At 43.9% G+C, this 72,089-nt stretch overlaps 1 protein-coding gene and 3 non-coding genes across 4 annotated transcripts; 2 read left to right on the forward strand and 2 right to left on the reverse strand.

Moving 5' to 3' along the window:
* The first annotated feature begins 11,881 nt into the window (after positions 1-11,881).
* On the forward strand, positions 11,882-11,953 carry Trnae-uuc. The gene has a single exon. It is a non-coding gene; the product is annotated as a tRNA-Glu (tRNA).
* A 6,095-nt stretch (positions 11,954-18,048) lies between these two features.
* Trnam-cau lies at positions 18,049-18,120 on the forward strand. The gene has a single exon. It is a non-coding gene; the product is annotated as a tRNA-Met (tRNA).
* Positions 18,121-21,829: 3,709 nt separating this feature from the next.
* Positions 21,830-21,903, reverse strand: Trnai-aau. Its single transcript has one exon. It is a non-coding gene; the product is annotated as a tRNA-Ile (tRNA).
* Positions 21,904-23,689: 1,786 nt separating this feature from the next.
* Positions 23,690-24,392, reverse strand: LOC117193357 (general odorant-binding protein 56h-like). The gene is made up of 2 exons (XM_033398073.1): positions 24,282-24,392; positions 23,690-24,228 (listed from the first exon to the last, which is right to left on the reverse strand). The coding sequence occupies exons 1-2, from the start codon at positions 24,384-24,386 to the stop codon at positions 23,881-23,883; spliced, it is 453 nt and encodes a 150-aa protein (XP_033253964.1). The 5' UTR covers positions 24,387-24,392; the 3' UTR covers positions 23,690-23,880.
* Positions 24,393-72,089: the final 47,697 nt, after the last annotated feature.

Consider the following 72,089-nt stretch of genomic DNA (forward strand, 5'->3'; position numbering starts at 1 on the left):
TATTTTCAACACAAAACAAGTGTTTTATGAAATAGATGGAATGGAGGCAGATTTACTAATAGGATTTAACCTATTAAAGAAAATCGGAGCTGTTATTGATACAGGAAAGGGGACTTTAAGTTATAAAGACAATGAGGAGAAACTAATATATGACGAGGTCCTTTCTTTAAACAAATTAACCTTTATAGAAGGAAAAACCATCCTTCCGTTGAAGGAATATATAATAAAAAAATATTTTGAAGAAGAAAAATAAATGAAAAGTGATTCAGTAAAGGTAGAAGGAAGTTTATATAGCTTGGGATCAAAAAATCCTGAGCACGCCGACGAAGAATTATCCGTCAATAGTTTGGGATTCAAATATCCTGAGCCCGCCGTCGTTGAATTATCCGGCATCCAAAGTTTTAATAGTTTGCTCTTAAAATATCCTGAGCACGCCGTCGTTGAATTATCCGACATTAAAAGTTCGAATAGCTTGGGATTAAAGAATCCTAAACACGCCGTCGTTGAATTATCCGACAATGAACAATTTAAAAGTTTGGGATGCAAAAATCCTGAACGCGCCGTCGTAGAAATATCCAACATTCAAAATTATGCAAATTCTGAATTGAAAAAAATGAAATTGTATAACACAATAACCTACAAAGAGGACAATTTAGAAAATCTCAGAGAGAAAATGGTATCTATCATCGAAGAAGACCATGCCAATATAAATTTACAGTTACCGTTCAGAACGGATATAAAAGGAGAGATTAACACTGAACATGATAGACCGGTATATGGCAAGCAGTATCCATATGCTTATTCGGTTAACGATTTCGTTAATAACGAAATAAGTAAAATGTTAGATGAAGGTATAATCAGACCTAGTAAAAGCCCATATAATTCACCGGTAATAGTAGTACCAAAGAAGGGAGTAAATGAGGACGGAACTCCTAAACATAGATTAGTAATAGACTTTAAGAAACTTAATGAAAACACCATACCGGATAGATACCCTATGCAAGATCCTTCAGTAATCCTTGCCAATTTAGGTAAGGCAAAGTATTTCTCGGCCATTGATTTAGAGTCAGGTTTCTATCAGATTTTAATGAGGGAATCAGATATTGAAAAAACATCTTTTTCCATAAATAACGGCAAATATGAATTTCTAAGAATGCCTATGGGATTGACGAACGCTCCCAGAATTTTCCAAAGGGCAATGGACGATATACTTAGAGAACAAGTTGGGAAAACTTGTCACGTCGATATGGACGATATAATAATATTTTCAAAAACTATAGAACAACATTATAAAGATCTAATTCATATAATACAGATATTGCAAAACGCTAACATGAAAATTTCCCTAGAAAAGTCTAAATTCTTTCAATTGGAAACCAAATTTCTGGGATACATTGTTTCCCAAAATAATAAATCCTTTAATAATTTAAAGGACAGTTAAATAGCACATATTGAATTAGAACAACCAGATTACAATAAAAAATTCAAATTAACCACAGATGCATCGGACATAGCAATAGGTGCAGTTTTGTCGCAAGATGGGAATCCCATAACATTTATTTCTAAAACTTTAAGTAAAACCGAGCAATTATATGCTACTAATAAAAAGGAATTATTAGCTATTGTATGGGCATTAACAAATTTGCGAAATTTGTCTCCTTTGCGGGGGCGGAAGGGGGTGTGGCGAAATTTTGAAACAAACTCGTCTCGGTCCGATATATTAGGAGTGTGGATACCAAATTTGGTTGCTCTAGCTTTTGTAGTCTCTGAGATCTAGGCGCTAATGTTTTACTCTAAGCAAAGCCGCCTATGCTACGTGTGTGTTAGAGAGAGACAGGGCGAGAAAAAATGAAATTGTTTTCTTGATGCTGGCTATAATAATAATACGATCCAATTCAGATTCCGCTGTCTTAAAGATGTTGTCATTCTCTACAATTCTACGTTTTTGGTTTTGTCGTATCTTTAAAAATGTGGATGCCACAGTTTTCGTCCTTTGTGGGGGCGGAAGTGGGCGGGGCGAAGTTTTGAAATATTCTTGTAGCAGTGACATATCACAGAAGTCTGGATCCAAAACATCGTTGCTCTAGATTTTATAGTCTTTGAGCACTAGGCGCTGAAGGGGACGGACGGACGGACGGACGTACGGACGGACGGACGGACAGACAGGGCTCAATCGACTCGGCTATTGATGCTGATCAAGAATATATATACTTTAAGGGGTCGGAAACGATTCCTTTTGGACGTTACACACATCCACTTTTACCACAAATCTAATATACCCCAATACTCATTTTGAGTATCGGGTATAAAAATATTTTGAAGAAGAAAAAAAAATGAAAAGTGATTCAGTAAAGGTAGAAGGAAGTTTATATAGCTTGGGATCAAAAAATCCTGAGCACGCCGACGAAGAATTATCCGTCAATAGTTTGGGATTCAAATATCCTGAACCCGCCGTCGTTGAATTATCCGACATCCAAAGTTTTAATAGTTTGGGATTAAAATATCCTGAGCACGCCGTCGTTGAATTATCCGACACTAAAAGTTCGAATAGTTTGGGATTAAAGAATCCTGAACACGCCGTCGTTGAATTATCCGACAATGAACAATTTAAAAGTTTGGGATGCAAAAATCCTGAACGCGCCGTCGTAGAAATATCCGACATTCAAAATTATGCAAATTCTGAATTGAAAAAAATGAAATTGTATAACACAATAACCTACAAAGAGGACAATTTAGAAAATCTCAGAGAGATAATGGTATCTATCATCGAAGAAGACCATGCCAATATAAATTTACAGTTACCGTTCAGAACGGATATAAAAGGAGAGATTAACACTGAACATGATAGACCGGTATATGGCAAGCAGTATCCATATGCTTATTCGGTTAACGATTTCGTTAATAACGAAATAAGTAAAATGTTAGATGAAGGTATAATCAGACCTAGTAAAAGCCCATATAATTCACAGGTAATAGTAGTACCAAAGAAGGGAGTAAATGAGGACGGAACTCCTAAACATAGATTAGTAATAGACTTTAAGAAACTTAATGAAAACACCATACCGGATAGATACCCTATGCAAGATCCTTCAGTAATCCTTGCCAATTTAGGTAAGGCAAAGTATTTCTCGGCCATTGATTTAGAGTCAGGTTTCTATCAGATTGTAATGAGGGAATCAGATATTGAAAAAACATCTTTTTCCATAAATAACGGCAAATATGAATTTCTAAGAATGCCTATGGGATTGACGAACGCTCCCAGAATTTTCCAAAGGGCAATGGACGATATACTTAGAGAACAAGTTGGGAAAACTTGTCACGTCTATATGGACGATATAATAATATTTTCAAAAACTATAGAACAACATTATAAAGATCTAATTCAAATAATACAGATATTGCAAAACGCTAACATGAAAATTTCCCTAGAAAAGTCTAAATTCTTTCAATTGGAAACCAAATTTCTGGGATACATTGTTTCCCAAAATATCATTAAAACAGATCCAGACAAAATCTCCACAATACAAAACTATCCAATTCCTAAAAATATCAGAGAGCTACGTAGCTTCTTAGGACTAACAGGGTATTACAGAAAATTTGTCCGAAATTATGCTACAATAGCCAAACCATTAACAAAATATCTGAGTGGAGTAAATGGGAAAGTTTCACGAAGGGCATCCAAGAAAACATTAATACAGCTGGATGAACCAGCAATGGGAGCATTTAATAATTTAAAGGACAGTTTAATAGCACATATTGAATTAGAACAACCAGATTACAATAAAAAATTCACATTAACCACAGATGCATCGGACATAGCAATAGGTGCAGTTTTGTCGCAAGATGGGAATCCCATAACATTTATTTCTAAAACTTTAAGTAAAACCGAGCAATTATATGCTACTAATAAAAAGGAATTATTAGCTATTGTATGGGCATTAACAAATTTGCGAAATTTGTCTCCTTTGCGGGGGCGGAAGGGGGTGAGTCGAAATTTTGAAACAAACTCGTCTCGGTCCGATATATTAGGAGTGTGGATACCAAATTTGGTTGCTCTAGCTTTTGTAGTCTCTGAGATCTAGGCGCTAATGTTTTACTCTAAGCAAAGCCGCCTATGCTACGTGTGTGTTAGAGAGAGACAGGGCGAGAAAAAATGAAATTGTTTTCTTGATGCTGGCTATAATAATAATACGATCCAATTCAGATTCCGCTGTCTTAAAGATGTTGTCATTCTCTACAATTCTACGTTTTTGGTTTTGTCGTATCTTTAAAAATGTGGATGCCACAGTTTTCGTCCTTTGTGGGGGCGGAAGTGGGCGGGGCGAAGTTTTGAAATATTCTTGTAGCAGTGACATATCACAGAAGTCTGGATCCAAAACATCGTTGCTCTAGATTTTATAGTCTTTGAGCACTAGGCGCTGAAGGGGACGGACGGACGGACGGACGTACGGACGGACGGACGGACAGACAGGGCTCAATCGACTCGGCTATTGATGCTGATCAAGAATATATATACTTTAAGGGGTCGGAAACGATTCCTTTTGGACGTTACACACATCCACTTTTACCACAAATCTAATATACCCCAATACTCATTTTGAGTATCGGGTATAAAAATATTTTGAAGAAGAAAAAAAAATGAAAAGTGATTCAGTAAAGGTAGAAGGAAGTTTATATAGCTTGGGATCAAAAAATCCTGAGCACGCCGCCGAAAAATTATCGTTCAATAGTTTGGGATTCAAATACCCTGAACCCGCCGTCGTTGAATTATCCGACATCCAAAGTTTTAATAGTTTGGGATTAAAATATCCTGAGCACGCCGTCGTTGAATTATCCGACACTAAAAGTTCGAATAGTTTGGGATTAAAGAATCCTGAACACGCCGTCGTTGAATTATCCGACAATGAACAATTTAAAAGTTTGGGATGCAAAAATCCTGAACGCGCCGTCGTAGAAATATCCGACATTCAAAATTATGCAAATTCTGAATTGAAAAAAATGAAATTGTATAACACAATAACCTACAAAGAGGACAATTTAGAAAATCTCAGAGAGAAAATGGTATCTATCATCGAAGAAGACCATGCCAATATAAATTTACAGTTACCGTTCAGAACGGATATAAAAGGAGAGATTAACACTGAACATGATAGACCGGTATATGGCAAGCAGTATCCATATGCTTATTCGGTTAACGATTTCGTTAATAACGAAATAAGTAAAATGTTAGATGAAGGTATAATCAGACCTAGTAAAAGCCCATATAATTCACCGGTAATAGTAGTACCAAAGAAGGGAGTAAATGAGGACGGAACTCCTAAACATAGATTAGTAATAGACTTTAAGAAACTTAATGAAAACACCATACCGGATAGATACCCTATGCAAGATCCTTCAGTAATCCTTGCCAATTTAGGTAAGGCAAAGTATTTCTCGGCCATTGATTTAGAGTCAGGTTTCTATCAGATTTTAATGAGGGAATCAGATATTGAAAAAACATCTTTTTCCATAAATAACGGCAAATATGAATTTCTAAGAATGCCTATGGGATTGACGAACGCTCCCAGAATTTTCCAAAGGGCAATGGACGATATACTTAGAGAACAAGTTGGGAAAACTTGTCACGTCTATATGGACGATATAATAATATTTTCAAAAACTATAGAACAACATTATAAAGATCTAATTCATATAATACAGATATTGCAAAACGCTAACATGAAAATTTCCCTAGAAAAGTCTAAATTCTTTCAATTGGAAACCAAATTTCTGGGATACATTGTTTCCCAAAATATCATTAAAACAGATCCAGACAAAATCTCCACAATACAAAACTATCCAATTCCTAAAAATATCAAAAAGCTACGTAGCTTCTTAGGACTAACAGGGTATTACAGAAAATTTGTCCGAAATTATGCTACAATTGCCAAACCATTAACCAAATATCTGAGTGGAGTAAATGGGAAAGTTTCACGAAGGGCATCCAAGAAAACATTAATACAGCTGGATGAACCAGCAATGGGAGCATTTAATAATTTAAAGGACAGTTAAATAGCACATATTGAATTAGAACAACCAGATTACAATAAAAAATTCAAATTAACCACAGATGCATCGGACATAGCAATAGGTGCAGTTTTGTCGCAAGATGGGAATCCCATAACATTTATTTCTAAAACTTTAAGTAAAACCGAGCAATTATATGCTACTAATAAAAAGGAATTATTAGCTATTGTATGGGCATTAACAAATTTGCGAAATTTGTCTCCTTTGCGGGGGCGGAAGGGGGTGTGGCGAAATTTTGAAACAAACTCGTCTCGGTCCGATATATTAGGAGTGTGGATACCAAATTTGGTTGCTCTAGCTTTTGTAGTCTCTGAGATCTAGGCGCTAATGTTTTACTCTAAGCAAAGCCGCCTATGCTACGTGTGTGTTAGAGAGAGACAGGGCGAGAAAAAATGAAATTGTTTTCTTGATGCTGGCTATAATAATAATACGATCCAATTCAGATTCCGCTGTCTTAAAGATGTTGTCATTCTCTACAATTCTACGTTTTTTGTCGTATTTTTACTAATGTCGATGCCACAGTTTTCGTCCTTTGTGGGGGCGGAAGTGGGCGGGGCGAAGTTTTGAAATATTCTTGTAGCAGTGACATATCACAGAAGTCTGGATCCAAAACATCGTTGCTCTAGATTTTATAGTCTTTGAGCACTAGGCGCTGAAGGGGACGGACGGACGGACGGACGTACGGACGGACGGACGGACAGACAGGGCTCAATCGACTCGGCTATTGATGCTGATCAAGAATATATATACTTTAAGGGGTCGGAAACGATTCCTTTTGGACGTTACACACATCCACTTTTACCACAAATCTAATATACCCCAATACTCATTTTGAGTATCGGGTATAAAAATATTTTGAAGAAGAAAAAAAAATGAAAAGTGATTCAGTAAAGGTAGAAGGAAGTTTATATAGCTTGGGATCAAAAAATCCTGAGCACGCCGACGAAGAATTATCCGTCAATAGTTTGGGATTCAAATATCCTGAACCCGCCGTCGTTGAATTATCCGACATCCAAAGTTTTAATAGTTTGGGATTAAAATATCCTGAGCACGCCGTCGTTGAATTATCCGACACTAAAAGTTCGAATAGTTTGGGATTAAAGAATCCTGAACACGCCGTCGTTGAATTATCCGACAATGAACAATTTAAAAGTTTGGGATGCAAAAATCCTGAACGCGCCGTCGTAGAAATATCCGACATTCAAAATTATGCAAATTCTGAATTGAAAAAAATGAAATTGTATAACACAATAACCTACAAAGAGGACAATTTAGAAAATCTCAGAGAGATAATGGTATCTATCATCGAAGAAGACCATGCCAATATAAATTTATCCAATTCCTAAAAATATCAGAGAGCTACGTAGCTTCTTAGGACTAACAGGGTATTACAGAAAATTTGTCCGAAATTATGCTACAATAGCCAAACCATTAACAAAATATCTGAGTGGAGTAAATGGGAAAGTTTCACGAAGGGCATCCAAGAAAACATTAATACAGCTGGATGAACCAGCAATGGGAGCATTTAATAATTTAAAGGACAGTTTAATAGCACATATTGAATTAGAACAACCAGATTACAATAAAAAATTCACATTAACCACAGATGCATCGGACATAGCAATAGGTGCAGTTTTGTCGCAAGATGGGAATCCCATAACATTTATTTCTAAAACTTTAAGTAAAACCGAGCAATTATATGCTACTAATAAAAAGGAATTATTAGCTATTGTATGGGCATTAACAAATTTGCGAAATAATTTATACGGAGTGAGTGGAATTGAAATACATACAGATCACCAACCTTTGTCCTTTGCAATGTCGCAAAAAAATCCAAATGTTGAAATGAAACGTTGGTATTACTTCATAGAAAGTTTCACACCAAAAATCATTTATAAGCCAGGCTCAACTAACGTAGTAGCGGACGCTTTATCTCGGATTAAAATAAATCATATGACAGATAGTGATGTCGACCAGACAGATTCAGAATCAGACATAAATACTCAGCATTCAGCAGAGAGTAGTTTTGAAAACGTCATTCAAGAGACTAGCAAGCCTCTAAACCAATTTAAACAGCAGCTACTATTAGCGCAAGGGAGATTCACAGTTCATGAGTTAGTAAGAGTTTATGAAAATACCCGACATATTATTGAATTTGATACGGTAGACAATCTGCTAATCATTTTAAAAGAATTTATTCAGCCTCACTTAACCACAGGAATACACTGCACTTTAGAAGATTTATACCTTATCCAAAAAAAGCTAAAGGAAAACTTCATAAATAAATTTCTCTTCACGAGAAAGTTCCTCCAAGATGTAGTAAATTCAGAAGATAAAGCTATAATTATAGAAGAAACACATTGCAGAGCCCATAGAGGTCTAGACGAAAATTACAAACAAATAACTAAGCTGTATTATTGGCCAAACCTGCACAAAAAATTAAAAGAATATATAACAAATTGTGAGATCTGTAACAAAAACAAATATCACAGACACCCTGTAAAAATTCCAATTGGGGAAGCTCCCATTCCAGCAAAAGAAGGAGATCAATTACACTTAGACATATACTATGCCCAAAACCTAACATTCATAACTTGTATAGATTCTTATTCCAAATACTTGGTGGTCAAGGAAATTCAAAGTAAATTAAACATTGAAAATAAGGTAATGGAAATTTTGCAACACTTTCCGTTAGCAACATCTTTAATGACTGACAACGAACCAAGCTTTACTTCAGCACAATTTAGATCATTCATACAAAGAAGTAACTTAACTATTTATTATGCTGATCCCAGACTCAGCACCTCAAATGGTCAGGTAGAAAGGGTACATTCCACACTAACAGAAATAGCGCGGTGCATCAAGGATGAACTAAATCTAACAGATTATTCAGAAATAATAATAAGGGCGGCACTGAAATATAACCTGACGATACATTCAACGACCAATCAAATGCCATATGACATATTGTATAACAAAATAGAACACAAGCATAATCCAATATTACTAAAGGAAGCTCAGACCAAAATGCTTAAGCTACATAACAAAGATAGAAGAGAAAAAGATTATAAAATAGGAGAAGTAGTTTATGAAAAGAAATTCGGGGAAAGAAATAAACTTCAATCCCGATACAAAAAGCAGGTAGTTAAGGAAAATCGACCGAATAAAATTATAATCAACAATAGAAACAGAATTATACATAAAGATAACATCAAATATTAAATATTTTGTTTTTTCTCCAGAAAATGTATGCGAATATACTAATACTGACTTTTGTTATATTGACGACTTCGGAAGTAATTGACTATACGCATAGTGACTATCTATTGCTCAAAGACGACAGAGACGTTTACACTTATGAAACATACGCTGAACTTTTCCATATTACTAATTTGAGTTTTTATAGGGAGATAATTGATAAAGAATCCAAATATGTCAACAAATCAATTAATTCAGACGATGAGTGGGAAATATCAATGGACTTAAGTCTATTAAAATTAATGATTTCAGAATTAGTTCCAAAACGGAGTGAAAGGGGAATAAATGAATTAGGTACCATTTGGAAATGGATAGCAGGCAGCCCTGATCATGACGACTTTTTGAAAATACAAAATAAAGTAAATGAATTAACTGAAAATAATAATAAACAATTTGTAATAAATTCCAAATTTTTCAAAGAAATTGAATTGCTATCAAATTCATTAAAAAATGTCATCTTCAATGAAGAAACGATACTGAGAAAGCATCGTTTAAAATTAATAACTTTTGACCTACTAAATTTAGTTGATACCATAACCCTCTTAAAAGTAAACATTTTCAATACAAAAATTTTAAATAAAAACGAAATAGAGGACATTTATAAGCATGAAAAACATCCTGTTGAACTGTCTGATCTGCTGGACATTGCAACGGTTAAAATTATTCCAAATGCTGATTTAATAATCATTTACATAAAATATCCTCAAATTAAAGATATTTGCAAGTTTTACCATGCAAGAGCGATCTCACAAAATGATGGAATGTTAGTTATAAGTGAAAAAGTTTGTGAATGTAAGGAGAAATACTGTTTAATGAATAATTTTAAAAGTGAAACTTTTAACAATTACGCACAAATAAATTTAAAGAAGACCTGTTTCACCAATTTACTTAATGGCTTTAAAGCCAACTGCACTAAAAAAAGGGAAAAAAACAAAGAAATAGACATCATTCAGGATGGTGCCATATTAGTTTCAGGCAAAAATATCGTAGACAATACTACTTTGCTAGGATCGTATCTCCTTATATTCAACAACACAATTGTAATAAATAAAATAACCCACATAAATGATAAGGGTAAAATTCTAAGATATATATCGCATCATAGATATAGCGATTTTGAATTAGTTGATTATATACAATCGAGTGATAAGCAATTTTCTTTTGATAATGTTAACATTTTAAATCCCCTTATAACATTAGGTAATACGGCCTTACCATTAAAAACATTATTCTTAATCATTTTGATATTGATAATGTTATTTTACTTCGGCTATAAATTAACCAAATTTGTACTTATTAAATCAATAAGAATACCGTCAGAAGAAATAGTGGAAAGCAACATTCAAATACTGTCAGAAGAAATTAGAGCTCTATCAGAACTTCAAAATGTATCGGGACGAAACATTTAAGAATGGGGGGAGTTAACGTACCCAATTCTATTGAGCTCTTATACGAGTTGTAAACAATCTTTGGCTTTCCAAAACGAAAACAATTTCAATCTTGGGCCTCCGCCTAATTGATTTCTAAGATGTACAATCTCAAGGGCTCCCGCTGCAATCCCAATCTTTGACACTCGCCTAAATGGAAAACCAATGTTTGCCCACACCCGGCTTCTCATAAACAATCTCACTCCCGGCTTTCTGCAGATCCTGCACTTTAGGCATTTTACAGTTCTCTCTTTGGATGACGAAATCCAATACTCGGGATGGCGAAATCAATTGAAATGTTTATAGAAAAACTATTCCCGAAAGGGATCAACGATGCAAAGATCAGAAAGTTGAAGTCAGTCTTGATCCAGAAGCGACACCGCAAAGTCGAGCTAAAAATTAAGATCGCACAAACCCTTTGCCCGGAATCCTTTGTGACCCTCTACTTAAATCTATATCAGTGAAGTTAGAAGTAAAATAAAAACTTTTTAAAAACACAATCCGCTACCGCAGTTATATAATTTATATATACATACATATATTCTTGATCAGACATGTCTGTCTGTCCATCTTGTTTGAAACCTAGTTCTCAGAGACTATAACGAAATTTTGTATCCAGACTCCTGTGATATCACACTGAATTTGCCACGCTTCCTTCCGCACCCACAAAGGACAAAATCTGTGGCATCCACAATTTTGAAGATACGAGAAAACCAAAAGGCATAATCATAGAGAATGAGCATATCTAGTAGATTGCAGAATCTGGAGTATCAGATCGGAGTATTATTATAGCCAGAAAGAACAAATTAATTAACAATGTTTACTAAGTTTCTGTCTCTTTCTCACACACTCTTCGTGGTGCAATGCGTAGTGGATCTCTAGCGGAGATGAGCCCTGCTGACTGAGTATTGGATATACTCGACTCGACTGCGACTCGACTCACAACGTTCCGAGTAGTTTAAGATTAAATTGTATACATCATTTATTTCCCACTAAATTTCCCATTAAATTGTATTTTAAAACTGGTTTAATCTGCCTTTCGCGGAATCAGATTTGGCGGAACATGGTTAAAAATAACAAATTCGTAGGCATTTCTAACAAAATGCAGTTTTGGACCAAACACGAGTATATCCAATATGGTCTGGTGGCTAGGATATCTGGCTTTCACCCAGAAGGCCCGGGTTCGACTCCCGGTATGGGAAGTATTTTTTTTGCAATACTGGACTGAAATATTACGTTATATTATATTATTTTATATGTATTGATATCCCGATCCTGATGTCCTGATCTTTGCATACCTAATGTACATTCATTCACATATAAACAAAACCGGTATTTATTAATTAAATATTAATTTTTTATTAATCTTAGCACGAGTTATAAAAAAGTTGTTCGGAGCAGAACCCAGCCGATTAGCTGCTTGCCAAATAGCACCTAATTCTTGGCCCTCAGCCGCTTATTTTGTTTGTTACTTATGTCTATGTCACTCATTTGTTTGTTAAAGCTTTGCGCTTGCTTGCCCTGCTAAACGCTCTCTGCCAGCTCGCTCTTCGCTATCTCCGCTTTGCGTCTGCCTACCGACGTCGGCCGAGCGAAGCTGCGCTTAGCGATCGGAGCGGCAATGCAAAGGGCAGGCAAGCCACATTTGCAATTTGGATGTCACGCATTAAAGAACATATCGTAATTTTATTTCTGCGCCGAGTTTTATTTAATTCGAAATAATTAGTCGGCGGATTGGGGATAAAAAACATTATCTCCACATAAAATTTGGTGACCCCGACGTGATCTCTGAGTTGCAGTGTCAATTAATAATCATTCGCGATCGACATTTGTTAGCCCTAGCAAATTTTCGGCGGTTAAGCACAATTCGGTGCTAAAACACACTTACATACACCTACATACACGCTTTGCTGGCTATTTATTTCTCTGTCGCGACAATTCGGTCAGTGCAGTGCGGTAGGCAGTGCAGCGAACTCACTAATACACACAAGCGGAGTATAAAGCGGAATCGGACAGCTCGCACAGCCGCACAGCTAAAGGCATTAGCTGTAATCCCTTTGCTTTCGGTTCCCACGTTTATACGTATACAGGGTGTCTTTTTCGGTCGTGCTGAGTGACTCTTTTAAAACCTCAACATGGCAGCACCTGAGCCTACCAATGTCGCGAACGCAGCAATGCCGAGTGATGTAGATTTCTACAAGCACAAGGCCGAGTCCATCGCGCGCCAACTAAAGGCCATGGATCGCTTTCTCACCAAGGAAGAGCTTGCCGAGTTAGATGAGGCAGAACTTCAAGCTCGCTTAGAGCAGATCCAGCGAATGAATGCGGATTTCGATGCCGCTCAAACGAGCCTTGAAAGGCTGGATTTCCTGCAGTTAGCCCATGATGCCCGGCTGGACTTTTCGAATGTTTATGTCAAGGTTAGGTCCAGGCTGTCGCGGGAGTTGATGGCTGCTCGCACGGTAAATGTTGCCAATTCAACGGCTCGGCATACTCTCGAGGGGAATTCGTCGTTGTTCGCCTATAATAGTATAGGCCGTTCTCGAATGCCCGAGTTGCAGCTTCCGCGATTCGGGGGGAACTACATGGATTGGCCAGAATTCCACTCGATGTTCTCGACAATGGTGCACAAAGACCATCGTATACCAATCATCGAAAAATTCCAATATCTTCGTGGATGTCTAGATGGTGCTGCGCTGGATACGATTCGTTCCTTGGAACTTTCTGAGGAGAATTACGAGAAGGCGTTGAATTTGCTAATGTTGCGATTCGATAATAAACTGTTACATTTTCAGGCACACGTCAAGGCTATTTTCGGGCTGCAAGGGGTGGAGAAGGGCTTGCGCGCGCTCAGCGACAAAATCAATTCGCACTTGCGTGCACTTCAGACCTTGGCGACCCCGCAGGAGATTTCGGATGGGTTGCTGATCTTCATCATAGGCACGAAACTGGACCACAAAACAAAGGAGAAATGGGAAGAGAACTTGCCGACGTCAGGATTGCCTCGGTGGTCAAGCATGGCCTCATTTTTGGAAGCGAGATGTCGGATGCTGGAGAATTTGGGATCAGCCATGGCAACAAGTCCTAGTCAACAGGTGGGAGAAGACAAACCTGTCACCCTTATCACCTCCAGTAACGACCATCCTAACCCCATATGTAACCATTGCAATTCCTCCGAGCATTACATATCTAGATGTCAGGCATTCCTGAATCTCTCTGCGTTTGAACGATACAAAGAAGCAAAGAAGAGCCGCTTGTGTTTGAACTGCCTCAACAAAGGCCATGAATTGCAGAGGTGCAGGTCAGGACTTTGCAGGCAGTGCCAGGCCAAACATCACACGCTACTCCACATTCCATCGGGAACTGGTGCTTCATCTTCCTCTTCACCGGCCGAGGAATCGATCCAGAAATCTCAGCCTAGCCAGAACGTGTTGCTACCTACTGCCCTCGTCCATGTAACAGATCGTTATGGAGCACTTATCCCATATCGTGCCATTTTGGATTCTGCATCACAGGCAAACTTTGTAACATCTAGACTTGCTGATCAGTTGCAGTTGGATCATCGCTCGTCTTATGTTCACATCTCTGGTATCGGAGATTCCATTCTACCTTCGAGCAAGTCTGTACATTTAGTTGTACAATCCCAGGACGCAAGCTATCGAGCTTCCTTCGCTGCAATTGTCACCAACTCAATTACGGAAATGCAGCCTAACTTCGGTGTAGACGCAAAGGATTGGCCAATGCCGAATAATCTAAAACTAGCTGATCCTAATTTCTCCAAGCCCCAACGTATCGATCTGTTGAAAGGTTCTGGTTTGTTCTTCGATTTAATGTGCGTCGGACAGATTCGACTATCAGCCCAATTGCCAACATTGCAGGAGACTAAACTTGGTTGGATAGTATCAGGAAGCATTGATAGCTCGGAGAATAAGCGTGCAGCTTTAGCCGCTTTTGAAAATTCCTCGTGCATCTCTATTGACGATTTTTGACCCACAACGCTGGAGTACCAAAACTTAGAGCAGCAATGCAGGAAGCAGCTGCTCGAGTGCCAGGTGCAAGTGGAAAAACTGCGCTCGGAGAATCAGGAACTGCAGCGCGAACTTTTCCATATATTAAAAACCTACATATCCACGCTAAATGAAATTCAACTTTCAACAATTCTACATTGCCAAATTTCCTGCCATTCTATGCAATTACAGAGGTTCCCGATGATCAAGACGTAATCACGACAAGCCGCCTTCGTAAAAAAGCGCCGATTGCTGCGTTCGACGATCATCCCAGCGTAGCCGTCAGCTGCGCCCAAGCAAGCATCCTCAAGAGGGCCGTTGGAAAAATAGCGGTTCTGCCCCTTCAGGATGGATCTGTTGAAAGCCTTTGCCTTCCAACGGGGGGTGAATGTTCGGAGCAGAACCCAGCCGATTAGCTGCTTGCCAAATAGCACCTAATTCTTGGCCCTCAGCCGCTTATTTTGTTTGTTACTTATGTCTATGTCACTCATTTGTTTGTTAAAGCTTTGCGCTTGCTTGCCCTGCTAAACGCTCTCTGCCAGCTCGCTCTTCGCTATCTCCGCTTTGCGTCTGCCTACCGACGTCGGCCGAGCGAAGCTGCGCTTAGCGATCGGAGCGGCAATGCAAAGGGCAGGCAAGCCACACTTGCAATTTGGATGTCACGCATTAAAGAACATATCGTAAATTTATTTCTGCGCCGAGTTTTATTTAATTCGAAATAATAAGTCGGCCGATTGGGGATAAAAAACATTATCTCCACAACAGTGTTTGCTCTTTCTTCCTGGGTCTGCGATATAGACGAGCTTTAATTTCTCATTATAAATATTATATCAATATTTTTTTGTTCTATTCTATTTATACCCGATACTCAAAATGAGTATTGGGGTATATTACATTTGTGGTAAAAGTGGATGTGTGTAACGTCCAGAAGGAATCGTTTCCGACCCCATAAAGTATATATATTCTTGATCAGCATCAATAGCCGAGTCGATTGAGCCCTGTCTGTCTGTCCGTCCGTCCGTCTGTCCGTCTGTCCGTCCCCTTCAGCGCCTAGTGCTCAAAGACTATAAGAGCTAGAGCAACGATGTTTTGGATCCAGACTTCTGTGATATGTCACTGGTACAAAAATTATTTCAAAACTTCGCCCCGCCCACTTCCGCCCCCACAAAGGACGAAAATCTGTGGTTTCCTCATTTATAAAGATACGATAAAATCAAAAACGTAGAATCGTAAAAGATGACTATATCTTCTAGAGTGCAAAATCTGAACCAGTTCGTATAATTATTATAGCCAGCATCAAGAAAACAATTTCATTTTTTCTCGCCCTGTCTCTCTCTAACACACACGTAGCATAGGCGGCTTTGCTTAGAGTAAAACATTAGCGCCTAGATCTCAGAGACTCAGAGTAACCAAATTTGGTATCCGCACTCCTGTTAGATCTAACTATAAAACGTGTATCTCAAAATTTCGCCCCACCCCCTTCCGCCCACACAAAGGACGAAAATCTGTTGCATCCACAATATTGCACATTCGAGAAAACTAAAAACGCAGAATCATAGATAATGACCATATCTATCAGATTGCTGAATCTGGGTCAGATCAGATCATTTTTATAGCCAATAGGAACAAATCAATTTGCGGTGGCTACGCAGCGCCCGACGTCACGCTCAGACTGATTTTCTGTCTCTCTCGCACGCACTCTTTGTCGTGTCGTTTAATATTAGCGGCTTCTGCCGGAGGAGAGCCATACTGACTTAGTATCGGGTATAACCGTAGAGTTGCGGTGTCCGCAGCAACTCACAACGTTCCCCCTCGTTATACCCGATACTCAAAATGAGTATTGGGGTATATTAGATTTGTGGTAAAAGTGGATGTGTGTAACGTCCAGAAGGAATCGTTTCCGACCCCATAAAGTATATATATTCTTGATCAGCATCAATAGCCGAGTCGATTGAGCCCTGTCTGTCTGTCCGTCTGTCCGTCCGTCCGTCCGTCCGTCCGTCCGTCCGTCCCCTTCAGCGCCTAGTGCTCAAAGACTATAAGAGCTAGAGCAACGATGTTTTGGATCCAGACTTCTGTGATATGTCACTGCTACAAAAATATTTCAAAACTTCGCCCCGCCCACTTCCGCCCCCACAAAAGACGAAAATCTGTGGCATCCACATTTTTAAAGATACGACAAAACCAAAAACGCAGAATCGTAGAGGATGACTATATGTTCTAGAGTGTAAAATCTCAACCAGATCGTATAATTATTACAGCCAGAATCAAGAAAACAATTTCATTCTTTCTCGCTCTGTCTCTCTCTAACACACAGGTTTCATGGTCGGCTTTGCCAATTGCAAAATATGAGTTCAAGGATCTCAGAACCTATAAGAGCCAGAGCAACCAAATTTGGTATCCACACTGCTGTGATATCGGACCTTGACCGTTTCGTGTCCAAATTTCGCCACACCCCCTTCCGCCCCGCAGAGGACGAAAATCTGGGGCATCCACAAATCTCAGAGACTATTAAGGCTAGAGTAACCAAATTTGGTATCCGCACTTCTGTTAGATCTCACTATAAAACGTGTATCTCAAAACTTCGCCCAACCCCTTGTCGCCCACACAAAGGACGAAAATCTGTTGCATCCACAATATTGCACATTCGAGAAAACTAAAAACGCAGAATCATAGATAATGACCATATCTATCAGATTGCTGAATCTGGGTCAGATCAGATCATTTTTATAGCCAATAGGAACAAATCAATTTGCGGTGGCTACGCAGCGCCCGACGTCACGCTCAGACTGATTTTCTGTCTCTCTCGCACGCACTCTTTGTCGTGTCGTTTAATATTAGCGGCGTCTGCCGGAGGAGAGCCATATTGACTTAGTATCGGGTATAACTGTAGAGTTGCGGTCTCCGCAGCAACTCACAACGTTCCCCTCGTTTTATTCTATGTTTTATGTTATTATGCATAAAAAAGTACGAATTGCACCCCACACCAGTCAATTAGCAGAACAAGGTTTCGATCCCCGGACCTCTGGGTTATGCGTCCAGCGCGCTTCCGCTGCGCCACTCTGCTAGTTGGTTCGCGTTTCGACAAAATCGTTAAATTAAAAGATGGGTGCAAAAAGTACAAATTAAACACAATTATTGCTTAAAGTTGATTGGCTTTAATTTTTAGGTTATTTCGGTTTTTAATTTGATTAAGTTGAATCAAATCTGTTTTATTTTCTAGATTTAAGAATAATTTTGGTTATAAAAGTTTCAGACAACAGAGCCTTTTTCGCGCTGCGACATCAGCTAGCAGAGTGGCGCAGTGGAAGCGTGCTGGGCCCATAACCCAGAGGTCCGAGGATCGAAACCTTGCTCTGCTATATGAAACTGTTCGTTTTCGGCTCTTTTTTTTTGTATCACGAGGGATACAGAATAACACAAACTTTGAAAATGGTCTCCCGCAATATCCTTTATAGAAAACTATAGAGAAGACCCAGAGCTTTGCTATTAAAACGTTTTAGTAAAAAATCTTAAATCTGCAGACAGATGCCAAGCAGGGTTAGGTAGTAACCATTAAGTCTCTCTCTTGTACACAATGCGTGTCACGTCGCATTCGCCGGCCACCGACTCACGTGGATTATGTATTTACTCTCTGCCATGCCCTTATCGCTGCGTTGCATGCAGCCACAAACTTCGCGGACTCGAAGCTCGCTCCCGCCCACACATCCGCCGATGCCGGCTTTGCGTTTTTCCCACTTCCACAGATATGACTGTGAGACCACGCGTCCAGCACCTTCTCTTGTTGATTTTTCTCGATTCTGTTTGCATTTCCACGAGTGGCGAGATTTCTGACAGGCAGCCCCCGAAGGTGCTACATTTTAGGGCTGCTAAAGAGAAAGTTTTAAAGTCGGCAGACTTCAATCCACCAGCCAGGTACATGCTATTAATAATTGGGGACTCAGCTGCAGCGAACATTTTGAAAATACTGAAATGGAAAATTAAACAAATAATGTGCAGCCACGCCAGAGAGTTGCCAATCAAACTGACATATTTGTCAATCAATTTCAAAAATTTTAATTAATTTTCGCGCCACTTAAAAGAGCGCTTCGAATGTGCTGCGAACCATCCAGTCCCACACTCCGGGGTTGGGTGCACCAACCGCAAACACTAAATTGCAAATAAATTTGTTTAAATATGCAATGGCAGCGCAGAGAGCGCATCAAGTGCGAATGGCCACAACTGCGCCAGACTGCCCCGCATGGCAGGGGCTGCAGGTGGGACAGGTCCATGGGTCCATAGGATCACTCCTGTGACACGTGCACCTGCGACAACGAGACAACAACATGCACATCAAATTTTAATAGCGAATCCCCACAAAAAGTTTCAAGCCACAAAGTCCATTTCCATGGAGCCCGGCAGGGATACCATCCCTCACTCTGGTGGTTCCTTTTGGTTGCTGCTGGTGGTTTTCGAGTGACATGCCTGATGTACGCTTTTGGGTTTGCCCACGAAGATGTTGCAATGACATTGAATATTGATGAAAATAAATCGAATTTCCGTCAGCCCAGAATCCGGATCCAACGAATTCGATGAATGGCCGGGCAAAAAATAAACTGGGCACCTTCCCTCCTTTCTCTGGGTCCCTCCATATGACCGAACGTGTTTCTATTGATTGCCAAATGGTTGGGACAGCAAAGGGTTCCGACTGGATTGGGTTTTGACGCAGTCATTCGCAGCTGCCGAGTGTTAGAATCCCACGTTGGGCCACGGCATTGGGTGACATTTGTGGTTATTTTTTTTGATTTTGTTAGAAATGCTATTAGCCGATTGAAACTTTCTTCCCTTAAAAAAACTCGAGGTGAATGATTTAATTGCATTTAAATTTCATGTAAGATAGTATGTACTATTGGCGTAGATATGCAACCATTAAGTAAAGTTATCTTTAATCATTAACAAACACATTGGAAATTTCCCGGAATGTACATACACATTTCCTTTTCCATATTTTATTTCTTATTTTACCAATACAGCTATGCAGATAGAAACGAGGGGGAACGTTGTGAGTTGCTGCGGACACCGCAACTCTACAGTTATACCCGATACTTAGTCAGTATGGCTCTCCTCCGGCAGACGCAGCTAATATTAAGCGACACGACAAAGAGTGCGTGCGAGAGAGACAGAAAATCAGTCTGAGCGTGACGTCGGGCGCTGCGTAGCCAGTGCAAATTGATTTGTTCCTTTTGGGTATAAAAATGATCCGATCTGATCCAGATTCAGCAGTCTGATAGATATGGTCATTATCTATGATTCTGCGTTTTTAGTTTTCTCGAATCTGCAATATTGTGGATGCAACAGATTTTCGTCTTTTGTGGGGGCGGAAGGGGGTGGGGCGAAATTCTGAGATATACGTTTTATAGTGAGATCTAACAGAAGTGCGGATACCAAATTTGGTTACTCTAGCCTTAATAGTCTCTGAGATTTGTGGATGCCCCAGATTTTCGTCCTTTTCGTTGGCGGAAGGGGGTGTGGCGAAATTTGGACACGAAACGGTCAAGGTCCGATATCACAGGAGTGTGGATACCAAATTTGGTTGCTCTGTCTCTTATAGGTTCTGAGACGGACAGACGGACGGACAGACGGACGGACAGACATGGCTCAATCGACTCGGCTATTGATGCTGATCAAGAATATATATACTTTATGGGGTCGGAAAACTTTCCTTCTGGACTTTACACACATCCACTTTTACCACAAATCTAATATACCCCAATACTCGTTTTGAGTATCGGGTATAAAAATCTTGCATATGCAATGTACTGAAAGTAAAATCAAAAATATATTTTTTTTAAACCATTCAGCTTTTGATAAAAACATTGTTTTTTCACCTTAGTCAAATATGGCCTGGAATTCAATCGTAAACCTGTATTTTTTCTGATCTCAAATTTGTATTCCTCTCTTCTTTGTACTCGTCGCACAAGCCACAATTAAACCCCCAGTTAACACTTGATTTGTGTTTAAAATTTATTGACCAATCCATGGAGTCTGATTAAGTTTCTGTTTGTGCTTGTCAAACATGAAGCGAGTAGCACCGACCCGACAGATTTTCATCACCACAAGGCACAGGCGCCGCCGAGGCCCGGCCCCCTTCACCAGAACGGCAGCCCGGACGCACACATGAAAATCCAATTTTCCAGTGATTGATCAGAGTGATGGGCAAGCGGAGGCTGTGGAAACGACAGAATGCAGCTGAAGAGCTTGCCACACATGTCCAAGTGGGTGCCGTGCAGTGCATTGCGGTGCGGAGCTGGTTTGTTCGCGGGCCATACGCAAAAATAATGTAATTAAAGCAATGTTTGAATAATAAAAATTAATATTTGTGGCAGTTTTTGTCGCCAAATGGGGAAGGGGGCAAAGGACTTCGAATGGCCGGTGGCCGGGGCCGGTGGGTAGTCAGACGGTAATGCATTTAGCTGGACCTTTCCACGAGTGTTTACCCAGGCATCGTGTCATCATGGGGACCTTTTTCATCTGCGTCCCTTGGTCGCTTTATGCGGGCTGTCAAAATCAGACAGTTGGCACACATGGCACCCACACCGGAGCGACGGATCTGACCACTGGACTCTAGCTGTCTTCCTACTCTCTCCAGTTGTTTGTTTAAGTTTCGTTTCACCAAATTATGCCCGAACATATGAGGGATTTATACACGCTTGAGGACTAGACTCCACGGCACTCCATTCCATTCCACTCAACTCCAATCCACTCCACTCCACTCGACTCTATTCGGTTTGGCTCTTCTGTCTGTGGTTTGTCTGGCGCTTTGGTCCAGCATCATTTATGCAAATATTGAAATAAGTCTTAATTGAATACAAATACTCAATTACATTGCGGCAAATCTATTTTGTGGGTCCAGCACAAACAAACGCCAGTTTGGAAGTGATCGAGTGAGACTGGTCGGTCGTTTTCGACAATTTTGCTGCACAATTTCATTTTCGTTTACGGCTAGAAAGTGGAAAGTGGCTTGAATAATACCAAAAGGAATACCAGCCAAACACAAAAATAAAAGACGAAAAAATAGAGGAAAATAATTCCTGGCCCATGAGGGGATCGAACCCGCGACCTTCGCGTTATTAGCACGACGCTCTAACCAACTGAGCTAATGGTCCTCGGAGACCATGTTCCGCCTAGGGGTTTTTTTCGCTTTCTAATATGTGTTATCTTTAAGCTTTTCTTGGGTATTCAGGGATATGTATGTATTTATATCATAGCTCGCAAACGACGGTCAACACTTTTTCCCTTTGCTGTCTCGTCACTGACAAAACCGAAAAAGACCACGAAGACACGGTCTCTCACTGAGCAGAACACTTTTTGTCTCTTCGCTTGTGTTATGTGTTTCGGGTTTTCGGGTGAGCCCGACACACGATCGTGTCTCACAATAACAACTTAGAAAGACACTTTGGTCAAGCGCTCACAGCAAAAGTGTCTTTAGATGAGCAGAACCAAAAAAGTGTCTGAGTAAAGTGTTTTTAGTTTTTTTTTTTTCGTGTATATGTTTATTTATTCATGTTTTCCGCATCTTTTGGGCTATTGTATTGTAATATGTATATTTATTTGCAAAATTGGCAAACGAACATTTTCGTTTTGCTTTTCACGATTCATTTTAAGCTCCAATAGTCAAACCGTATAGAATTCACAAAAATTGATAGTTGCCATAAGCATCACACGTACAAGCACGCATACATACGCAAAAGACACTTTGTTCGTTTACTCGCGACAAGATGCTCAGTGAAAAACAGGAACAAAAGAGAAGTGAAAAAATCGGTCTTTTCTTGAGCGAAGATCGAGTTGAGCAAAAACAGATTTGATCGGGTCTTTTCAGTCCATTTTCTCAATGTGTCCGTCAATGAGAGGTTTTTATCAGACACGCCGAAAGTGTCAACAGTTATTTGCGAGCTATGATGCAAACACATCTTCAAACAAGTAGTGGTAGCTTTAAAAATATTTATATACGCCTTCTCCTAAGAGATACTTTGTTAAATAATGACAAAAAATTCGTATTGGAATGTTATACCAGTGTTTGAATTTTTATGTTTTTGGTTCTACAATTGCATTTTGTTTTAACAATCGTGTCTTATTGGATTGAGTGGACTATCAGGAAAGCGGTGTCGCAGGCATTTGTTCCATTTACGCCTCCGCAAACCTCCAGAGCCTTACCATGTCAATCAAACATATGCTTTATATATTTAATACATATGTAATATATATGAATATGCTTTAATTGAACTACAATAGTTCATATTTAAGGAGATTAGGTCCTACCCAGAAGTCGAAGAGCTGGTAGGCACTGTCGCAGGCATTTGAAGCTTTCTTCTGACGACTTGCACACTCCGCCAAAGCCGGTGAATGCTTATCTTTCTTAGAAATGGGCGCCACAGTACCATTCGAATAGATTATTCCATTTACCAGGAGCACGCACATTGCGGCACACTTGATCTTGTCCGTGGTCTCGGGTGGATTCTCCTTGCCGCGTACTAATTTATCGAGGTCTGCATGACCATTTTCATCTACCCCGTTCTAAGCATTGCAGTTAAGATGTAACCTCCTAAGAAGCCTTCCATAGTTAATTTCCTTCACACCCCATCCATTCACCACAAAGTGCGCTGTTAGGCAACCGAGCAGCACAGTCAATGCCAGCGAAGTCTTCATTCTTCTTGTTTCTTCAGTTCTCTGATCTTTTCGCTCGACCTGGCCTTATATAGCTAGCGCTGAACTTCACGTGACTATCGGAATTCGCCAAGCCTTTTGTTTCACATTATCCGAGCCGAATCGATGCATCGATCACGCGCCGGTCTGATTTCCGGGATTTGTAAAAAGTATTATATATTTTAACCAGCGTGTATATTGTTCATTAATTTTTCAAGAATATGGAGACGCATCTTTAAACAAGTAGTAGTAGTTTTGAAATTCTTTATTATGCCTCCTCTTAAGAGATATTTTGCTAACTAATGATTGTATATTAACATGAATAGCTGCTATTATTGTTTATGCTCTTTTGCAACAAAATTCTACTGGAATATTATGCCAGTTTTTGAATTTTTATGTTTTTGGTTCTATAATTGTATTTGGTTTTTGGCAACAGTGTCTTATTGGAATGAGTAGCCATGGGTCTGGACGCAGTAGACGATTTGGAAAGCGGTGTCGCAGGCATTGGCTCCCTTTACGCCTCCACAGACCTCCAGGGCCTTATTAATTACATCCTTTTGGGGATGGTCAGCGTATTGCTTCTTGATCTTGTCCTTCAGCAGGTTTCCTTTCACATCCATATATCCACTTGCCACCATCACGCACTGTGCGGTACACTTCACGTTGTCCTTGACGTCTGCCGGCTTCACCTTGCCCAGCTTCAGATCGAAAACGTCCTGCTCAGTCACTCCCAAATCGGTCACGCATTTTTTCATAGTTTCTTCAGGATTCTTCACATCCGTCGCTTTCTGGAGAAGAATAATCTCAGTCGCCTTCCACTTCCAACCACAGTTCCACTCACCACAAAGCTCGCTGTTAGGCAGCCGAACAGCAGCGTCAATGCCAGAGTAGTCCTCATTCTCCTTGGTTGTTTACTTTGCTTATGTCTCCGTCTCCGGCCGTGCATCCCATATTTATAGGTAGATTTTTATTGTCACTTCGCGTGACTCTACGAATTTGTCATTGGTCGGAGCTAATACAAAGGTCTGATTCTCGGGATCAGTCTAATTATCTATTTTACACACCGTGTGTAAATTGTATAGCTCTAAAAGCTGACTGCTTGACTGCTCCTCGCTTTAGTGGCTGAATAAATTATTCAAAAATATTGGGATCTGGCTCCAATATTGTTTTGCAAAAAAATACTAAGTTGAGAAAAAACTACGTATTGCAAATGTACAGGTATACTAATTCTAATTATTGTTAATGCGAATTTGCTATATAGCGTTATATACACGTGTATATTATTACATATGTATGTACATCCAAATGAAATTTCTAATCAATCAAAAATATTTATTAGGGCATTTGATTTTTGGTCTCTGGTAATTATTGCAGCTATCTGCTTGACAATGATTCATTTGTTGAGCTAAATTTCAAATGCATGCAATGGAACGGGCGTTAAAAGCCACACAAAATTAGTTTACCTATTGCATTTGTAATGAAATATATCTTGATTAATTGGTTCGCTCACATTGATGCATATTTTAATTGGAAAAAAGTCAGCTTCGCCATCAGTCTGGGCGGACAGATTATTCGAATATTTAGTAATTGCATTTTGGTGACACTGTGTTGAATGCGATGTTTTTTTCCATATACGATTCCCATTAACAGCATCATTATTTATGAATATCATTATTACTTATATATATTATATTATTATTATTATATGTTATGATGTGGCGCACACATTTTAATTTATTCCTAATGCGATTTCAAACCCTAATTGAAATCCTTTTAGAGTAATTAAGAAATTTGTAATGGCCCGCAAAGGGCAGTAGCGGCAGTGAAAGCAGCAGTGGGATGAGGTCGAAGGAGTGGAAAGAGCTCTGGTTCGCTGCCTTGGGTTTGCTCGGCTTGCCGGTAATTAGAAGAACAAACTAATTTAGTAAATTACTATTTAGTGTCTTCTTTTATGGCTGGCCACAGCTCCTGCCGCACACAAAGGTCATTTTCGGGGCTTTTGAAGCTGCGGCCTTTGAAATGCGCCAAAGACATCTATACAAATAGCATCCTTTCTGTGCGTTGAGTTGCTCTTTGTATATTAGAGGGTATTTTGATGTATCAGGGTTTGTGCTGTATGAGTGTGTGTGTGTGTGTGTTTTTTTTTTTTTTTCATGGATGCGCCAATGAGGAGTGGAAATCTTCATGAGATACCAATGACCCGTGCCATTGGCATGCACGATTCCTTGCTCTAGTCAAGTCATACGTACTAAAACCACCCCACACACATACACACCTCTTCCCCCGCGGGATCACCGTTAGGTATTGCTTCGTGGGGAGGGGGGGCCTATTCTAGGCCGCTACATGCCGCTCTTTCTCGCATCGTCTCAGGTCATCCTGGATGCGCTTGATGAGACGGTACACGTATATATAGTTATCCTCCGATGCTGTCATAAAGCTAACCAGCAACTCTGCTGGGGGGATATTCTCCGTCCATGCTGCGTATCTCTTACAGCCGTAGAGGGCATGCTCCGAGTCTTCGATTGCGGTTGGGCACGTAGGGCAGTATGGGCTGGTATCGTGTATATACTTATATAGGTAGCTACGATAGCCCCCATGCGCGGTTAGGAATTGCGTAATGTGGTAGTCCGCGTTGCCTCTGCTCCTTCCGATCCACTCCTTCGCGCTACTGATCAATTTATGCGTCCACCTCCCTTTGACGCTCTGATTCCACCGTTCCTGCCATGTTTCGATGGAGGCCTGTCGCGCTGTATTGCGGATGGCCGCCGTGCCGCCTATGGTTCCCTGCGCCGTACTCTTTTCGTACACTATTTTCATCTCCCTGGCCAGTATGTCCACGGGTATCATACCCGCTAGGACTAGTGCTGCGTCCTCGGACACAGTCCTGTAAGCCGAGATGACCCTCAGCGCGGCTAGCCTGTATGGAGCAGCTAACTTCCTTCGCAGGCTTTGGTTGTTTATGACCGCTGCCGCCCAGATTGGCGCTGCGTAGAGAAGGATGGAGGACACTACGCTTGCCATCAGTCTTCGGCATCCAGTCCTTGGTCCACCAACATTTGGAAGCATGCGGGAGAGAGCTCCTTGCATTCTCGCTGCCTTCTGGCTAGCATACTCCACATGCGAGCGGAAGGTTAGGCGGTTGTCCAACATCACTCCCAAATACTTGATGGAGTCTTGCGATTTTATCAGGTCTGCTCCTACTCGCACTGTGGCGTACTCCGTCTTCTTCCTGCTCGTGATGAGGACTGCTTCCGTCTTGTGGCCAGCCAGATCCAGACCGGCTTTCCGCATCCATCCAGAAATTAGATCAATAGCTGTATTGGCTACCAATTCTTCTTTCTGGACCTCCTTAGCTACAACGACTAGGGCCAGGTTAAGCTAATCGGTTTCGCTGACAACCTGGGGGTAGCTGCAGTCTGAGCACGCTGTCGTACATGAGGTTCCACAGGAGCGGCCCCAAGACTGATCCTTGCGGGACTCCTGCCGTAACCTCGTACGCTATCTCTCCTTGGTCCGTCTCGTAGCCCTGCACCCTGTCTGAGAAGTAACTGGAGATCATCCTCAGAAGGTATACCGGTACCCCGATTCGGTACAACGCCGTCTCGATCCTTGACCAGTTGGCCGAGTTGAAAGCGTTTCGGATGTCCAGCGTCACGATGGCACAGTACTCCTTGGTGCCCCACCTCCATCTTGTTCCTTCTATGGCCTTCGCTGCGATGCTAACTACCGCCATGATGGCGTCCATGGTCGAGCGGGATTTCCGGAATCCATATTGCGCCTCTGAGAGTGCTTCTGTTTCCTCCACGAACTCTAGAAGCCTGTTGTACAGCACTCTTTCAAGCAGCTTGCCCACCGTGTCCAACAGGCAGATTGGTCTGTACGCCGATGGATCGTCTGCTGGCTTGTTGCCTTTGGGCAGCAGAATTAGACGCTGCCTCTTCCATCGTTTTGGGAATGTTCCCTCCCTGAGGCAACTGTTGAAAGTCTCCGCAAAGGGTTCCGGTCGGGTGGCCACCGCGAGCTTTAGGGCCTTGTTGGGTATTCCATCCGGCCCTGGTGCCTTCCGATCGCCAACTCTCCTGGTTGCTTCTATGACCTCCAGTGTAGATACTGGCTCGTATGGTGGTTCCTCCTGGTCCAGGTTAGCTTCTTCCTTCTGCGGGTGCCTGGGGAACAGCGCTGTCACAATCCTATGCGGGCACGTCGGGGTAGGAGTGCTTATTCCTCTGATCCTTTTGGTGACTACTTTATAAGCAGTACCCCAGGGGTCTACCTCCGCTTCGTCGCATATGTGGCGGAAGCAGTCGCTCTTACTCTTCTTGATGGCCACCTTCAGCCCGTGTTTTGCCGTGCGAAATTCCTCTTGCCTGGTTTCGAAGGCGTAGCGGCCTCTCGCACTTTGGGCACGCCGTCGCGCTCGGAGACAAGCCCTTCTAAGCTCGCCTATTTCCTGCGTCCACCAGTAGCAAGGACTTCCTCGTAGAGACGGCTTCCTCCTTGGCATGGACTGGTCGCATGCGTCGGCTATCCTCTGCGTCAGTTCCCGTGCCGCTTCCTCCGCTGAGATACCAGCTAGGTTCCACTCGTGTTGCCTGAAGGAGTCCGAGAAGGCTGCGACGTCCAGTAGACTATCCTTCCACTTTGGCCCCGTTGTTTTTGGCTTCCTGGGGACTCTGTTGCGCTGTCCGAGATCAAAGTGTATCGCCTGGTGGTCGCTAAATGTGAATTCGTCACCCACTCTCCAGGTGGAATGTCTACATAGCGAACTGCTCAGAAAGGTCAGATCTATTATTGAGCATCTTCCCGCACTGCAGACGGTCATCTTTTTCCCGTCGTTTGCCAGTCCGACGTCGAGAGACGAGAACTGCTCCAGTAGGCAGTACCCTCTTGCGTTGGTCTCTTTGCTGCCCCATTCGACGGCCCACGCATTAACAACTGTAGAAAGTTACACCCTTCTAGCTCTTACAAAGCCCTCCTTTGACGAATCCACATCGAGCGGCGGGGTGGTCGACGCCCCAGATCGCGGCCTTCCTGCACTTACTTTGTGCCCAACCGCTGCCTGGCACCGGTTTGTATGGTTCGCATACGATGACCACGTCCGGTTTCCTCTCCCTGGCGTCTTGGCTCAGTAGTGCCTGTGCCGCCTCGCAGTGGTTAAGGTTCAGCTGCATGCACCTCATCCTATCCTCTTTGCAAGTGCCTGTCTAAAGAGGGGGCACCTGCCGCTTCCTGCGATATGCCTCCAATCTTCCTTCTTTCCCTTGCAGAACATGCACTGGGGGTCCTTGTCGCAGTCTTTTGCAAGGTGGTCCTACTTCCCGCATCTCCGGCACAGCTTAGAACGATCTACATCGCTCCGTGTTTTTTTTTTTTTATTATTATTATTATTTTTTTTTTTGGGAAACAATATTAACAATAGTGGGTGGTGGGGGGGGGGGGGGGGGATGGGTTGTTGGAGTGGGAATGTTGAGTGTAGGTCCGCTCCCGCGGGACTGCCGCTAGGCATTACTTCGCGGTGCGGAGCTTGGTGTCTTCTATGGCTCTAGTTGGTTCGGCATCGCTCCAGCCTACGCAGCTCCCTTATGCCGCTTGCTGCCATATTGGCAGCCGCGTGCCACGTCTGCTCGTCGGCTACCATCCGCTCGGTGAGGGTGTCTGCGCTTACTCCTGGGCTCGCCTCTCCTAGCGTCTCTCGTTCCCGACGAACGCGGGGACAGGAAAAGAAGACGTGCTTTGCGTCTTCATCTACTCCTGGCCCGCAGTAGCTGCAGTACGGGTCATCGGCGTGCTTGAAGCGGTATAGGTATTGCTTGAAGCAGCCATGCCCCGTTAGCAGTTGTCCGAGGTAGTGGTCAATCTGGCCTCTCTTCCGTGTGTGTGTGTGTATTTTTTTTTTTTTTTTTTTTTTTTTTTTTTTGTTGTGTGACTACAGGAAAGCTTCATGCCGACTCAGCCGAAGCCGAAGCTCTAAACCAACCACACCTATCCCGGATCCCGGCGGTACTGTCGCGAGATATTACTTCGCCGGGGGAGATGCCCGTAGGGCTCTTCTCTTAATAATCTCCTTTATCCTTTATCTCCTTGCATTGCGTGCTCTTTCTTCGCGACGCAGTTTGGTAGCCATAGTTACGGCCATGAATCTAATCGCGGACCAGTTTCCTTCCGACTCCAGCAGGCATTCTGCCAGGTTTGTCACCGCTGGCATTCTTCCAAGCTTGTTGCTTAGATCCTCTCGTTCTTGCCGAATTCTTGGACATTCGAAGAAGCTGTGCTCTGCGTCTTCGATGACCCCTGCGCAGACCACGCAGAAGGGGTCGTCCTCGTGCTTAAACCTATGCAGGTAGGCTTTAAAGCAACCGTGTCCTGTCAGCAGTTGTGTCAGGTGATACTCCACTTGTCCATGGCTACGGTTCAGCCAACTCTTCAGTTCTGGGATTAGCCTATGGGTCCATCGCCCTTTGCTGCTGTTATCCCACGAATCTTGCCATTGCAGGATTGTGCGCTGCCTTAAGGCACCTCTGGTGTCCTGGTCCGTAGTCCCCAGGGTTCGCTGTGCCCTGATTCCTGCGGCTTCTCTTGCCAGCAGATGGATGGGAATCATTCCTGCTACCACAAGTGCGGCGTCTTGGGATACCGTTCTGAATGCGCAACACACCCTCAGGGCACACAGCCTCTGGACTGCGTTGCATTCTCGGGCATATGTTTTATGCTTCATTGCATCAACCCATATTGGTGCAGCGTACATTAGCGTTGAGCCAACTACGCTCGCTAGTAGCTTTCGCCTTGGCTGTTTCGGGCCTCCGGTGTTGGCCATGATGCGGGATAGGGCCACTGCCGTTTTTCCTGCTTTGCTGCTTGCATACGCCATGTGATGCTTGAAGCTGAGTCTGTGGTCAATCATGACAGGTACTTCAGGCTTGGACTGGAGCTAATAGTGCAGTCTCCTACTCGGATCGTGGCCGTCTCCACTACTTTTCTGCTGCTTATGAGGACCGCCTCCGTTTTGTGGGTGGCTAATGAGAGATCCCTCCCTGATAGCCATGTTCTGGCTCTCTCTACCGCGTCTGTTCCTTGGGGAACTCCTCCAGTGATTTGGTGCTCACGTGTCCCCTTATCCGTCTCATATATGAGCACTCGGTCTCTTAGGTAGTCCGCGATGATATTCTGCAGATACGGCGGTACTTGAAAGTTTCTCAATTCTACTAGTATGTGATCCCAATTGGCAGAGTTGAATGCATTTTGGACATCGAGTGTTGCCACTATGCAATACTCTTTGGTCCCGTACATCCATCGGGTGCCATCGATAGCTCGCTTTGCTATCTCACATACCTCGCCGATTGCGTCCACCGTGGACCTGCCTTTGCGAAACCCGTGCTGTCTCGGTGAGAGCTGACGCGTTACCGCCTTCTCCAGCCTGGTGTGGATTATGCGCTCGAGGATCTTACCCACTGTGTCGAGCATGCAGAGTGGTCTATAGGATGATGGCTCCTCGGTCGGCTTGTTCCCCTTGGGTAAGAGGACTAGCCGCTGTCGCTTCCATGGTCTGGGGAAGGTCCCTTCGGACATGCACGCATTGAATAAATCCACGTACATTTGTGGATTGGTCTCAATAGCCGTGCGGAGAACGGCATTTGGGACCCCATCAGGTCCTGGTGCTTTGCCGTTCTTGATCCGTTGTAAAACTTCGAGGACTTCTGCTCCCGTGGTGGCTTCTATTTCAGGTGGCGGTATTCTATCCATCACTCTCTGGGCTGCCACTTTCACTGGAAATAGGGTTTCTACTATGTTAACCAGAAGATCTGCACACATTGGCGGCGGGGGACTGAACACTCGCAGTCTCTTCATTACCAGCCTGTATGCGTAGCCCCAAGGGTTCGCATCTGCGTCATCGCAGAGCTTTTCGAAGCATTTGCTCTTGGCATCCTTGATCTGCCTCTTCAAGCAGCGTCTGCTTTCCTTATATTCTCCTTGGAGCCTCTCGAATTCCGGGGAACCTCTCGAACGCTGGTATAGTCGTCATTTCCGCTGGCACTCCTGCCTGGCGCTACCTATTGCAGCGTTCCACCAATACGTTGGCCTGCGGTTGTTCAGGCTTCTTCTTTTCCTTAGCATGGAGGCATCACATGCTTCCAGCGTATGTATAGCCAGTTGGTTTGCTCTCTCTTCAGCCGTACCGTTGGTCTCGTAGTCCTCAAACATGGCCCGGACCATATCCGGCTCTAGCGTTTCGGTCTTATAACCGATCTGCTTGCCAATGAACGGGTTAGGTGCGCCCGCTTCCTGGATTTCACATATGAGGGCTTGGTGGTCACTCCCGGTGTATAAGCCACTAACTTCCCACGTTGTCCTGCGGCTGAGGCTGCTGCTCACGAACGTATGGTCTATTATAGACCCCGTTCCAGCTCTGCCGAACGTCTTCTGTGTGCCTGTGTTCAGCAGTACGGCATCCAACGTCGCAAAGCATTCCAAGATCGCCTGTCCCCTTGGGTTCGTTCTCGGGCATCCCCACTCCGTCGCCCAAGCGTTGAAATCGCCGGCTATGAGCGTAGGGTGTTTCTCCCGCGCATCTTCAGCAATCCTTTCCAGTGCCTGCGTCGCCTGCTGTAGGCTGAGGCTCGGGGGCATGTAGCAGCTATATATGTGCACTCCATTTATCCGGGCTCTGGCGAATCCGTCTCCGACGTATGTTTGCAGTAGTTGCTGTGTGGGACTCGCACAGCTCCATATCGCTGCCTTCTTGCTCGAGTCAGCAATCCACTCTCCCGAGTTGCGATTCCGGTATTGCTCGCTTATGACTGCTACATCAATACTGTGCTCCCTTATGGTCTGGTCCAGCAGCTGCTGTGCCATCTCGCAGTGGTTGAGGTTTAGTTGGATGATTTTCATCTATCCTTTATTTGCTGCATCGCCTTTTGGTACTGCGGGCACCTCGAACTCGTCGTTTGGTGCTTCGGGTCCTTCACCCGGTGGCGCTTGCAAAGAATGCAACTTGGTTCGTCTTTGCAATCTTTGGCCTGGTGGTCGGCTCCTGCGCAATTGTAGCAGCACTTCGTGAAGTCTTGGCTGCTCTTACAATTAGGCGCGATGTGGCCAAACTCCATGCACTTGTAGCATCTTCGGGGAGTTGACTTGGGTCGTATTCTGCAATACCCCCACCCCAGGCGAATTCTTCCTTTCTCCAGGAGGGGCTTTGCTATAGCCGGTGGAACTTTCAGAGTCAGGGTCTGCGTGCTCCTATAGGCTGGTCTGATGGAGATGGCTGCGGCCTCGCAGATTTCCACCCTTGCCTGCGCTTTGAGTTCCGCTAGGACTTCCTCTTGGGTGGACACTTCGTCTATGTCCCTTACCTCCACGATGACAGTTTCGGTAAGACTCCTTACTTCAACCGTGCTTGCTAGCGCTTCCTTGACTGCTGCTTGCATCTCGTGGGTTCTCGGGTCCGCCGATTTTTCCAGCATCAGCAACAGCTCTCCTTTTGCTGTGCGTCGCACCCCTTGCACCGATTGCCCTAGCTTTTTAAGACTTTGCTCTGTCTTGACCTTCCTTAGAATGTCTGCATATGAGACAGTGCTGGTGGCGGCGATGACTATTGCACCGCTGCGTGGCGGTCTTGGTCGTTGCTGCTGCTTTGGCTTTGGCCTTTGCCTAGCTACGACCTTCACCCACACCACCTCTCGATCCTTTGGGGCGTCCTCCGGTCCCTTGCGAGCTACGGCGTCCCTCATTTGGCCTTCCTGCGGCTTCTTCTCCGTTTTTTTTGACTTTTTGGGTCCATGTTTTGGCTTCTTCGGCCTTGGGGACGGGGACGGGGACGGGTGGGTGGTGTTCCTGGGCTCTGGCCGTGCCCTCTTTCCCGCCTTCTCCGTCACTGCCGGCAGTGTAACCTTGGCTACAGCCTGCTCCGCAGAGATCGCCTGCCAGCACGATTCCAACTCTCGCTGCAGATATTCGATCTCATCCACCAGATCCCTCATTGGGTTCGTGATGGACCTCTTTGGGAGCAGGCCAATTTTGCCCAAAAACAAAAAGAAGGCAGCAACCAACAAGTGGCGCCAAGAATCACAGCGAAGAAGAATAGGAAAACAGGCACTTACCTGCTGTTCCTTCCCCCCCCTTCGGCCTAGGGCTCGACGGCGTCCCACTGGGATTTCGGCCAATACTATTGGCCAGGTGGCCGCTTCTCTGCTTGCGGACTTGCGTTCCGCGCAGGTAAGTAACGCAGCACTACTATGGCTCGCGCTAACTACTCTTTGCCTCTTTTCCAGGCTAACTTCTGTAGTGGCCAGTTGTGACTCTAAAACTCCCTCGCGTTTAACATTAACTCTGCTCTTTACAAAAACAAGATAAGAGATCAATTACAAGAGAGCCGTAGTTAAAGCTTCCATTGAAGAGCTTAATGTCTAATTTAGAGAAGCAGCGTGGATCTGTGGGAGTTATGTTTTAAAGCTTTACTAGAAATCATACGATTACTCCGTTAGTCGTGGAAGCTATGTGTAAGCTTTGCTTAGCATTGTACGATTACTCCGTTATCTAGGGAAGCAAGGTGTAAGCTTTGTCTAAAATCGTACGATTACCCCGTTGGTTGTGGAGGGTAAAGTTCCGATCGTAAGGGCTAATGCAAGTAATAGAACTTCTGGCTAGATCATTGCTATAGTGAAGCTGTGCGAATTCGGATGTGTCTTTTTATACAAATATATAGATCCAAGTGAATTTGAAAACGTTGTGCAATCAAACACGTGCCAAGTAAATTGAAGTTCTGGTGGACTACATTATTCCTTTTGGATTAAGAAAAAATAAAAGGTATTTGGACCTTACAATAGTGACACAGCTTTAACAGTCTCGTATCATAGGGCTGGAAATCTTACTACATTCGACACTGGGAAAGAAAAACCAATTGACCCCCCTCCAAGAACGTGGTCGTCAAAAACCATCGATTTCTTAGTAGATCTGGGAAAGACCTCGGATTTCCCAGGAACCAGCATCTACATAAACCAACGATAACTACAACCAAATAAACCAGAAAGAGCCGTCCGAAGATATACTAGAGTGAAACCCGAAGTTATGTGGAGGCATACTTGAGCTGAAGTACATTTTGGAGTAAGACGAGAAGAATAGTTTTCTTGCGAATTCGGAGAAACTAATATGCCGCACTCGTCACCCTTCTCGCTTATGAATTAAGCGCGCGGCTAAGGCTTTCGCATGTAGTTCTTCGCAGTGTGTGGAGTGGTTCTCAACCTGTGAAAATAAAACATTATTCTGCGGCGATCCACACTGCCGTTTAATAGTCGTCGCGTGAAAATGTACCAAAGTATTAGTTTTGAGTCTCGTCATGAGATTTTCCATTTATTAAAGATTAGGCTACGCACTAACTATTTTTGTATTGTCTAGATTTAAAAAGAAAAAAAAAAAAAACCATTAATGTATATAATTACCCATAATTAGAAATTAGCGCAAATGAAAACCACATTTTTTTAAGATCCGCCGTTGAGTGGCAAATCGTCGTCGTACGGGTATGGAAATGGAAAGAAAATCGGTGTTTCATCCGAATTAGAAGTGAAGACCTGTATATTCATAATTTTTCTCCCTTCCTCAGAATATGTTCCTACGTCGCCCCTTGAGCTCAACGGACACGCCGGATAATTCGTATAAAGTATGAGTGAGTTACGAAACTTCCTTAAACGGAATTCTCGAGTATTTTCGAAATATGTATCTGTCTTATAAAACTTCTATTCCGGTATATAAAACAACCATATCCGTGCCATAATTTAAAGCGGATCGGCTGCTAACTTTACTTTCACGTTTGCCTTCTAGTTATATAATTATCATATTTTTCTCTTCTTTCCAATTCAATTTCTTTTACGCCATATTCTGTACACATAAGTCCTATATACATATATACATATAACTAGGTATAACTGGATACTATTTCCTCCTTCTTTATTTAATTACTTTATGCTAAGTTTATACTTGTCTGGAAAACCATGAAGTCCAAACCCTTAAATTTTGAATTATTAAATAATGATTAGTAGATAATAATGGAACATTAAACCTTTCGTGTTTGTCCTGAGTAGAGCCTGAGGAAGTCCGATGATCAAATAGAGATGCGCTCGATGAGGGTTATGCTGTCGATTAAACGGCATACAAAGGTAGGGAGGGTAGAGAAGGGGTCAAAGTCATCTGAGTTCCCCAAGAGCGACGGAATATAGCCTGACTATTTGTCGGTAGTCGGTTAAACAGTTAGTTAAAATTCACATTCTTTTCTTTTTGATTTCTTTTGTAGAGTTCCTTTTGAACATTAAATCAAGTGTACCTAAAACATCTTTGCGAATGTGTTCGTATAGCAGATAGGAGAGTAGGAAAGATCCCACGACATTCCGGCGAGCTAGTTAGAGCATAGCTAGAGGTACACGTTCCGAAATCCTGCTATACTATTGGTGTCTGACCGTCAAAAAAAGTAGGTACAACCTCCATCCGTACATACAATCTCACACCTCTACGAATATGAATTTCTGGCACATTACACTTCCGACGTTTTTTTTTTTTTTTTTGTTGTGTGACTACAGGAAAGCTTCATGCCGACTCAGCCGAAGCCGAAGTGAGGGACTCTAACCGCTCTAAAACCAACCACACCTATCCCGGATCCCGGCGGTACTGTCACGAGATATTACTTCGCCGGGGGGAGATGCCCGTAGGGCTCTTCTCTTAATAATCTCCTTTATCCTTTATCTCCTTGCATTGCGTGCTCTTTCTTCGCGACGCAGTTTGGTAGCCATAGTTACGGCCATGAATCTAATCGAGGCCCAGTTTCCTTCCGACTCCAGCAGGCATTCTGCCAGGTTTGACACCGCTGGCATTCTTCCAAGCTTGTTGCTTAGATCCTCTCGTTCTTGCCGAAATCTTGGACATTCGAAGAAGCTGTGCTCTGCGTCTTCGATGACCCCTGCGCAGACCACGCAGAAGGGGTCGTCCTCGTGCTTAAACCTATGCAGGTAGGCTTTAAAGCAACCGTGTCCTGTCAGCAGTTGTGTCAGGTGATACTCCACTTGTCCATGGCTACGGTTCAGCCAACTCTTCAGGTCTGGGATTAGCCTATGGGTCCATCGCCCTTTGCTGCTGTTATCCCACGAATCTTGCCATTGCAGGATTGTGCGCTGCCTTAAGGCACCTCTGGTGTCCTGGTCCGTAGTCCCCAGGGTTCGCTGTGCCCTGATCCCTGCGGCTTCTCTTGCCAGCAGATGGATGGGAATCATTCCTGCTACCACTAGTGCGGCGTCTTGGGATACCGTTCTGAATACACACTGTGTCTGTGTGTGTGTGTGTTTTTTTTTTTTTTTTTTTTTTTTTATATTCATATACTTATTTATTTGCTCTATAATATATACTGTACAATTTATATTTAACTTAATTTAACGGACAAGAGTATGTTGGGACTAGGGGCCCCGCGGACTGCGGTACTGCCGCAAAGCATTGCTTCGTAGTGGCGTGGACACCTACTCCGTCTGCTCCTTCCGCCTTCTCTCCAAGGACCTAAGCGTTCGCATCACGCTAGAGGCGAACTCCGCGGCCGCTTCCCACACCTTCGGGTCTGCCAGCATCAGCGGCACCAGAGTCTCGGTGCTGACCCTAGACCCTGCTGCTGTCTCCAATGTCTGACGCTCGAGGTCAAACCTGTGGCAGTCGAAAAGGACGTGGCGAGCGTCCTCCTCTATGCCTGTGCCACACTCGGGGCACCAGTCCTCTGTCTCGTGGCCGAAGCGCTTGAGGTAGCCGCGGAAGCAGCCATGTCCGCTCAGTGCCTGGGTAAGGTAGAAATCCACCTGGCCGTGCTTCCTTTCAACCCAGCATGCTATGCTTGGGATGAGGGTGTGGGTCCATCGGCCTTTGGGTGAGTGGTCCCATCGAGTCTGCCATCTGTCTATGCTGGTCCTTCTGGCGGCGCCCTTAATTTCTGCTTTGGAGCGTACCTCGGCTGCACTGTCCGTCATGGCATCATGGATCTCCTTCCTCTCCCTTATCAGCTCCCTGAGCGGAACTTGCCCGGCAATGACTAACGCGGCTTCGTCTGAGATGGTCCGGAACGAGCACGCGATCCTAATGGCGCACAGTCTGTACGTTGCCTCAACTCCTCGCCTTCGCGGCTTCTGCCCACACCGGTGCGGCGTAGAGCATCTGCGACGTCACGACGCTCGTCAGCAGTTTCCTCGTTGCCTGCTTTGGCCCTCTGGTGTTTAGCAGCATCCTGGATAGCGCTCCCGTGGTCCCACCGGCCTTCGTGTGGACGTATTCCAGATGCTCTTTGAAGGACAGGCGCGTGTCGATGAGGACTCCAAGGTACGTGATGGACCTCTGCGATTCGATCGCGGTCCCACCGACCTGCACTCTGGCGGTCTCAACCACTTTACGGCTGGATATCAGGACCGCCTCCGTTTTTTGGGCCGCCAGCTCCAGCCCCGCGGCGGCTAGCCACGCCTCGACGGCTTGTATGGCGACGTTGGCAAGCTCCTCCTCTGCGGCAAGTTCCTTCGCTACCGCCACTATTGCGACGTCGTCAGCGAAACCCACCAGGTTAGTGTTGGCTGGCATCGGGAGCCGTAGGACCCCGTCGTACATGGCGTTCCAGAGCAGAGGTCCCAAAACGGAGCCCTGCGGGACTCCGGCTGAGACTTCGTATGCCCTAGAGCCCTGACATGTGTCCATTGTCAGCACCCTATTGCTGAAATAGCTGCGCGCTATATTCAGTAGGTAGCCCGGGATGTTGAAGGACCTCAGTGCCTCCAGCGTCCGGGTCCAGTCGGCCGAGTTGAAGGCGTTCCTAATGTCCAGTGTCACCACCAGACAATAGGACTTGGTTCCGCCTCTCCACCTAGTCCCAGCAATGGCTTCCTCCGCCGTTTGTACGACCCTCAAGATGGCGTCCAGCGTCGACCTCCCTTTCCTGAACCCGTATTGGTTCTGGGAGAGACCGCCTGCTACTTCGATGGCTGCGCTCAGCCTCGCACCGATCACCCTTTCGAAGACTTTTCCCATGGAGTCCAGAAGGCAGATGGGCCTGTAGGAAGAGGCCACCCCTGGCGGCTTGCCCGGCTTGGTTAACAGTAGCAGCCGTTGCCTTTTCCACCTCTCGGGGAACGTCCCCTCCTGGAGGCATTTGTTGAAAAGGCCCGCAACTTCCCTCGGGAGTAGAAGAAGTGCCAGCTTCAACGCGCTGTTGGGGATCGCATCCGGACCCGGAGCCTTCCTAGGTATCAGGTTTCTGCCTGCCTGAAACACCTCGGCTTCCGTAACCTCGCAGATGTCGCTCGGGCTATGCTCGAACCGCAGGGAGCTAGGGATCTGCCGTCCTCGAGGAAACAGTGCCCTGACTATACCGTCCAGTGCCTCTGGATCTGTTGGAGCTTTACTGCCCGCGTTCAGCCTCTTCACCACCATCCTTTACGCGCCTCCCCAGGGGTCCTCTTCGGCGGCATCACACAGCTTAAGAAAGCATTCCCTCTTGCTGTTCCTTATGGCGGTCTTCAGATCCTTCCTCGCCGCTTTGTAGGTCTCGCTGCATCGGGCCAAGCGCGGTGTGCCTCTGGCTCGCTGGAGCAGCCTTCTGGCCCGGTGGCAGGTTCTACGGAGAACCGCAATCGCTTCGCTCCACCAGAAAACTGGATCCTTGTGCTTCCGGAACGTCCCTCTCGGTAGCATGCTCTGGTCGCAGGCGCCTTCAAGTGCGTCCGCCAATTTGGTCGCCATATCGTTGGCTCCGTCTGCATCGTTTGCAGAGTAGCTCTCAAGGCGCTTGCGAAGGCTTGGGCCCTCAGCGTGTCCTGGCGGTACGCCTTCCCATGCCGGAACGGGGTACCTCTCGATCGGGCAAGGGTGCCCAGGGTGCATAGTATGGCCTCGTGGTCGCTGGCAGTATATACGCCGCTGATCCTCCATCGGGCGTTCCGGGCCAGCGTGCTGCTGGCATAGGTGAGATCGATGATCGACCCTACACCTGCCCTGCTGAAAGTTTGCTGGGACCCTTCGTTCAGAAGGACGACGTCCAGAGAGGCAAAAGCCTCCAACACCGTGCGGCCTCTGGCGTTTGTACGGGAGGACCCCCATTCCCCATGTGTGTGTGTGTGTGTGTGTGTGTGTGTGTCTGCAATTGCTGTCGAAACATCAAAGAAAGGCGAGTCTTCCAGTTGACTTCATCAGTAGATTGTGTGAAGTGTGCCAGAAATGTGCTGCCAAAGCCCAAACCGAACTTTTGCCTTTCGAGCGAGTAGTTGGGAATCGCAGTTCCGTCTTTAGCTGGCGCTTTAAACTCGTGCGGAATGTATGTCTTAAAAGCCCTGGGCACGTGCTGCCACCCTGGGCGCGGACTTCGCTCGGGCGATTGTTGGCTGATACCATCCAGAGTGCAAAGTAAGATAATATTGGCCCGGCTTTTAAAACACATTTTACTTGCACTTCAGTCTAACTGACGCGTGGCCCTTTGTAATACTCGAGGGCAGCGAAATTTGAGATCGAAAGATGGCGGACAAGCTGGCAGGCAGTACAGCCAATGGAGCAAGCCATTCAATTAGTCTAACACCCCACGGCATTATCATCGAATCGAACAGGGCTGGCTGCAGGAACAAACGCGTTTCATCTTACTTCCAAGTACGAGTATATTCATGCCCAGGGTAAAAGCAGAGTGTAAGGCACTTGATGAACAGAATAAAAGTAACCAGAAAAGAGGAGCCGGGCGTGAAATGGTCTGAGCATTGAAGAGGTTCTGAGGCCGTCACGGCAAAGGCGTACAAAACATGTAATGTGAAGCTGAAAATCAACAGCTAAATAATTCTTGATACCACATTGATACGCGTTTTTCTAGCTCTTGGTATTTTTGTCGTCTAACTCCAGTGAAATTTTAAAGAGTTTCGGTTGTAATTGATAAAAGTTTTAGGAATTTCCGTAATCCTTTGCTTCACAAAAATGACATTGAATGAAAGATGTCTACTTTTTGAAGATTGCAGACACATTACTCTTCTTGCAGCGCTTTTATTGCCCAAGCATATTTTCGCAATTGAGGATCCACAACTCACCTGAGAAAATTACTTTCCACACACTTTGCTCCTCTGAATTGTGGCACAAACTCAGGCACATATTACGAGGGGCACACCAGAGGATAAATATAAAATGCAGCCAGGCATAGGGAGCCACCACAGACCATTGACATCCAGAATGGCGCTGGTGTTCCCCCCGATTTATCTTTCTGTTCAAAACGGCAAACTAGACCAGGCTCGTAATATGGCCTCCGGCTTTGCTCTCATGTGTTGCAGGACCTGGCTATTGTCTGACTACGGCTTTACAACTCATAAACAGCGGAAGGACTCGCCCTGCTTCCCACTTGCCAATGGGTGGGGGTGTCCTTGTCCCGCCTCCTCCTGGTAATAACATTTTAAGCTCCGGGCTATGCCCGAAAATTGTCCACATCTCGATGTTTAATTATACCCGTTACTCAAAATTAGTATTGGGGTATATTAGATTTGTGGTAAAAGTGGATGTGTGTAACGTCCAGAAGGAATCGTTTTAAAGTATATATATTCTTGATCAGCATCAATAGCCGAGTCGATTGAGCCATGTCTGTCTGTCCGTCTGTCCGTCCGTCCGTCTGTCCGTCCCCTTCAGCGCCTAGTGCTCAAAGACTATAAGAGCGAGAGCAACGATGTTTTGGATCCAGACTTCTGTGATATGTCACTGCTACAAGAATATTTCAAAACTTTGCCCCGCCCACCTCCGCCCCCACAAAGGGCGAAAATCTGTGACATCCACAATTTCGACGATACGAGAAAACTAAAAACGCAGAATCGTAGAAGATGACTATATCTATATAATTATTATAGCCAGAATCAAAAAAACAATTTCATACTTTCTCGCTCTGTCTCTCTCTAACACACAGGTTTCATGGTCGGTTTTGCCAATTGCAAAATATGAGTTCAAGGATCTCAGAACCTATAAGAGCCAGAGCAACCAAATTTGGTATCCACACTCCTGTGATATCGGACCTTGACCATTTTGTGTCAAAATTTCGCCACACCCCCTTCCGCCCCCGCAAAGGACGAAAATCTGAGGCATCCACAAATCTCAGAGACTATTAAGGCTAGAGTAACCAAATTTGGACCACACACTCCTTTAAGATGTGTGAGGAACCGTGGTTCCCACAGGCCGAATTCGACCAAAGCATAGCCGGATAAAGGCGGTGGGACGGCCGGATAAAGGCTGATGGCTGGCTGGATAAGGCGAAGGTCAGCCCAGATACCCACGGATATCCGGGTGCGGCGAAGAGGCCAAGGGCCCCGAGAGGAGAAGTGTCCCGCTCTCGGAGCAAGAGAAACGCGAGAGGCAGAGGAGACGGCGGGATCGGGCCGGCAGCGATCCGACGCATGACCAAATATGGGCATGGGATCACGCCACCGGCCAGGCCCCGTTACGAAGGCCGTGGAAACCAGGAGACGGCGATGGAAAACTACCAACGCCGAGCCGGGGCCCGTCAAGGGGCTATAAAAGGAGGCTGCGGCAACGAAGCGGGTCTCTTTTTCCGTGGAGAAGTGATCGCGCGCGCACGTTGAAATCCCGCCGAAACGTAAAAGTAATACCCGGTACGGTTCGAAGAAGTGCAGTGAAGTTAATAGCAACAGGAAGACAGGCCCCGCCTGCCCCCAGAGTGAGTCTAAGTTAAGAGGTGATCCACAGTTGCCGGCGGAAGCTAAGAGGGGAGTGCGAGACGTAGAGTGCGGATTTGCGTGGCGGGCCAAAGCAATAGCGGAGGTCAAGCTGCCCCAATCAATAGCCTCAACGCTGCCACACCCGACGAGAGCCCACGCGTGGTGGAGATCCATAGATAAGCTGAATTGTAGCATCTAGCCCTAAGTCCTAATATAAGTACGAATAAAGAGAGATTCGATTAAAGAAAAGGAAGGTCTTATCATTTGTCGTTGGGGGCAACAATAAAAATACGTTGCGACGAATCGGCCGACCGCTGAACGAGCCCAGCAAACTCAAGCGAACCAAGAAGCAGGTCCGTTACAGATGTCACTATAAAACGTATATCTCAAAATTTCGCCCCACCCCCTTCCGCCCCCACAAAGGACGAAAATCTGTTGCATCCACAATATTGCAGATTCGAGAAAACGAAAAACGCAGAATCATAGATAATGACCATATCTATCAGATTGCTGAATCTGGATCAGATCAGATCATTTTTATAGCCAAAAGGAACAAATCAATTTGCACTGGCTACGCAGCGCCCGACGTCACGCTCAGACTGATTTTCTGTCTCTCTCGCACGCACTCTTTGTCGTGTCGTTTAATATTAGCGGCGTCTGCCGGAGGGGACCCATACTAACTTAGTATCGGGTATAACTGTAGAGTTGCGGTGTCCACAGCAACTCACAACGTTCCCCCTCGTTATACCCGATACTCAAAATGAGTATTGGGGTATATTAGATTTGTGGTAAAAGTGGATGTGTGTAACGTCCAGAAGGAATCGTTTCCGACCCCATAAAGTATATATATTCTTGATCAGCATCAAAAGCCGAGTCGATTGAGCCCTGTCTGTCTGTCCGTCTGTCCGTCTGTCCGTCCCCTTCAGCGCCTAGTGCTCAAAGACTATAAGAGCTAGAGCAACGTTGTTTTGGATCCAGACTTCTGTGATATGTCACTGCTACAAAAATATTTCAAAACTTCGCCCCGCCCACTTCCGCCCCCACAAAAGACGAAAATCTGTGGCATCCACATTTTTAAAGATACGACAAAACCAAAAACGCAGAATCGTAGAGGATGACTATATGTTCTAGATTGTAAAATCTCAACCAGATCGTATAATTATTACAGCCAGAATCATGAAAACAATTTCATTCTTTCTCGCTCTGTCTCTCTCTAACACACAGGTTTCATGGTCGGCTTTGCCAATAGCAAAATATGAGTTCAAGGATCTCAGAACCTATAAGAGCCAGAGCAACCAAATTTGGTATTCACACTCCTGTGATATCGGACCTTGACCGTTTCGTGTCCAAATTTCGCCACACCCCCTTTCGCCCCCGCAAAGGACGAAAATCTGGGGCATCCACAAATCTCAGAGACTATTTAGGCTAGAGTAACCAAATTTGGTATCCGCACTTCTGTTAGATCTCACTATAAAACGTTTATATCAGAATTTCGCCCCACCCCCTTCCGCCCCCACAAAGGACGAAAATCTGTTGCATCCACAATATTGCAGATTCGAGAAAACTAAAAACGCAGAATCATAGATAATGACCATATCTATCAGACTGCTGAATCTGGATCAGATCGGATTATTTTTATACCCAAAAGGAACAAATCAATTTGCACTGGCTACGCAGCGCCCGACGTCACGCTCAGACTGATTTTCTGTCTCTCTCGCACGCGCTTTTTGTCGTGTCGTTTAATATTAGCGGCGTCTGCCGGAGGGGAGCCATACTGACTTAGTATCGGGTATAACTGTAGAGTTGCGGTGTCCGCAGCAACTCACAACGTTCCCCCTCGTTTTTTTTTTGTGTCTGCTCCCACCTCTACAATTGCCCTGGGCTTCTTTATGTTTTCGTTTCCTTCTTGATAACAAGCATTTTTACATGTGCTAAAAAAACCAGAGCTGGGGGCACAGCTTGTAGTCGCAGGAGATGAAGATGGAGGTTGCTGGGGCATGGGCCCGACCCGGGGCTCATCCCCCTTCGGGCTCTTCCAATTTTGGGCCTGGCTGCATGTGCGTTTATGACTTCATAATGGGAGCCAGGGCATTGAGGGGAAGCTGACTTTGGGGTGGCATCAGCCGCATTACCAGACCTCCCCGGGCCATCCAGCAGATGCAGTGCATTGCGGGGGTGGCTGTTACTCCTGGTCCTGGTCCTGGTCTTGCTCCTGGTTCAGGTCTAGCTTCTGTTGCTGTTGCCCTTGCTGTTATGGATTTGCGTAGGCGTTGCGTTAACATGCGACTAAGTCCTTTTATATCCCGGAGCATTCGCTTTGGCTTTGGCTTTAGCTTTAGTTTCAGCCTCAGCATCCGCTCCTGGCTCGGCTTTGGCTCCGGCTACATATCTCTGGCCTCAGACTATCATCAATTGCTGTCCCCATGGTGTAGTTAGGGCGCAGCCCAACCCTGGCCGGGCTTATATAGGCCAGCAGCAGAATTTAATGCCGAGCTATTGTGGGAGCTATTGTGGCCACCACTCTCGATCCGGCACCGGCACCGGCTCCAGCTCCAGCTCCATCCTCAGCATCGAATCTTTTCATGCAAGTTTTATGCTCATGTGTACTATGTGGCCCTGTTTTATAAACAATTTTAAATTGCTGGATCCGAAATGAGGCAGCGGTGGAGGCTGGGTCCGTGGTCCGCATAACTTTACGTAATCCCAGGCGAAAACGAAACGAAACTGTAACTTTGTGGCGCCATAACGCGCCACATTAACTTGCAGCGCTGATATTGTGCATAAATCTCTTGACAGAAAAAATCTCAAAAATAATATAAATAGCCGAAAAGGAAAACACCAGCTGTAAACAAAGAAGCAAATAAACAGTCGTCGTTGTCGTCGCGGTAGTCGTGTATACGGCAATGTGCCATGTGGCAATGTGGCACACATGCTGCAAACGCTCACACTCTCAGAACACACCTATCCACCTATTTACACCCAGGGCCAAATCCCTGTTCCACCTTTGAAAGCACTCTGTAGACCGCATGATTTCATCTTTCGCTTTCGTGCAGACAACTTACGCGAGGAATCCACAGACCCCCGGCCATGGCCCAATACACTGCACGAACATTGCGGCATACTAAATGGGGATACAAGGTGGATAAAAGGTCCCGAACTGAGTTAGTTACGATAGTTAACATTTTATGGGATCTTCCAAACATTTCAAAATCCATTCATTCTTTTCGATATCCTTTTTAAGGATAGTATATAGATTGTAGAGCATCCAGTCTTCAAGAATGTTTCATTTGGCCATGCCATATCCATTTTTACATTAAATTCGCCTAAGCAAAATGCTAGCCCTGGCTCCCCGAGCATGGGAGAGATGATTTATGGAGCAGACTTCATAAAGTTCATAAATGTCGCGGCAAGCAGGCGGCTGCCACAGAGAGGTGTGTGTGTGTGCGTATCCGTGTGTGCCACAGATACAGCAATGGCAATGGCAACAACAAGAACAGAAGGAGTAACCACACACTCATGTAGTTGACACTTTCACCTAGCCACCAATGGAAGGGGAAAAAACACTAAGGATGAGCACATTTTTGCGCATTTAATTAACTAAAATCATATTTATAGCATTTTAGTTAATTAAATGCGCAAAAATGTGAGTTATTAATTTACAAAATGCATGGTTTGCTCGCCATGGCAGGGGATAATGAACAGGAGCGGCTGGGCACGAGGAGGCTATGGGTGGCCGACCTGGATGATGGCCAGAGTCTGGCAGAGTGCCCTTTTCTGCTCCAGATTTCTATATTACGGGCATCGGGGTGGGAAAAATCCACATGGCATAAATTTATTGATGTGCGACATCTCTCAATCCATTCAGATCCAGATTACGTTGTTGACTTTCGCCATTCGCTGCGGTCTTCACTTGGTATTGGCTTTTCCTCTTATCCGCTCAACTCAAATTCAGTATCAGTCCCCGCTTTATGGCAGTGTCCCAATCAGAAACTAATTTCTTGTTGCCCGGAAACTTTTTGGCACCTCACACATGAGGGCTGTCCCCTGGCCAGACCTGATCCGAACGGTTTAGACCAAACCCTGCTCAGCCGAAAGCGACTGCGGAAGGCTGCCAACCGCAAGATTCGCTCATTTTGGGGGGTATTGAATTCTCTGGTCCCATCTCGTTGCGTAGTCAAATTTCCGCCGTCGAGCTGCAAATACCCGTGCATATCTAGCCGCACAGCCGGAGGTGCAGCTGAAGGTGCAGTCAGAGGAGCACACCGAGAGGCAGATAGAGAGGAGACACAGTCGGAGAAATTACAATCTCCAATTTCAATCAAAAAACCGCCGGATGGCGGATCTGACGTCCCTCAGGAGCAAATTCCAGTGCAGGTGTCAGTGCCTGGTTTGGATGCGACGACCTCAAAGCTGCTCCCGAAATGAAAGTCAATATTAAGGTTGATACATTGCAGAACGGAACCGAGTGGAGGGAACAGAACAGAATGGAGGGGAGTGGAACCTTTGGCGGCTGCTGACACACGACGTGGATGATAAGCCGTTCGACTGGCTCTGAAATGGCAGTGGATTCCATCTTCCAGATTGCTGCGGGATCCCGTCGGAGGCCTCAACTGCTGCAGAACATTTTATTACCCAATCAGAAGTGGCAGCTACAACTTTCTTGTCAGGCTTAGGGTTTCGTCCGTGTACCCTCATTTGTCACAATTGATCGCCCCTGTCTTAGCTCAACTTTATTTGCCTGATTGACGGGCCGGCCCCATAAAGAGGCGCTCATTAGAGGAGGAGACATGCGATGTGAAGCGAAGGGATCCACTGATGATGGTTAAAACCTAATTATACTGAACAGAAAGAAGGAATTTTCAATGTGTTTTGAATATTTATGAATTCGTTAGAGAACAAAATCATTGCCCAGCCACACACACGAAAATAAGAAGTTTGCGAAAAACAAAAAATATATTTATGAAATTATTTATTTATTTATGAAATTAACAAATTATCTGTTAATAATGGTACTTAGTTACTAAAGGCGGAAAAAGATAAGTTAAAAGTTGGCTAAATTTAAATGATTATAAATATTGCATGAAATTAGTTTAAGAGATAGTTCAGGGGATAGGGTTTGACAGAGGGAGTTATTATTATGGCATAAAACCCTAAAAGGTTCATGATCAGCATAATTAGACCTACATATGGGTAGACGGATAGGCCTAAAAGTACGGGTAGGTCTAGATGGAACGGCCAAGTCAATCTGACCCAAGAGAGTTTGGGAGTCAACAGTCCCAAGAAGGAGCTTGTGCACGAACATTACGCCATTGAATATTCTGCGATGGTGCAACGACGGCAGGTCAATAAGATTTAGCCTAGACCGGTAGGGTGGCAAGATTCTACCCGAGTCCCAGTTAAAGTTCCGAAGGGCAAAAATTAAAAATTGCTTTTGCACGGATTCAATAACAGCCTGCTGCTCTTTATACTGCGGGCTCCACACACAAGAACAGTACTCCAATATAGGACGTACTAACGAGATGTACAATTGTTTCGTAACGTACGGGTCGTCAAACTCCTTGGACCAACGCTTGATGAACGCTAAAACACCCTTAGCTTTATTTACAGTTGCAGCTATATGGGTGTTAAAACACATCTTATGATCAAAAAGGACTCCGAGGTCATTTGAACTCGAAATTCGCTCAAGGACATGATATCCTAGAACATATGGGACAAAATGAGGAGCGCGACGGTAAAATGTCATAAGTTTGCATTTGGTTCAGAAAAAGAAGATTAGTTGAACACCACAATAGTAGTTCACTTAGATCAAGTTGAAGGCGTGTGTGCAAATACCAATCAGAGTAAGAAAGACAGATTTGACATCATCAGCATACATTAGTGTAGTAGAGTATGTTATACCTTGAGGAAGGTCATTCACAAATAAAACGAGGGGGAACGTTGTGAGTTGCTGCGGACACCGCAACTCTACAGTTATACCCGATACTAAGTCAATATGGCTCTCCTCCGGCAGACGCCGCTAATATTAAACGACACGTCAAAGAATGCGTGCGAGAGAGACAGAAAATCAGTCTGAGCGTGACGTCGGGCGATGCGTAGCCACTGCAAATTGATTTCTTGCTTTTGGCTACAAAAATGATCCAATCTGATCCTGATTCAGCAATTTGATAGATATGGTCATTATCTATGATTCTGCGTTTTTAGTTTTCTCGAATGTGCAATATTGTGGATGCAACAGATTTTCGTCCTTTGTGGGGGCGGAAGGGTGTAGGGCGAAATTCTGAGATATACGTTTTATAGTGAGATCTAACAGAAGTGTGGATACAAAATTTGGTTACTCTAGCCATAATAGTCTCTGAGATTTGTGGATGCCCCAGATTTTCGTCCTTTGCGGGGGCGGAAGGGGGTGTGGCGAAATTTGGACACGAAACGGTCAAGGTATCACAGGAGTATGGATACCAAATTTGGTTGCTCTGGCTCTTATAGGTTCTGAGATCCTTGAACTCATATTTTGCAATTGGCAAAACCGACCATGAAACCTGTGTGTTAGAGAGAGACAGAGCGAGAAAGAATGAAATTGTTTTCTTGATTCTGGCTATAATAATTATACGATCCGGTTGAGATTTTACACTCAATAATATATAGTCATCCTCTACGATTCTGCGTTTTCGTCTTTTGTGGGGCGGAAGTGGGCGGGGCGAAGATTTGAAGTATTTTTGTAGCAGTGACATATCACAGAAGTCTGGATCCAAAACATCGTTGCTCCAGCTCTTATAGTCTTTGAGCACTATGCGCTGAAGGGGACAGACAGACGGACAGACGGACAGACGGACGGACGGACAGACGGACAGACGGACGGACGGACAGACAGACATGGCTCAATCGACTCGGCTATTGATGCTGATCAAGAATATATATACTTTATGGGGTCGGAAACGATTCCTTCTGGACGTTACACACATCCACTTTTACCACAAATCTAATATACCCCAATACTCATTTTGAGTATCGGGTATAATAAACAGACGCGGGCCCAGATGACTTCCCTGTGGCACACCTGAAGTAACATTAACAGTATTTGACAACACGTTAGAAAACAAAACACGTTGAGTACGGTTAGAGAGATAGGACAAAATCCAATCTAGAAGATTCGTTGTGAACCCTAATAAAGAGAGCTTGTGAATAAGCAGAGCATGGTTCACAGAATCGAATGCCTTGCTGAAGTCCGTATAAACTACATCCGTCTGCAAACCAATTTGAAAACCACGGTGGATTAGGTTAGAAAACTCAAGAAGGTTAGTCGATGTTGAACGATGTCTGAAAAAACCGTGTTGCGACGGAGATATCAAGCTGCAACAAAGATGTTGCAGTTGCCGGGTGACCAGGAACTCAAGAAGCTTCGGGATCGCGGAAAGCTTTGCGATACCACGATTGTTTTCAATGTTTGATCTTGAACCTTTTTTGTGAAGCGGAATTATGTAGGACTCATTCCAAATTACGGGGAGACAAGACTGTTCCAAGGAGAGGTTGAAGAGAAAGGTCAAGGGTTTGCAAAGGGACTGGGCACAGTGTTTTAAGATGCAACTTGGTTCCTTATCTGGACCCGCAGAAAACAATATGTCCATAGATGACACACCTTCCAGAACAACGCTTTCCTCGAAAAAGGGCAGAAAAATGCTGTTAGCTTGAGGTAGCTGGTACGGATACGGAGTGGATGCGTTGTAAATATGAGACGAGTACGTTTTTTGGAAAAAGTTAGCGAATAAATTTGCAATTCCAACAGCAGAAGCTTCTGTTTTGTTCTGGTAATGAAGAGACGGAGGAAAAACGTTTGACTTGCGCTTAGAGTTTACGAACGAATAGAATTTTTTAGGATCACTACGAAAGTTACTACTACATTGTGAAAGGTAATGATTATAACACTGACTATTGACGGCAAGGAACAGAGAGCGAGCAGAGGAGTATAGAGCTAAGGCCAACGTGGAGCCCGACTTCTGGTACTTTTTATAGAGCCGGGATTTATTATTTTTTAAGTATGACAAATACTTGGAGAACCAGGGAGGCTTGGACGATACAGGTACAGTGATATCTGGAACAAACGTATTAAGGGCGGAGTAAATAGAACTATAAAACGAGTTAACAGTTGCATCTATGTTCGGTAATGAATAAAGAAACGACCAATCAACACGCGAGAGATGTAGATCTAAATCGATAAAGTTTATGTGACAAGGAGCCATGGAACTATCAGCACCTCCAGATTGTGAACACTCCAGTGATATCAACAAAGTTGGATGGTAAGGATCTTCAGGGAGAGATATTGGGCTTGCTCTAGATACCGTAGCAAGAGAACCATCGTTAACAAAAACGAGGTCAAGAAGTCTGCCCCTAATGTTTTTAACGGCATTAATTTGGACAAGGGAAATATCTGTTAGCCCATTGATAAAGTCATTATGGCAATTGGGAAACAACAGGTTAGCGTCATCACAAGGCAGCCAAGAAAGAAATGGGAGGTTAAAGTCCCCCATGACAATAATTCGATCATTGCACCCTAATGCTGAAACAACAGTATTAATTGCTGAGAGGTGGTGTAAGTAAAGCTCAGCATCAGACCTGGGAGGAATGTAAGAGCAGGTTAAATAGAAAAATGCGGAGCCAACACGAACTTTGACTGCGACAAATTCAATTCCATGAATGTTATTGAATGGGAATAACTCAGATGAGAAAACAGATTTAACTGCAATCAGAACACCACCTGCAAAAGATGGGCGGTCCATTCTATAAATAGTGTAACTATCAATGACAATTTCATGATCATTGACAGAGGAGTTAAGCCAGGTTTCGGTAAACGTGATGGCATCGAAATCAAAGGACGCGCTATTAGTATGAATTTGACGCAATTTTCCCAGCAAACTGCGAGAAGGAACTCAAGCACAATTGTATGCTCAGGCCATATTGACGGTTCTAGAGAACTGGATAGTAAAGAATCAGGGAGAAGAATTTTAAAAGATGATATGTTGCGCTTATTTTTAAATGTAAATTTAGTCACAACTATATCAACAGGCGAAGTGTTAAGTTTAGAGGAAAGATGTTGTTTAACATCCTCCGTTGTAGCCTCAGGAATAAAACGAGAAACAAATATTGCTTTCCGAGGGACCACTGCTCAAAGTTGAAGTCCCGAGCGAGATCGAGATGGTGGAGCCACTCCTAAAAGAGATCTCGGTCCAAGGGCAGAGGAATTGGCAGCAATGGCTGTAGCAGGAATTGGAGTAGGAATTGGAGCAGGAATTGGAGCAGGAATTGGAGCAGGAATTGGCAAGACGTCGTCAGCAACCAGCACACCCGCACTAGGAGCACTCACCGCGTCAGAAGTGACGGCCACAGAAACTGCAGGGATGGGACTGATGCTGTTGGGAAGTTGGATGCTCGAAGGAAGCACATTGCTCGGTGTAAAGAACTCCGGAGCCACCGTTGGCGGATTTACAGACAATGGCGTGGCATGACTACACGGAAATGCTTCCGATGGATGAAGGTGGGAGGCAGGCGTACCAATCGGATTAGGTTGCAAGAGATTGGTATCATTATGCGGAATTTTCCGTCTAGGCGATTCGCTCAAGAGTTTGAACCCAAGAAACTGTGATTCAAGGGCAAGAAATTTCTCGTTGAGAGCCACAAATTGTTTCCGGACATCCAGAAACCCAGCTCGAGTCTGTCTCATAAATGTGCGCATTTCGGCCTAAATCTCCCGACAAGCCAGACATTACCAAGACAGGCCCATGCGTTTCGAGATCAGATCATTCAGCCGGCCAAAATTTCCACCACCAGCACATTTTATGTGGGGAAAATTGTCGCACAGCCAGCAGCTAAGAAATGAATCACCAATGATAACACCACCGAATTCACATTTCTTTGCACTGCAAACAATTGCCGCGATCACGGCGGACGCCACTGGCTTTTCAGAACCAAACCCAACAACAACGACGCAGCAGCAGCCATGGAGAGAGGGGAATACACCAAGGACCGAAAACCAACGGCATCGACGCAGCAACGGCGAGGAATACACCGAGAAAGCAGAAACCCAACGACAACGACGCAGGAGCAGCCAAAGACTGTGAGGAATACACCAAGAAAACAAAACGCAACAACAACAACGCAGCGGAAGCCAAAGAGAGAGAGGAATACGCCAAGAGCCGAAACGGTAGCCAACAGCATCAATTCAGCGACGGCCGAAGACGAGAAGCGCCGAAAAGATAAGCCGCCAGCGTCGACGCAGCAACGAAGCGCCGAAACAGTAAGCCGACAGCAGCAACGGCAGAAGAGAAACGCGGTAAACTAAAGCGAAGTAACGACGCGCCAGCAGCGAAAAAGAGAGACAAAAGTCACCGGCGCAGCATAGACGCCGAACGACGGCGCCAGCCCTCTGCCGCCGCGAGAATGACGACGCTGGCCGCCCACGCTGGCGCTGGATCGGGAAAGATCTGAGGCTGGAGAAAAAAAACATGGATCAAAAAAAGTCGATTGGGAGCAGTCGTAGGAGTCGGACGTGTTCGCAGAAAAATTTCGAGTGGCTTGGAAAAAGTAAAAAAAACACGTGGCGGCCCGGATCCACGCCAACGCTATCAGTGACACGGGGCAGATCCGGCATCGACGCTGCGCTTACGGGGAGAAGACCCTGCATCGATACTAAACTTACGGAGAGGAGATCCTGCATATACGCTGCACCCACGGGGAAGAGGAGGCTTTTGGACGAGTACAAGCGTGGGAGTTCAGGGGTAAGCTAGTCTCTAGACGTGTATACGGGCTGCTGAGCGGTGCGATAGGTAGGGAACCAAGAGAGAATAAAGTGAAATGTAACGAATATAACAGAAACATAGCCCGACCACCAACAATCTATACACTAGGGAACCTGGAGGCTCGGGGCTTCATCTTCTCTGCCCTTCCTCCCTCCTCTTGCCCGAGCCTGCGTGCTTCCATCCAGTAGTTCGTAGCCCGACAGGATCCTGAGGCCGCTGGCCGGCGATTGCCTAGGCGTTCTCGGTGACACCTGTCGGCGTTCCCTCCGCATGATTCCCTCCCGTAGTTTGTGACCCCGCAGGGTCCCGAGGCCGCTATCCGACGATCGTCTAAGCGCCCCCGGTGACGCCTGTTGGTGTCTCGCCTGATCCCCGTAGTTCCCTGGGTCCCGAAGGGGCTGTCCGGCGATTGCCTAAGCCCTCTCGGCGGTACCTGCCCTGTATGATAAAGATTTTCGCAGTAATGTTTAGCCCGATAGTGTCCCGTGAGTGCTATCCGGCGATTGCCTAAGCGCTCTCGGCGATACGCGTCGGTATTCTCGTACTCGTAGTAATTCTTAGTTCGGCGGTGTCCCGTAAGTGCTATCCGGCGATTGCCTAAGCGCTCTCGGCGATACGCGTCGGTATTCTCGTACTCGTAGTAATTCTTAGTTCGGCGGTGTCCCGTAAGTGCTATCCGGCGATTGCCTAGGCACCCTCGGCGATGCTTGTCGATATCCCTGACCCCCCGTGGTAATTCTTAGGCCGACAGGGTCCCGTAAGTACCGTCCGGCGATAGCCTAGGTACTCTCGGCGATACTTGTCGGTATTCCCGCATAGCAAAGTTCCCCTTTCTGCGTCGTAGTAATTCTCAGGCCGACAGGGTCCCGTAAGCACCGTCCGGCGATAGCCTAGGTACTCTCGGCGATACTTGTCGGTATTTCCGCATAGCATAGTCCCCCTTTCCGCTTCGTAGTAACTCTCAGCCCGGCGGGGTCCCGGAAGTACTGTCCGGCGATAGCCTAGGTACTCTCGGCGTCACCTGTCGGTATTATCGCATAGTAAAGACCTCTGTATTGATTCTGAGTTCGGTGGGGTCCTGAAGGCGCTATTCGGCGATAACCGGAGTGCTCTCGGTGAAACCAACGGCCCCGTCCCACGCTACGATCGCTCCCGTCCGCGGGACTGCTGCCCCGTCCCCCATCGTCGGTCCGAAATACGGAGTCCCGGCAAATTATAAATATTACTGTAATTTCGACCCTGGAGTAGACTGAGATATGTACCCCAGCCCAGGATCGCTTCCTTTCAGATGGCACCCGAGCAGGGACTCCGGGATTCCGTTATGTTTTGGGGCGCTAAGTGGAACAGTCGATCAGAAGAAAGAGTAGCTGGGGGAAGCACGGACAGTCGGAATCATTAGGACAAGAATAGCTGTATATCTCTGTAAAACCGCACGTGAGGCCGCCCATCATTCACGTACAGCCGAGGCTGGCTTCCCTAACCTCCCTAGCAATAGCGTCAACACGTGGCCGCCGCGCCCACACGAGGAGCAGAGTGCCGCTTACTGACAGCTAATAATGCGGCAGCGGCCCCGGCAGTGCCTGCCGGAGTCCACGGGCGATGTACTGCGTATGTTCTGGCCGGATTCCCCGGGCTTGAGCTCCCTGTCCGCAATTGCATTGTGAACGCGTTCGCCTGATGTACGGCGCTTCCTGTGTCAGTTCCGGCGTGCACGCGACAACTTTCCTTTCCCCCAATCTCATTCCCATTGCCATTCCCATTTTCAATCCCAGTCCACTCCCACTATCCATTTCCCGTTGCCGTCACTAAAAGGCAGGGCGCAAAAAGTTCACGTCACACTCGAATGCATCCAAAGCCAAGTTGCCCAGGCCCATGACAATAACTCAATGCCACAGCCGGACGGGGTTGTCTTCTCGGAGCTCGCAGGACCTGGCAGGCAAGCTGGCCTCTACCGCTTAGCAAATGACTGTGATTTCCAATTTCCATTTTTTTTTTGCAGCATTTGAGTCGAGCAGAGTGAGTTCCGTGATTAATGTTGTGGATGCTCTGTGGTAGGAGCAATTAGAGCACTGACAAGCCCTCAAAATGCATGGCTCTAAAAACTCATCTTTCCGCCCGGCCAGTATGGAAATGGTAACAGCTGTGCCGACAGGCCATGCTGTGTCAGTGAAAGTAAATGGTATGTAAAATATGATCACATGCTCCACAACATCATGTTTATGAGGGCCTGGCGGCTGGGAAAATTGAAAAGATTATGATCTGTGGGGGATTCGCCAAGGGACAGGGAAAACAGAGCTCGGAAGATGACAGAGCACAAGTTTGCCTCCTCCGTAGATCCACAGGTTATTTTGGTTCTCTTATGTGTAAGGAGTTTTAGAATAGACCAAAATAAAGGGCGGGACTATACTACACGCTACATGCTCTTCTCCATCACTCTTTCACATTTGGTGAAAGTTCTAAATGCCAAGAGACGCCTTCCAACCCGAACTGGAATTTTCACCAGCCGTCTGGCCGACACTTCGAGAAAATTAAACTACACCAATATTCAGCCCGCATAGAGGTTACGACAAAAATGACAACCATAACGAGAGATACCACAAAAAACCATCGAAAAGCCGGAACCCAAAAATGCAAAAGCCATTTGAGAGAACAACAAGGCAACAGAGTCGCATTATTCCCCTGGTGGATTTTTGGTGTTTGTATTTTTTAATCAAAAGCCGCAAATTGCCGCAACGCAAAAAATGACAATAAACCACCCCAGGATGGCCGCCCCAAAGCCAAAACCTGAGTCGGGAAAGGGAACGGGAACAGGATCAGGACAGGGAGCAGGAACTAGAGCCCAGCAGCGGAACCCAGACAAAGTGACAGCGACGGGACTCCGAGTCCCAGACGGAACAGACGCTGCTGTCCAATACTTTTAACGCCTGGCCCAACTATAGAAATGGAAATGGGAAAAAGGAATGGAGAGCTCAAAAAATAAAGAGAGAAAATGAAATGGCTCTGACATGTTGCCTTTGACATGCATTTGACATTTGACAGATCGTGCATAGTGTGGACCAGAGAGGGAGACGAGGCAGAGCGGGGTGGAGCGTGGCACGGACCGGGCAGGGCAGGGTATTTCAAATGAAATGACTAAATTATGTGCAAAGTGGTGGAAAGTGGAAAACGGGCGAAAAAGTGAAATTAAAAATGCGTTTGCCAGGTAAAAGGAAAATTCGTGCAGCCATTCGAGCGTCTATATTTAACTGTCATATCTGACAACTGAAGGCAAAGGAGCAGGATAGAAAGGAGAAGAGGCTAGGGCCAAGGAGTGGAAAGTGAAGCGTGGAGATTGCCATGGCGGTGGGCGTTGTGTCTGCTTCTTATCAGCCCAATGATGAGTGGCACTTGAGGCTTCTTGGCTTCAGGTAACCCTTGCCGAAATGATTTGATTGACATACCGCAGCAACCACCAAAGCCATCATCGTCATTCTCAGAATCTTTGGCTTCCACAGCGTTCTCTCTCATCATTCGATATCCAACATCCCTTCCAGGGACGTATCCTTGAGACCGAATGTGTGTACTTGAGTTGCATATTTCTTCATTAATAGCGATAAGCGCGTTAAAGTTACAGTTAATGCGAGCAATCCACATCCGACAGTGAGACAAATATAATATTTAAGCGAAGGAATGAAATAAATATTAAGCCCATGAAAGAATCCATACAAGCGAATGATCGTAGTGGTAATTATACCCGATTATCTAATATATTAGATTTGTGGTAAAAGTGGATGTGTGTAACGTCCAGAAGGAATCGTTTCCGACCCCATAAAGTATTAAATTCTTGATCAGCATCAATAGCCGAGTCGATTGAGCCATGTCTGTCTGTCCGTCTGTCCGTCCGTCCGTCTGTCCGTCCCCTTCAGCGCCTAGTGCTCAAAGACTATAAGAGCTAGATCAACGATGTTTTGGATCCAGACTTCTGTGATATGTCACTGCTACAAAAATATTTCAAAACTTCGCCCCGCCCACTTCCGCCCCCACAAAGGACGAAAATCTGTGGCATCCACATTTTTAAAGATACGATAAAACCAAAAACGCAGAATCGTAGAGGATGACTATATGTCTTAGAATGTAAAATCTCAACCAGATCGTATAATTATTATAGCCAGAATCAAGAAAACAATTTCATTCTTTCTCGCTCTGTCTCTCTCTAACACACAGGTATCCACAATATTGCAGATTCGAGAAAACTAAAAACGCAGAATCATAGATAATGACCATATCTATCACACTGCTGAATCTGGATCAGATCGGATCATTTTTATACCCAAAAGGAACAAATCAATTTGCACTGGCTACGCAGCGCCCGACGTCACGCTCAGACTGATTTTCTGTCTCTCTCGCACGCACTCTTTGTCGTGTCGTTTAATATTAGCGACGTCTGCCGGGGGAGAGCCATACTGACTAAGTATCGGGTATAACTGTAGAGTTGCGGTATCCGCAGCAACTCACAACGTTCCCCCTCGTTTATCATAGTCACAGAGAAATTCCCAATTACTACCAAGAAAATGAACATATGCACATCTTTTCATGATGGATTTATTAAGGAACATTTATAAAGCCAAAATCTTTGAATCAAAATCACTGAAAACTATGTAGTAATGTCATATAGTTTTCTATCATATCTAACCACTGTTCCGTCTCAACCGTTTGTCGGCAGGCAATTCATTAAATTGAAATATGTCACAGATCGATCATTGTGCCTGGACCGAAGTCGAGGTCCTTTATATGCTCTGTCTACCATCTCCACCCACTGGCAGGGCCGGCCAGACAAATATGCTGGCCTTTGAGGCACCAATTATTGAATGTGGCTTGGCAGCTTACCCCTACCCCTATCCCTTCCGCAGTGCTCTGCTCCCCGCATGTCTATTAATCTCTTTTATTGTTGTTCAAAGAGCCCCGGATCGGATCGAATGGGAACGAACGGAATACAACACTTGGGAAAGTAGGAAAGACGACTCCAGTTTCGGGCATGTGCAAAGTCAGTGCACAAATATAATGAGAGGAACAGTGGGTGGTGTGGGGGAGCTAGAAAGGGAACAGGCCCAGTTTCCACACAGCTCTCAAAGATGCCGCGCGTGTGGCGTAGACACGCGACCAACGGCTTACGGATGGGGGTGGCACTGTGGCGATGGGGTTGCGCCGAGTGGAGTTGGGGATGGGATTGTCGGCCATGCACATCTTTGCTGATTGCACTCCCCGCTGCCGTAGCGGTCCACTCACCTTGTTTGTCGCAGGCAGCAGGCAGGGGGTCCTGTCCCGGCCATGTCCTTTACCTCGTGCGTGGCATCTACGTGCTGCCGTATTGATGTGGGTTATTGTTATAGCCCTCTCGCACAAATTGGTATGAATTCTGCGAAAATGCAGCCGGGCACGAGAACAGGGAACGGGCAAGAAGAACAGGTTGCATCGGCTAGTCCTGCTGGGCCCATCTGGGGTTGATAAATATGCATAAGGAATGCATCAAAGGGTCGGAATGGGAAGGGAGGAGAAGGGAAGGGAGACGATGCAAAGATGCGTCGAGTAGTGTGCACCAAAAGGGATGTGGTGCGCTCGGAAGGAATCTCTCCAATACTCTTGGGGATCCATTGTTACCATTCAGATGCCTCCCTCTGAGGACTTATGTCTTGGACAAACAAACAGGGGCTTATAAAGGTGGTCCTCCATATTGTATAATGAGTTTTCCACGACTTCTCGCATTGCTCAATACCTCAATATCAATCTGGGCGTTCCAGAAACAACCTGGTGTTGGCATCGGCCTCAATCATTAATAATGCTCACCAGCCCGACCTGATTCTGTTTTCCATATTATTAACCCACCCAACCATATGCGGAGATTCTGTAATTTATTCCGATGTACCACATGCGAGGAGCCACATGCGAGAGCCCGAGCCAGAGCCTGGCTAGAATTTCACCAGAGCAGCGCATTTCCAGCATTTTCTCACAGCCTGCGCTGACATTTGTTGGCCTCATAAGGAACATGGGCGAAATGTGCTACGCCCTAATTTCGGTATCCATTTTTTACGGCACTCTCTTCGAAATTTTCAAGTGATTTAGTGCAATTAGTATAATTAACACAGCGTGTAAGACGACACTAAGGCGACATTTGACAGTCAAAATGGGAACGAGGATGAAATGTATGCCATATGTCCTTGGCTGGGCGTTTTCAAAAGGATGCTTAAGCCGACATGTGTTGCCGCCTTAAGTAGCAAATGATTCCCCGGAAAGTAACTGAGAAATTGTCGAGTAAATGGCATCTTCTTTGCTATCCCTTCCCACAGAGCGGCAGCCCGAAGGCTGCTCCTAAAAAAGATCTTTGAGAGTGGGAAGTGGGCTAAAGCAAGGGATTAGGGCATTTGAGCTGGCACTCGAAAAATTAATTTAATTTTTTCAAATCTCTCTATGGCAACACAAAACTCTGTTCTCCCGCAACTGCATTGCACTCCTTTGCCATCAATTCGAAAGGAGAGTACCACAGAACAAATGGGTCATGACCTTGGGATTTAGCAATCAGTATTCAGAATTCAGCACTTGCATGCCATACCATGGCAGTTTCCTGTGCGGCACAAAAGTCAACACTTTAGTGCAATTCTGAGCAATTAACATTGACAGCAAATATGGAATCTGGGCAAAAATGCCTACGAGGCAGGGAATGGCGAGTCAAAGTTACCTGACACATCATGCAGACGAGTCGAGTCGAGTCAAGTCGGATTCATTTGCATGGAGGTCGAGGCATCCACAGTGCAGAGGAAGCCGGATGCAGGGCCCCACTGCAGGTAAGGGGTATCAGAGGGGGCTACATATCCGACTCCAGGTTTAGTTTGTGGCTGCAGGGCAGATGGAAGTTTACTGGGAGTCTGTAGTGGCCAGTTGTGACTCTAAAACTCCAGAGAACAGCTTGGGAAGTACGGCCCTCGCGTTTAACATTAACTCTGCTCTTTACAAAAACAAGATAAGAGATGAATTACAAGAGAGCAGTAGTTAAAGCTTCCATTGAAGAGCTTAATGTCTAATTTAGAAAAGCAGCGTGGATCTGTGGGAGTTATGTTTTAAAGCTTTACTAGAAATCATACGATTACTCCGTTAGTCGTGGAAGCTATGTGTAAGCTTTGCTTAGCATTGTACGATTACTCCGTTATCTAGGGAAGCAAAGTGTAAGCTTTGTCTAAAATTGTACGATTACCCCGTTGGTTGTGGAAGGTAAAGTTCCGATCGTAAGGGCTAATACAAGTAATAGAACTTCTGGCTAGATCATTGCTATAGTAAAGCTGTGCGAATTCGGATGTGTCTTTTTATACAAATATATATAGTTAAATATCCGCAGCTCGAAATTTAGTTTTTAAAAAAGATTTTATTTTTAGAACTTAATTTCTTTATGTCACAAGATTGGTTGAATTCCCCGACTTAACTTTACGTCTGCTTGTCTCAAACGGAACTGATCTCTCTCTGCTGCTGGCTAGTTTCCATGAGCCCTTGTCTTGGAACTCCCGACTCTGGCTTCGGGCGTTGCTTTCCTCGGCTGCATCTTCGTGTCGGTGGCGTACGTGCCTGTATCGATATTTGGGGATGCGACGGCTTTGATGAAAGGCATCCACTGCTGGCGATCGGTGTTGCATTACATGACGGAGCTAGGAATGTGATACTCCTTGGTTTTATGTCTAGCTTTGATTGGTCCTCATGAGTGGCGTGATTCTAAAGAATCGATTTCTCGAGAGTGGCGTGATTCTAATGTTGATGAAACAATGTGGTCCATTGTTTATATTATCGGGGGCCCTAGCTTGGAGTATGGGAAGAAACAGTTATTGATTCTTGAGTGAGGTACTGTTACTTGTGTGGATGGGGTGGATGAATTGTACATAAACATAATGTGTATGGGATGTGGGGAATTATGGATATGTCACTCCCCCAACGTTTGTTATTAGCCTGTCCCTAGGCGATTACCCTCGGGTATAGTGACGGGGTGTCAAGTGCGGTGGCTGAGGTTGGTTCCTCTTCTGCTTCTATTATAGGGTTAATACATTTAACCGTGACTCTTTTAGAAGTTTTCTTAAATTTAACAGCTACATAACTTAGTATTACTAATATAATTATGACAAATGAAATTAGTAGACTTATTTGTAATAGGTTACTATATTTGGTGTATTGCATAATTATTTCATTAGTTTGGACATACGACAGTGGTTTTATTTTAGTTATGTTGTTGTTGACATAAACATTCTGGGCAAAATCTGACATTGTGTTTGATATTGTAAATTCATTTAATTGGATTGAACAGTTGTAGATTTTTATAATGGTATTTCCTTCCGCTATGATTTCTTGGTTTACACAATTCTGGTTTAGCGTTGTTTTTGGAAGATTCCATGTGATTAGTATATTGGGTTCAATAAAGATTATTTGAAAGTTTTGAAAAGTTTTGGAATATGGACATTTAGTGGGAATTTGCATTAAAATTCCTTTTATACAATTGTCATTGGTTTTCAATCTAGTTTCTTTAACAAATACTTCTTCATTTTTTATGTAGTACTTGTCGTATGTCATATCTGTTAACATGTTATTTAATTCGTCTGGATACGGAATGATTTTATAGATTGGTACTTTTGTAATACTTTGGGAATTTTGGAAATTATTAGAATTTCGTTGGTATCGGATTTTAGCCATGTGGAGGTTTTTATATTTAGTATTTTCTCAGAATTTATTTGTTCCAGGTAGTCTTGTTTTAATAATTTTGGATTAAATATACCGAGCCTAGTTAATTGCTTACCTAGTTCTATATCTTCGATATATTCTGTGAAATGTTGTAGATTGAATATCAAAATTTCTATTTGTTGATTCCTGTCTTTTTCTTCATTTAGTTTGTTTATAACGTTTATTCCGCTATTAACTGCATCTATTACCAAATTTAGTTCATTCATTTGAATGCTATGGCTGGCTAAATTTTCTATATTTTGTTCCAAATCGACTTTATCTTCCTGATCTAGTGTTCCAAAGAGATATTTTTAGGCTGTTCCTATATTGATTAGGCCTCTTTTATTTCTTTTGGTTATTTTTAGCCCGTTCATTTCTCTTTGCAATTTGTCTACTAGATATTTTATTTGGATTATGTCCTGGAATTTAGTGGCTTGCATTAATAAATTTTGGTATAGTTCTTCGGTTTTAGTTACATTAACAGTTAGATAATGGTATTCGTAATTGATAGGTATGTTAATCGATCCAGTTTTGAATATCATATATCCGTTTTGGGATTTTATAGGATTTATTTCTATGTTTTGGCCCTGTGCCATTACGATGGTAATTATGAGGAAGATGAGGATTTTAATTGTGTTGAAATTCGCCGATTCCATTAACTTCCTCGGTTTCTCTGGAAACCTTCTATTAGATTTCTTCTTTTTCTTGAATTTTGATTTTTAATGAGTTATTTTCCTACCCCTATTCTTTTCTTCATAATGTTTTTCGTCTACCTGTCTAGTTTCGCCCGTCCTTTTGAAAGGATTTGTTACCTTAGACTTAACTAGAGGTGATAGTTTATAGCGGGTATCTACTTCATACTCTATGCGGTTTTTATTTAATTGAGTGATTTTATTCACTTTATTTAGTTGGGTGTCATAATCAGGTGAGCCTGCATAAATGAATATATCAGCTGGTGTCCTATTTGTGGTATTATGTTTGGTTTTATGATTATAAGTATAAACAATTAATTCAAACTTCGTGAATCTATCTTCTGGGTTATCCTCGCTAGATATTATTCTTAATTTTTCATTTACTGTTTTATGAAATCTTTCTACGTCAGATATTCCATTTTTGCTGGAAGTGATCGTTTTGACGTTTTCCGCATTCAGCCATGCTTGCAATGCTGTGCACATAAAAGCTGAATCTTTATCGGCTTTGATTTCAATTGGTTTGCCCATCTCGTTAAAAACTTTCATGATGGCTCTTTTTGCTTCTAACCAGTCACGACTTTTTACTTCTACAAGAGTGGGGCAAACTTCGAGTATACGTCAATACATGATAGGAACTGTTGGTTACCAACCATATAAAAATCTATGACGTATTTCTCTCTGATGTTCAGTATTTCTGGTGTAGTTTCGAATGCCAACTTCGTATTTATATGCTCTGTTTTGGCAATATTACAAGTAGGACATTCGTTTATGATGTTTTGGATTAGTTTTTGATAATCCGGTTAATAGTATTTTCCCCTAAACCAATTGACGGTTTTCTCTATCCCTGGATGGAGTAAGCCTTTATGATTCTTTAATATGGTTTCTTTAAATTCAGCGTAATTCTGAATATCTAGGAGTTTCGTGCTTGATTTAATAGCTTTGGTTATATTGTTAGAATTAATGATTTCTAAATAGGCTTTTTGGAATGGAGGAAAATCTATTTCGTTATGGAAATATAATGCGCTCTTTTTGGTGCATAGATATTCCTTTATTATATCCTTCGCTAAAGTGTTAGTCATTTCCTTATACGTGATCTTGATGATTAGCTTGTGAAAACAACGAATTGTTTCTACCTTATCTTCATTGCCTTTTATTAGCTCAATTTGCCGATTGTAATAATTAATTGGCCTTTCCGTGATAGCAATGTGATTTAGATTGTCTTCCTGTGCGCTATGTACAGTTGCACCAACGCTTTTGGAAGCTTCTCCAAGGAGATTTTCATTAATCTTTACCCTTGATAAGGCATCAGCTACATGATTTTCTTTGCCTGGTAGATATTTCATTTTAAAATCAAACTCATTCAGTTTTATTTTCCACCTTTGTAATTTCATATTTGGCTCCTTGAGGTTGTTCAACCAAATCAAGGGTTTATGATCGCTTTGTATCTCGAATGTTCTACCGAACAGGTATGAACGGAAATACTTGGTTGCCCATACGATCGCTAATAATTCCTTTTCGATGGCTGAATAGTTTATTTCATGTTCATTTAGGGTTCTGCTAGCGTAGCAGATCAGTTTGTGTTCTTGTGACAAAACCGCTCCCAATGCTATGTTACTAGCGTCGGTTGTTACCGTGAACATTTTGTCAAAGTCTGGGAACGCAAGGATAGGGTCTGAGGTGATGAGTACTTTTAGTCTCTCAAATGCCTCGACGTACTTTTCTTCCTTGGGGTCTATGACAGCACCTTTCTTTAGTTTGAGTGTCATGGGTTTTGCTATGTTTGCAAAATTAGGAATGAATTTCCTGTAGAACCCGCACAGACCTAAGAATGACTTTATTTGTTTAGTCGTTTCTGGTATTGGAAATTTGACAATGGCAGAGATTTTGCCTGGACTTGGTACTATTCCTTCAGTAGTGACTACATGACCTAGGAATTCAGTTTCCTTTTTCATGAATTCACATTTATCCATTTGTAGCTTCAAGTTGGCGTCTCTCAACTTTCCAAATACTCTCCTTAGTGACAACAAGTGTTCTTCCAATGAAGTGGAAAATATAATGATGTCATCTAAGTATACAAAGCAATCTTTGAAGACTAACTCTTCTAGCAGATTGTTCATACATCTTTGGAAGGTAGCTGGGGCAGTGGTTAGCCCAAAGGGCATACGAGTGAACTCGTAATGTCCATGCTTAGTGGAGAACGCAGTTTTGGGGATTGAGCTAGGTTCCATGGGTATTTGATGGAAACCTTTTGCTAAATCGATTGTCGGTAAATACTGACATTTACCTAGTTTGTCTAGGATTTCATCCATTCGTGGAGTTGGGAATTTGTCCTTAACTGTTATTTCATTTAGACTTCTATAGTCTACTACCATTCGATATTTTTGCTTTCCTGAAGCATCTATCTTCTTCGGAATCATAGATATGGGCAAGCAGTAAGGAGAATTCGACTTTCGAATTATTCCCTGCCTGATCATATCTTTGATTTGCTGGTTTACCTCCTGATCATGTATCTGGGCATATTTGTATGGTCGTCTGTAGACCGGGTCTTCATGTTGAGTTTTGATCTCGTGCTTGATTGTACTTGTGAAAGTCAAATTGTCACCTTCTCTGTACTGCACATCCTTAAACTCATATAAGACCTTCTTTAACTCTTCCCTCTCTACGTCGTTTAAGTGTTCCAATCTTAATTGATTACATTCCCTTAATTCACTGTCTCCCTCTGGAGATGGGTCAAGGCACTTAGGTGCGATCTTCTCTTCTTTTGTAGAGGGATCAGTGCACTTCTGTGCGGTCTTGCCGGCTTCAATAGCTTCTCCACTCTGAATGATTGGGTACGACCTAGCTCCTAGTGTTACAGTGTCATTTCTGTAATCGATGACGGCTTTACTTGCCATCAAGTATTCTCTTCCTAATAAAATATCAAATTTTCGAAAAGTTATGTATGTAGAACTTTTGTTCGGACGGACATGTTTTGTTCGCATTCCTCATTATACTCTTAGTTAAACGGACAGGTCCATTGATGGTATGGACCGTAAGGTTATCGTCTTTTATCTCGGAATCTGTATAATTTTCTTTCATGATGTTGATCGATGATCCCGAGTCAGCGATACACCTTAATATTCTTTTATTAATGGTAATGTTTATATAGGGTCCTCCTCGGTTTCTTCCGAGGCGGCTTGATGAAAATTTACGTCCATCTTCGTTTGGCCACTCTGGCTCTCCCTCCCTCTTTTAGTAGGTTGGTTGGGTCCACTACCACTAGCTTGGTTTTGAGATATTTGCTGATTGAATGGATTCTGAGCCCTACCTTGATTCAAGGAATTTTTGAACTCATTGTATAATCCAGGATTTTGGGAATTTTGATTTTGATTTGTTCGATTAGTCTGACCTGTTCCAGATGAACTCTGAGTTTGATTGTGATAGTTAGTAGTATTATAATTTGGATAATAGTTTCCAGCATTCTTTCGATTTGATTGAGACGATTTCGATTGATCTTTATTTGTACCTGAATCTGTTGTACTAGCTTCGTACAATCCTTCTTCTTGTGCTGCCTTCTTAAGATTAGACAATGTGGTAATATCTTTTCTTGCTAAGGTCATGAACATTCTGTCAGGAAGTTTTCGAGTAATGACATCTTTAATTGTGTTGTTCAAAGCGTTTTTATAAATGACATTATTTTCTGGTATGTTTTCTAAGTTTAGCTTAATGTTTATTAATAATGCTTTTTCTCTAATTCTTCTATAAACTTACGAAGACTGCCGTTGAATCTGGTGGTGTATAGTTGTCGTAAGAGTTATTCATATGGTGTGTGATTTTTGAGCTCGTTGATCAGCGCCGTCTTCAGTTCGAGCCACGTGTTGGGTTGTATCATTTGCGATATGCGTTGTGCCTCTCCTGACAGTTGGATCTCGGTCGCTCCAAATAGGATCCTTTGTTGGCGAAGATCTTCAGTTGGATATAATCCGCATACATATTCGATTCGTTTGATAAATGAGCTTAGCTGTCCAGATGAACCGTCATAGGCAGGTATTTGTCTGATCGACAGCAGTGCCTGGTTCAAGTGGATTTCGCTCAATGATAGTGGTGGTAACGCCATGTTGTTGGTGTTGATTGGGTTTTGTTTTGTTTTCAGTAGTTTTTAACTTTATTTTGGTTCACTTGTAAGTTTTTTGATTTTGTATTTAGTGTTTCACTGTTCTTGGTGGATCACTATCTCCGCTTACTTCAGTTCACTTAATTTTAGTTTTGCAAATCGTATGTGCTCGTAACACATAGGTTCTTTGGCGGATTTCACAATTTTATTAACTATTCCGGGATTACGTGATCACAGTAATTACAAATTACACCAGCTGACCATTACCGAAATATAGGAGTTAATTTTAAACGAAATCCTACCGACTGCGCCAGTTAAATATCCGCAGCTCGAAATTTAGTTTTTAAAAAAGATTTTATTTTTAGTACTTAATTTCTTTATGTCACAAGATTGGTTGAATTCCCCGACTTAACTTTACGTCTGCTTGTCTCAAACGGAACTGATCTCTCTCTGCTGCTGGCTAGTTTCCATGAGCCCTTGTCTTGGAACTCCCGACTCTGGCTTCGGGCGTTGCTTTCCTCGGCTGCATCTTCGTGTCGGTGGCGTACGTGCCTGTATCGATATTTGGGGATGCGACGGCTTTGATGAAAGGCATCCACTGCTGGCGATCGGTGTTGCATTACATGACGGAGCTAGGAATGTGATACTCCTTGGTTTTATGTCTAGCTTTGATTGGTCCTCATGAGTGGCGGGATTCTAAAGAATCGATTTCTCGAGAGTGGCGTGATTCTAATGTTGATGAAACAATGTGGTCCATTGTTTATATTATGGGGGGCCCTAGCTTGGAGTATGGGAAGAAACAGTTATTGATTCTTGAGTGGGGTCCTGTTACTTGTGTGGATGGGGTGGGGTCCCATACATAATGTGTATGGGATGTGGGGAATTATGGATATGTCACTATATATCCAAGTGAATTTGAAAACGTTGTGCAATCAAACACGTGCCAAGTAAATTGAAGTTCTGGTGGACTACATTATTCCTTTTGGATTAAGAAAAATAAAAGGTATTTGGACCTTACAATAGTGACACAGCTTTAACAGTCTCGTATCATACGGCTGTAAATCTTACTACGTTCGACACTGGGAAAGAAAAACCAATTGACCCCCCCTCCAAGAACGAGGTCGTCAAAGTCCATCGATTTCTTAGTAGATCTGGGAAAGACCTCGGATTTCCCAGGAACCAGCATCTACATAAACCAACGATAACTACAACCAAATAAACCAGAAAGAGCCGTCCGAAGATATACTAGAGTGAAACCCGAAGTTATGTGGATGCATACTTGAGCTGAAGTACATTTTGGAGTAAGACGAGAAGAATGGTTTTCTTGCGAATTCGGAAAAACTAATATGCCGCACTCGTCACCCTTCTCGCTTATGAATTAAGCGCGCGGCTAAGGCTTTCGCATGTAGTTCTTCGCAGTGTGTGGAGTGGTTCTAATATTAAACGACACGACAAAGAGTGCGTTCGAGAGAGACAGAAAATCAGTCTGAGCGTGACGTAGGGCGCTGCGTAGCCACTGCAAATTGATTTCTTGCTTTTGGCTATAAAAATTATGTGATCTGATCCACATTCAGCAATCTGATAGATATGGTCGTTATCTTTGATTCTGCGTTTTTAGTTTTCTCGAATGTGCAATATTGTGGATGCAACAGATTTTCGTCCTTTGTGTGGGCGGAAGGGGGTGGGGCGAAATTCTGAGATATACGTTTTATAGTGAGATATAACAAAAGTGCGGATACCAAGTTTGGTTACTCTAGCCTTAATAGTCTCTGAGATTTGTGAATGCCCCAGATTTTCGTCCTTTGCGGGGGCGGAAGGGGGTGTGGCGAAATTTGGACACGAAACGGTCAAGGTCCGATATCACAGGAGTATGGATACCAAATTTGGTTGCTCTGGCTCTTTTTTTTTGGCCAAAGGCTTCCTTACTTTATAGATATAGGTTCTGAGATCCTTGAACTCATATTTTGCAATTGGCAAAACCGACCATGAAACCTGTGTGTTAGAGAGAGACAGAGGGAGAAAAAATAAAATTGTTTTCTTGATTCTGGCTATAATAATTATACGATCTGGTTGAGATTTTACACTCTAGAACATATAGTCATCCTCTACGATTCTGCGATTTTTGGTTTTACCGTATCTTTAAAAATGTGGATGCCACAGATTTTCGTCCATTGTGGGGGCGGAAGTGGGCGGGGCGAAGTTTTGAAATATTTTTGTAGCAGTGACATATCACAGAAATCTGGATCCAAAACATCGTTGCTCTAGCTTTTATAGTCTTTGAGCACTAGGCGTTGAAGGGGACGGACAGACGGACAGACGGACGGACGGACGGACGGACAGACGGACAGACAGACAGGGCTCAATCGACTCGGCTATTGATGCTGATCAAGAATATATATACTTTATGGGGTCGGAAACGATTCCTTCTGGACGTTACACACATCCACTTTTACCACAAATCTAATACACCCCAATAATCATTTTGAGTATCGGGTATAAAAAAAAACCAATAATGTATATAATTACCCATTATTAGAAATTAGCGCAAATGAAAACCACATTTTTTTAAGATCAGCCGTTGAGTGGCAAATCGTCGTCGTACGGGTATGGAAATGGAAAGAAAATCGGTGTTTCATCCGAATTAGAAGTGAAGACCTGTATATTCATAATTTTTCTCCCTTCCTCAGAATATGTTCCTACGTCGCCCCTTGAGCTCAACGGACACGCCGGATAATTCGTATAAAGAATGAGGGAGTTACGAACTTCCTTAAACGGAATTCTCGAGTATTTTCGAAATATATATCTGTCTTATAAAACTTCTATTCTGGTACATAAAACAACTATATCCGTGCCATAATTTAAAGCGGATCGGCTACTAATTTTTCTTTCACGTTGGCCTTCTAGTTATATAATTATCATATTTTTCTCTTCTTTCCAATTTAATTTCTTTTACGCCATATTCTCTACACATAAGTCCTATATACATATACACATATAACTAGGTATAACTTGCTACAATTTCTTCCTTCTTTATTTAATTACTTTAGGCTAAGTTTATACTTATCTGGAAAACTATGAAGTCCAAACCCTTAAATTTTGAATTATTAAATAATAATTAGTAGATAATAATGGAACATTAAACCTTTCGTGTTTGTCCTGAGTAGAGCCTGAGGAAGTCCGATGATCAAATAGAGATGCGCTCGATTAGGGTTATGCTGTCGATTAAACGGCATACAAAGGTAGGGAGGGTAGAGAAGGGGTCAAAGTCATCTGAGCTCCCCAAGAGCGACGGGATATAGCCTGACTATTTGTCGGTAGTCGGTTAACCAGTTAGTTAAAATTCACATTCTTTTCTTTTTGATTTCTTTTGTAGAGTTCCTTTTGAACATTAAATCAAGTGTACCTAAAACATCTTTGCGAATGTGTTCGTATAGCAGATAGGAGAGTAGGAAAGATCCCACGACATTCCGGCGAGCTAGTTAGAGCATAGCTAGAGGTACACGTTCCGAAATCCTGCTATACTATTGGTGTCTGACCGTCAAAAAAAGTATGTACAACCTCCATCCGTACATACAATCTCACACCTCTACGAATATGAATTCTGGCACATTACATAGATTGGCGCCCAACGTGGGGCCAGAGTACGAGTTACTACTGGTTAAAATCCCCAAAAACTTATCTCGTTGCAATTTTAAATTTTACATTAAAATTGATAATTCCCGTCCAACTACTGTAACGGAGGATATTGATGGAATTTTGGGTTTAAGATTCTGAGTTTCGGAATACCTAACCAAATAGAATCCGCCCGGTAGCAAGGGATGGAAACTGATATTTTTTTTTGTTACCAGAATTAATTTGCGAATATACGACAGCTATTCACAAAGGCGGATAGGTCGGCCAAATTATAATAGGATAACCCCAAACGAGTTTATGAAGGAAGAGTATCGATGGCTTTTGGAAGACTAATTTTCTAGATATAGATTTGGAAATTAGCCATTGCCAAGGTTACTGACCACATAAACATACCATAGACCAATTTAGATTTCATTGAGGTTATATTCCGGCGACAAGAGAAAGCGTATATCGGACGGAGTCAAGCTCGAAAAGGACAAATATTGGGTATTTAGGAAAATTTTGTAGAATTTATTGAAGCTTTGGTCCTATAATTAGGGATTTCCACATTTAGTGATCAGAACTCGTATTACTGGGTTACCTTAATATGTCACCAGTACAACGTACCCCAGGGGGCAAGGCGTCTGGTGACGTGGACGCCCAGATCTGTGGTATATGTCAAGAAGCCATAAGAAGAAGTCAACTAATATGTACTGCGTCGTGTGGGCACCGGTATCATGATACTTGCATGAAAGAATTCGTGAAAAATAACAGAAATTGCCCCGTATGTAGGGCGGAGTTGAATCCGGAGGAACTTTCGTTTGATGAGAATATTCTAGCAGCCGAATTACCACCCGACATGGGTTCGGGTATAGTGCCGTTAGAAGGGGGATCCAACCCGGAGTCAAACGCTTCAGAGAGAGGACATCAAAAGTCAAGAGGGGCTGGGCCTAAACAGGGACCTAAACATCGCGCAGAGGGATGCATACTAGGTTACAGTCTCAACAATTTCGGGATAATTCTTTGGGCAGTATCAGCCATAGGTCGGGCGAAGGAGATATGCCGGAAAGAACCCTTGAGGTTATAAAAGCCCTGATAAAAGGTGAGCAGAAAGATATGATGGTGGAGCTAAGTTCATTCGTTAAGAATTTGATCGAAGAAAATCTACGCGGACAATTAGGTAGGATGACTATAGCTTCAGATAGCACGCCTGTGCAAGCGACAAGGCAAAATCACGAGCCTAATATAACACATCCAAATGTCTCTAACAGGGCAATAGCTCCTGGGAAGGCCGCTAATATCTTAGCCAGTTGGCGACTAAAGTTTGACGGATCCAAAGACGCTATGCACGTCGACGAATTCCTGTACAGGGTTCGTTCACTTACATCCTCCACTTTAAATAACGATTACGAATTACTCTGTGACAATATGCATCTGCTTTTCTCGTCTAAAGCCAGCGATTGGTTTTGGAACTTCCATAGAAAGAACCCACAGTTTTCTTGGCAAACTTTTTCTGCCTCGTTTAGACAACGATTCGATGATGCTAAAGATGATTTCGACTTGTGGGAGTTGATTAGAAAACGCCGTCAGAGAGAGGGTGAATCGTTTGACGATTACCAGACGGCCGTCGAAGAATTAGTGTCCAGGCTCTCACACGAGGTTAGCAAAAATAAGTTAGTAGACATTTTAAAGCGTAACGCAAAAACGGCCCTCAGATATGAACTCTTGCATCTCAAAATCAGCGATCGAACTGGTCTGAGAGAAGAAGTTCGCAAGCATGAAAACTTCTGTAAAGACAACCATAACCCTTTTCCACGAGGTAAATTCAGCAAACCGAATGTAGCAGAAATACTTACGGACAATGAAGATATGGAGGAAGAAGACGTTTCGCAGATTTATCGTAAGAAACTAGTATGCTGGAACTGCGACCAGGAAGGGCATCGTTTTGATTATTGTTTAGGAGAAAGGCGAATTTTCTGCTATGGTTGTGGTGCTAAGGATATTTATAAACCTCGATGCGTCAAATGTAACCCAGCGAAAAACTTGAAACGGGAT

This window comes from Drosophila miranda (genome assembly GCF_003369915.1).
Source record: "Drosophila miranda strain MSH22 chromosome Y unlocalized genomic scaffold, D.miranda_PacBio2.1 Contig_Y2_pilon, whole genome shotgun sequence".
Taxonomy (NCBI): domain Eukaryota; kingdom Metazoa; phylum Arthropoda; class Insecta; order Diptera; family Drosophilidae; genus Drosophila; species Drosophila miranda.

Coding starts and splice junctions, on each gene's coding strand:
- LOC117193357 (XM_033398073.1), bottom strand. CDS start 24,386: ATGCACGGCCGGAGACGGAGACATAAGCAAAGTAAACAACCAAGGAGA. Junction 24,229..24,281: donor GCCTAACAGCGAGCTTTGTG/GTGAGTGGAACT, acceptor ATTCTTCTCCAG/AAAGCGACGGATGTGAAGAA.